This window comes from Astyanax mexicanus, chromosome 20 (genome assembly GCF_023375975.1).
Source record: "Astyanax mexicanus isolate ESR-SI-001 chromosome 20, AstMex3_surface, whole genome shotgun sequence".
NCBI classification, from domain to species: Eukaryota; Metazoa; Chordata; class Actinopteri; order Characiformes; family Acestrorhamphidae; genus Astyanax; species Astyanax mexicanus.
Window position 1 is genome coordinate 8492917 of NC_064427.1, and position 72089 is coordinate 8565005.

Below are 72089 nucleotides of genomic sequence, written 5' to 3' on the forward strand. Positions count from 1 at the left end.
ATCAAAACCATGGCAGAACCTAACCCAAGCTAAACTACAGTGATCAAAACCATGGACTCTAACCCAACCTGAACTAAAGAAATCAAAACCATGGACATACCTAAACCCAACTTGAACCACAAAAAATAGTACCATGAGATCAGGACCATGGATCCTAACCCAGAATGAGCTACAGAAATAAAAAACATGAACCTGAACCCAACCTGAACTTCACCACTAAACCAGCCAGAGTTGTACAAATCAAAAGTGGGCACATTAGAACCCAACCTGACCTACAGAAACCAGAACCATGAGCATCTCGTAAAAGAACCTGACCTCCAGAAACCAGGATCATGGACAGTGTATTAAAATACAGTTTTAAATCCAGCATACTCACTGAGATTTTCTTTCACACAGTTTCTTCTTATTCTTATTCTTTTTTCCAAGTCCCTCTGCCATCCATTCATCTCCATTGGCTCCTGCGAGAACAAGCTGTGAGACTGTGCATTCAACTTCCCTGACAATAGCTACTGTTACTGTGCCACTGTGACATGTTTTGGCTTAGTACATGAATAATGAGCTAATTACATTTCCCTCAATTGTGCATTAAGATAATCCTCGGTGAATAGGGGAGAAATGATTGTGATGTCATTTTCAAATTGGATGGTAACACAGCAGCTTAAACCCACTACCACCCCTCATCACTATCTGCCCCAGAGATCTGGCAGCTCTGGAGATCACCCGCTCTCTGACAGCCTGCAGTGATCTCCTCTGTTTGCTTGTCATCCGGTCTATCAGCATAAGAAGAGCTGCCTGTCTGAGCAAAGAGAAACAGCTGTGTTTTTTTTTTTTTTTTTTTTTTTTTAACTGGAGTTTAAAAGACTGTATTATTAATTGACCCAGTGGGTCCAGAGTTGGCGCACCATTGCATCCTTTTGTAGGAACTTTTGGAAGCGTGTGATTGGAAGAGATTAGTTTAGAACGTGGGCCAATTAATTAAAACAACAAATCAATCAATAAACTAGAAAAAGAAAGTTTACAAAGATAACAAACTTTAAGTTGGCTTGAAGAAGTATGCCAATGACACATTTTAGTACAGCACAGTACAGTACAGGGCAGTACAGTACAGTATAGTATGGTATAGCAGAGAACAGTGCATCATAGTGTAGTACAGTGCAATAGAGTTTCGTATAGTACACTACAATGTGTTGTAGTACAATATAGTATAGTAAATTTTATTATAGTACAGTATAGTGCAGTAGAGTATAGTACAGTACAGTACAGTAGATTAAAATTTGGTGCTAAGACATTTATTAAGATTTTTTGCTCAATGAACTTAATAATTATAAACTATGTCACTGAGACTTTTTGTAAGTTTTCACAGTGTAGTGTTAAAGCTATGCAAAGCTGATTTGCATTTTTTAAAAGTTTTATTTAAGGGACTGGACTGGAAGGAATAGAAGCCCTTAGTTAAAGAGTTCAATGGAACCATTTGAAGGGTTTTGCTCTTGAGAAATGGATTTCACTGGGCTCTGAAACTACAGCCACAAGTGCCAGAGCAAAAGGGAATGTGAATTAAATCAGTCCATCAACAGCTCTGCAAGTCTGAAAGAACCAAAAAAGGTGTTTTCATAGTGCAAACAAACCAGACCATGATTTAGTTAATCCAGACTGTGATAACCTCTTGTTCTGACCTCTTTTAGTAAGAATGCCTTTCGGTTCTTTGGTCCAGACTATGGTCCACGTTTAATGCCTTCTATTCCAATTCTGGATCTTTTTTTTAAAGTCCAAAAGGTCTTGTCCAAATATGTGCAAATGTGTTGAAAAAAAGCAGATCCATTAATACATAGTACAAGTATAGTTATTACATGTTAATAACATACAGCCAATCCTTACAGGTTTATTACTGTGTAAGGTTCAGTGTTATTGAATCAACTGCAACAGAACTATGCAGTTTGACTGGTTTGAAAAATAAGTTACATTCAAGTTAGCACTGGAAGCTCTTCGTAAAGGGGTTCAATGGCACTATTTGTGACCCACCCCATCCCTGCTCATCTTTTTACTATTAAACAAACTTCATTTTTGCACCCATTGCCTGCCATTTAATTACTGTACACGCCTCACAATGTGGATGTAGCTGGAGTTGAAGGGTTTTGCTAATTTTCTTAAATAAGGCCTGGTGAATAAAATTAATTAAATTAATTAGCTCAAGACCGAAAGACACCAAAACGTGTTTTCACACTGCAAACAAACCAGACCATGATTCAAACCAGACCATGATTTAGGCTGTAATCACCTTTGGTTCTGACCTCTTTTGTTTAGAACACTTTTTGGTTCTTTGGTCCATACTGTGGTCCATAACTGGTCCAAAGTTCTGAAGATCTGGTTTAAATAAGATAGAGGTGGGTAAGCACCATAAAGTGCATTGTTGTGTTACAGAACAAAATCTAAATGTGTTCCACTAATATATAGTAATAGTATAGTTATTACATGTTAATAACAAACAGTCAATCCCTACAGGTTTATTACCTTGTAAGTCTTACTGTTTGTTGACCAATTGCATCAGAACTATGCAGTTTGACTGGCTTAAAATTTACTTACATTCAAATTAGCACAGGAAGCTCTTCGTTAAAGGGTTCAATGGCGCTATTTGGGTCCCACCCCATCCCTGGTCATAACTTATTAATGATAAATTACTGTATAACACCCTCAAGATGTGGATGTAGCTGGATTTGAAGGGTTTTGCTCTTAAGAAGCGAACTACATGAGGCTCTGAACTGCCGCCACAAAAGTGTCAGAGCGAAAGGCGTTTATTTTCTTCGCAAAGGACTGGAAAATTAAATTCATCCCTCAACAGTATAAAGAAAACAAAAAAAAAAAATGTTTTCACACTGCAAACAAACCAGACCATGATTCAGTTAGTTCAGACTGTGATCACCTCTTGTTCTGATCTGTTTTGGTCAGAAAAAAAAAATGTTTCTTTGGTTCAGACTGTGGTCCATAACAATTTTCATACCTGCTATTGTAATTCTGAAAAAAGTGAAAGTTCTGAAGGTCTGGTACAAATAATATAGAGGTGTGAAAGCACCATAAAGTGCATCGTTGTGTTACAGAACAAAATCTAAATATGTTCCCTTAATATATAGTAATAGTATAGTTATTACATGTTAATAACGCACAGCCAATCTTTACAGGATCATTACTTCGTGAGTCTTGCTGTTTTTTTAACCAATTTCATCTGAACTATGCAGTTTGACTGGCTTAAAAAATAAATTACATTTTAATTAAGACTGGAAGCCCATCGTTAAAGGGTTCAATGTCACTATTTGGGCAACATTATTAATAATGGGACCCAAAAACTTCATCAGTTTGCACAGTTTCTCATTTAATAACTGTACAACAAACCTCGGGATGTGGATGTAGCTGGAGTTGAAGGGTTTTGCCCCTAATAAACTCTGCAAAGCTCTGAAACTGTGGCCACAAAAGTGTCAGAGCGAAAGGCATTTATTTATTTATTTATTTTTTTTTTTGGTAAGGCCTGGCAAATTAAATTAATCCCTCAACAGTCTAAAGGAAACTGAAAGTTTTCACACTGCAAACAAACCAGACCATGATTCAGTTAGTTTAGACTGTGATCACCTCTTGGTTGATTGTTGGTTCTTTTGTCAAGACTGTGGTCTGTAACACCTTTCATACCTGCTATACTATTTCTGAAAAAAAAAAAAAAAGTGAACGTTCTGGTCTGGTACAAATAAGATAAAAAATAAGAAGTGTGATAGCGCCCTTAAGTGCATTATTGCATTACAGAAAAAAGCAAAATGTGTTCTATTAATATATAGTAATAGTATAGTTATTACATGTTAATAACACACAGACAATCTTTACAGGGTTATTACTTTACAAGTATTACTGTTTTTCAATTAATTTCATCAGAACTATGCAGTCTGACAAGCTTTAAAATAAGTCAAATATGTTTTTATCAAATTAAGACTTGAAGCTCTTCATCAAAGGGTTCAATGGCATGCATTCCACCTTATCTTATTAATAATAAAATAACTTTATAGGTTGCACAGTCTCAGATTTAATTACTGTACAACAAGCCTCAGAATGTGGATGTAGCTGGACTTGAAGGGTTTTGCTTATTTTCTTAAATAAGGCCTGGCGAATTAAATCAATCCCTCAGCAGCTCAAGGCTGAAAAACACCAAAAAGAGTTTTCACACTGTAAAAAACAAAACAGACCATGATTCAGTTAGTTCAGACTGTGAAAAGAGTGAAACTGAAAGATCTGAGGGTCTGATCCAGAGAAGGTAGAAAAGTAAAAGCACCCTAAAGTGCATTATTGCATTACAGAACAAAAGCAACATGTGTTCTATTAATAGTATATATATATATATATATATATATATATATATATATATATATATATATATATATATATATATATATATATATATATATATATACATAGTAATAGTATAATTATTACATTTTTATAACACACAGAAACATCCCTATAGATGTGTTACTTATCCCTATAGATGTGTTTAGGCATTTATTTTCTTTTCAAAGGACTGGTAAATTAAATCAATCCCTCATCAGCTGACTAAAAAAAACATGTTCACACTGCAAACAAACTAGACTGTGATTCAGTTAGTTTAGGCTTTGATCACCTCTTGTTCTGGCCTTATTTGACCATACAAAATGTTGGTTATTTGGTCCAGACTGTGGTCTATAACAATGTTCATGCCTGCTATTGTAATTCTAAACAAATGATCTGAAGGTCTGGTTTAAATAAGGTAAAACAGTAAAAGCATCTTAAAATGCATTCTATTAATATATAGTAATAGTATATTATAGTTATTACATGTTAATAACACAGCCAATCCCTATAAGTGTATTACTTTATGTGTGTCCCTGTTACATTCAAGATAGGACTGGAAGCTCTTCGTTAAAAGGGTTCATTGGAACTATTTTCGAGCCACCCAATCCCTGCTCATAACTTATTAATAGTAAAATAACTTCATCAGTTTGCACAGTCTCCCCTTTAATTACTGTACAACAAGCCTCGGGATGTGGATGTAGCTGGAGTTGAAGGGTTTTGCTCTTAAGAGGCGGACTACACGAGGCTCTGAACTGCGGCCACAAAAGTGCCGGAGCGAAAGGCGTTTATTTTCTTCGCTAAGGCCTGGCGAATTAAATCCATCCCTCAACAGCTCGGCTGCTGAATTTTTATTTATATATATATTTTTTTTGCAGTTTATTTTTTTATGTATTTTGTTTTTCTTCTTCTTTTTCTTTTTCTTCTTCTTTTCAAGAGACATTTAAGAGACAACATCTAAAGGGCCTAATTACTGCGGCGGCAGTAGCAGCAGCGGCGGCTTCGGAGGCTTCGGCGGCAGCGTCTTACCCGCCAGTCCAGAAAACTGAGCCAGATGCTCCGGCACTCTACGCTTCGGCTCTGTGGCCGTGACACCGACGGTCCCCAGGGCATGCTCGGCAGAAGCTTGCCAAGGGAAAAACCTCCACTGGCTCTCTCTCCGGTCTTTTATTTCTTTCTTTCTTTCGCTTTTTTTAAGGGAGTGATGTGAGAACAAGAGTGCCCAGCTTCATATCCCTGACAGCTCATTACCACAGAAACAGCACTGCCCTGACATCAGCACCCGGCCCCCTCTGGGAGGGGGAAAAAAAATACGGAGAGAGAGAGAGAGAGAGAGAGAGAGTGAGAGAGAGAAAGAGAAAGAAAGAGAGGAAACAGAGTGAATGTAACTCTTCCTCTAATTAAGATGCTAAACTGTAGACTGAGGGGGTCTGGCTTGGATTATACCCTTGATGTTTCAACAGTGCAGTAGTAGTATGATAATAAAAAAAGGGCAGCAATCGAAAAAAAGAGAGAGGGATAAAGAAAGGGAAATAGAGAGAGAGAGAGAGAGAGAGAGAGAGAGAGAGTGTGTGAAAGAACATGCTGAACAAATAGCAGACAGTTATTTTGGCTTGGGGTTCATCATTATCAGCCAGCAGGTCTCAGCGCTGGACATGTTCAGTTGGTGGCGCAACGAGGCGACAAGCAACAAACATCACGCCGAACCCAGCAGACCTCAGATCTCAGACTTTTATTTTATGTTTTTTTTTTTTTTTTTGTACATTTTCTCACATTACAAACCATAAAGAAACTTAAGGCAATAACATTCTATTGAAGCAGCACCCAGAACCCTTGATCACTCCAAACACTAAGGTGTCAGAAGTGTTCACATTCATTACTCTGTAGGTAGAAGTATAGATACTAGGGTTGAAGATACTAGGAAGAAGAACAAGCTGGTGATGAACAGCAGACAGTTATTTTGGTTTAGGGCTCATCCTTATCAGCCAGTAGGACCAGTCTCTCGTATTCAGAACCAGAACCATGGCGAGCGGCAAGCAACATCACACGCCAGCAGATCTTCATACAGTTTCTTTCTTAGTCATTAGAAATATTCTTACATTACAAACTGCAGAAACGTTCAGGGACATAATGTAGAGACAGACCCCAGAATCCTTCATAACTCCTAATTAAACCATGAATAAATCAATCCGTCCATTAAAACAAATAGAGGAGGTCTGGTTTTGATTATTCCTTTGAGGTTTCAAAAGTACAGTAGCAGTATGATGATAATGGACAGTACTCCAGAGAAAGATAGAAAGAGAGAGAGAGAAAGAAGAAGAAGAAGAAGCTGATGATGAATAGCAGACAGTTATTTTGGCTTAGGGTTCGTCATTACCAGCCAGCAGGACCAGTCTCTCTTATTTAGAACCAAAACCAAGGCGAGCGACAAACGACATCACACACCATCAGATCTCTACACAGTGTCTATCTCAGTCATAAGAAATATTCTTACATTACAAACTGCAGGAACTTTCAGGGACATCCTGTAGAGAGAGAGCCCCCAGAACACTTTATAGCCCCTAATTAATCAAATAATTATTGAATTATCGAATTTAAACAAATAGAGAAAGTGATCGAGATGCTAAACTGTAGACTGAGGAGGTCTGGGTTGAATTAATTTTTATTCGTTTTTTTTTATGTTTCAAAAGTACAGGGCAGTAATCAAGAGAAAGAAAAAAAAAGGAGCGAAAGCAAGCAAGCAAGAAAGAAAGGAAAGAGAGAGAGAGCAAAAGAGAGAGAGAGAGAGAGAGAGTGAAAGAACATGCTGAACAAATAACAGACAGTGATTTTGGCTTGGGGTTCATCATTATCAGCCAGCAGGTCTCAGTGCTGCACATGTTCAGTCAGTGGCTTGAAAAGAAGAAGAAGAAGAAGAAGAAAAAAAGAATAAAACCAGCACATCGCCGGAATCCGAGGCGTCTTATTTGGAGCTAAAACCAAGGCGAGCGACCAGTTACATCACTTGTCATCACACCACAGTGCTATGATAAAAAAAAGGTCAGTAAACGAGAGAAAAAGAAAGAGAGAAAGAGTGAGAGAGAAAGAAAATTGCAGTTATCTTTGCTTGGGGTTCATCATTATCCTCTTATTTAGAACCAGAACCAAAGCGAGCGACAAACCACATCAGACCTCCATACTGTTCCTACCTCAGTCATTCTATGAACCCTGTATTCATAATGTGTTATAAATGCATTTATAATGCCTTATGTGACATGCAGAATACCTCATAATGACTATAATAAGCCTGTATAATAACTCATAAGTACTTACAGCGGCATTGAAAGCACATTATAAACTACAAGTATAAGGGTTTATACAGAAAGGGCTTATAATGCCTTATGTTCATAAGAACATTGTACAATGTAGTGTTGTAATGCACTGAAACACAGATTTGGTATATCTTGCTATAATGCATTATAATATGCATTATAATGCATATAATATAATATAATAATATAATATGATTACTCAAATTAAGGTTTTATATTCTGTAAGTGTGTAACACATTATAAAGCCTTATATACAGTCATTAGTGTCAAGACATTAGAGTGAGGCATAATAAAATGTACTTCTCTTAAAGTCAGTAATGACTGTATATAAGGCTTTATAATGTGTTACATACTAATATATAAACCTTAGATAATATATAGTTGCATTTTATAATGAATTATACCAAAATATACCAAATATGTGTGATAATGCATTATAATACTACATTGTACAATGTTCTTTTGAACAGATATTATAAGGCATTACAAGCCCTTTCTTTATAAACCTTTTCTCCTTGTAGTTTACAGTGTGTTATGAATGTTGCTTTAAGTACTTATGAGTTATTATACTCATAAGTACTTATTACAGTCATTATATCAGTCATTAAATGCATTTATAATACATTATGAATACATTATGAGGGTTCAAATGAAGTGTTACCGAAATATTCTTACATTAAAAACTGCAGGAACTTTCAGGAACATTTTTTTAGAGAAAGCACCCAGAACTCTTCATAACTTCATAACTAATTAATAAATTAATTAATAAATCATTCCATTAAAACAAATAGAGTATGTCTGGGTTTGATTATTCCCTTGATGTTTTAACTGTACAGTAGTTATATGATAGTAAAGAAAGGAAAGTAATCAAGAGAAAAAAGAGAAAGAGAGAAAGAGAAGAGAAAGAAAAACAAGTTATTTTGCCTTAGGGATCATCATTATCAGCCAGGAGCCGAGTGAGAAGCGACATCACACGCCAGCAGACTCTCTATCTGTTCTACCTCAGTTGTTAGAAGTATTCTCACATTAAAAACTGTAGGAACTCTCAGGAACATTCTTAAGAAAAAGCACCTAGAACCCTTGATAACACCAAATTAATAAATGAATAAATTAATCCTACAATAGGGACAAGAAAAAGAAAGAGAGAGAAAGAGAGGGAGCGAGAGAGAGAGAGAGAGAGGTATGGGTTGGATTATCCTCTTGAAGAAAGGGCAGTAATCAAGAGAAAAAGAGAGGAATAGAGAGAGAAAGAAAGAGAGATAGAGAGAAAGGAAAAAATGCTGATTTTGGCTTGGGTTTCATCATTATCATAAAAAAATATCAAAAACCCAACACATTACTGGAATCTGAGGCATCTTATTTAGAACCAGAACCAAGGCGAGTTACGTCACTTTGTTATTACATTACAGTACTATGAGAGAGAGAGATTGAGAAGCTAACTTGCAGACTAAGGAGGCCTGGGTTGGAATATTCCCTTGAAGAAAGGGCAATAAAATTGAAAGAAAGGAAAAGAAAGAGTGCAAGTTAGAAAGAAAGAGAGAGAGAGAGAGAGAGAGAGAGAGAGAGAGAGCAACATTCTGAACGAATAGCAGGCACTTATTTTGGCTTAGGGTTCATCATTGGAAAAAGCCATGAACTCTTAAGGAACATCCAAAAGACACAGCCCACAGAACCCTTGATAACTCCTAATTAATAAAAGTAATAAATGAATATTGACATTAGAATAAGAAAAAAGATAGAGCGAGAGAGAGAGAGAGAGAGAGAAAGAGAGATTGAGAAGCTAAACTGCAGACTATTGTTGGGGGGTCTGGGTTGGAATATTTCCTTTGAAGAAAGGGCAATAAAATCAAAAGAAAGGAAGAGAAAGCGCAAGTTAGGGAGAAAAAAAAGAGAGAGAGAGAGAGAGAGAGAGAGAGAGAGAGAGAGAGCAGACCGTTATTTTGGCTTGGGGTTCATCCTTATCATCCAGCAGGTTTCAGTGCTGCACCTGTTCAGTCAGTGGCTTGAAAATAGAGAGAAAAAAAAAAAAACATTGCCGGAATCCGAGGCGTCTTATTCAGAACCAGAACCAAAGCGAGCAACAGGTTATTTGTCACTTGTCATCCAACCAAAGTACCATAAAAAGTCAGCAATCGAGAGAAAGAGAGATCAAGAGAGATCAAGTGAGAGAGAGGCTGAGATGTTAAACTGTAGACTGATGAAGTCTGGGTTAGATTTCCATATTTTACGGACTATACACACCATATTATAAGGTGCAATATAAATAAAAATCTATTTTCTGGTCTATTTTCATACATATGGTGCACCTGATTATAATTCACATCTGATTATAAGACAAGAGTGTTTCCATGTTCACCTTTTATTCATCAGGTCTTGCACCTAAGTAAACAAAACTGTAATTCTTACAAAGAAAAAAGTTAATCTACACAGATTTATCTTCTGAAAACTGTTTATTTGGCTGAGTAAAGCACTTCCGTTTACTTCCGTAAGCTTAGATTTCCAATATTTTAGCATGGTTAGCCACAGCTAGCAGGCTTAGTGCTAATACATGCCACCCAGTAGTGCTACACTGAGGAACCTGAGGAAAGTGTTCCAGAAAACGAGGGCACTATTCCCTAGCGGTTTATCTCAGGTAGCCTGTATTAACATGGTAAACACGCAGACTACAGTCCAAAATACTCACCTCTGAGCTGTAAAAGAGCTAGCATTGCTGTTAGCGTATAATGCTAATACGGCTCCAGCCTTGGTGCTGGAGAAACTTCACTGAAACTTCTTTATAACACTGTACTTCAGCAGAGTGGCTTTACTGCTCCTTGCAACCTGACTGGTTGCACTTTCTATTGTTGGGACTATTTAAATGTAAAGATTTTAGTTGCTCCTTATAGTGTAAAAAATATATTTCCGTTAAAGATGGCAATAAAATGGACAGAAAGAGAAAGAGAAAGAGAGAGAATAACATGCTAAACAAATAGCAGACAGTGATTTTGGCTTGGGGTTCATCATTATCAGCCATTGCTCCATTGCTCCAGTCTTGGTGCTGGAGAAGCTTCACTGAAACTCCTGTATAATACTGTACCTTAGCAGAGTGGCCTCACTGCCTCCTTACAACCTGACTGGTAAAATTCATACATACATTGCACCAGATTATAAGGCAAACTGTCGATTTTCGGGCCTTATATAGTAGTGCGAAAAATATATTCCCTTGAAGATAGGGCAATAAAATCGAGAGAAAGAGAAAGGGAAAGGGAAAGACAGAGAGAGAAGAACATGCTGAACAAATAGCAGACAGCGATTTTGGCTTGGGGTTCATCATTATCAGCCAGCAGGTCTCAGTTCTGCCCATGTTCAGCCAGTGTCTTGAAAAGAGAGAAAAAAAAAATAATCCAACACATCGCCGGAATCCGAGGCGTCTTATTTGGAGCTAAAACCAAGGCGAGCGACCAGTTACATCACTTGTCATCACACCACAGTGCTATGATAAAAAAGGGTCAGTAAACGAGAGAAAGAAAGAGAGAGAGAGAGAGAGAGGAAGAAGAACATGCCGAACGAATAGCAGACAGTTATTTTTGCTTAGGGTTCATCATTATCAGGCAGCAGGTCTCAGCGCTGCACACATTCAGACGATGGCGTGAAAAAAGCCCCGCATCGCCGGAATCCGAGGCGTCTTATTCAGAACCAGAGCGCAGGAAAGCGACAAGTGACGAGTGACATCACACCCCTGCAGACCTCCATACAGCCTCCTCTTTAAATATCCTCACATTGCAAACCACAGGAACTCGCGAGGAACTTCCTATGGAGACGACACCCAGAACCCTTGATAACCCCTAATTAATAAATGAATGAATTAAGCCTTCGATTAAATAACTCCTGATTTCCTGGCATGCGCTTAAGCACTTAAAGTAAGTGTTTGATTTCCCACCACCCAACGGAGAGGATGTGGTAATTAATGGTGCCTCAGCAGGAAGCTACAAGCGCGGCAGATGGCATGGGTTACTCATGGCGCAGCAACAGCACGCCGCTCATCTCTCGCGCTGAGCGATGGAGGGATGCGATTGTGGTCTTTAAACGAATTACTCGCCTCTTCTGATCGCGCCTGCCTCGGCTTTAAGAACGAGAGTACACATGTTCCACGCTCCGCTACGTTTGATTAATCAGCGCTGGGATTGTTAGATATATAGATTTTCTTTCCGTCTCATTGATTTGCTCGTTTTTCTCATCTTTCTTTTTTAATCCAGGTACCAGTTCATACGGCAACCTACAGAAAGAGGTTGAAGAGCATCAATAAGCGATGTATCATATTGCATAAACTGCTCATGTTGTGGGAGTTACACTATAGTAATAGTCGAAGACATAGAAGCCATTATTTACTATTATTACTACATTATAAACCATTTATAACATGGTAATAACATAGTAGTTTGTAATTTTTGTATTGTATTGTGACGTGTTTTCTAAGGGGACAGCTTGGAAATACTTATATCTACACTACCAGTCAAATGTTTAAGAACAATTACATATTTACCTGTTTGTTTTTTTTTTTTTTTTTTTTTCCATTTAAACTCTATAGGTCCAGTCAATGACTGACAATGGTACACAATTCAGTGTCCTTAAGGGAAACTAAAAAATGTACAAACATATTAGTATAGTGTAAAAGTAGACTGAATAAAACCTGAGAAAAACATCTATTGCTTTTTTATTATTGATTTATAGCAAGCAATTAATTGGTTAACTGCTTAAAGCTAGTAAGTACCAATGAAAATAAACTGAGCTTTGGAAATCAATGCAATCAATGTCAACTAACAAAGCCTTTGTCTGTAATAAACAGTATTGGAACAGATTGTGTTATTACACTTTCTACTGCTGCAAAATGTATATTTACACACATAAAAAAGCACATCAAACAACTAGAAAAAAAAAACACAAAAACACAGAGAAATCTGTAACTATTAAAATTATAGATGAAGCCAGAGAGCAGTTAGTACTATTTCCTACACCTTCAAAATAATCTTAGAAACTGGAGAAAACTGCTACAGGAAGAGGTTTGGCTGACCCACATGGCAAAAAGTATGAATATTCTTTTTTATAATTTTATTTCTAATTTATATCACAATTTATTACCACAATTTAAAAGGCCAATTACCAAACCCACTCATTAGAACTCACCCTAACACTAGTGATGCCCTTAAAATCAAGAGGGTGAAGACTAGCATTTGCCTCCAAAAATGCCTCCTCTTTTCCAACTGCTGATATAGCATTGCTGAGTAGCATTACAGCGATCTCTGAGGAAAGCGCAGCGACTCGGTTCTGATACATCAGCTCACAGATGCCTTGTGTTGATCTGCATCACCCTTTAAAGTACTGTGGGGAAAGAGTGTCATCTACTCACCCGGAGAATGCAAAGCCAACTGTGCTCTCTCAGGGCTCTGGTAGCCGATGGCAAGCTGCATGACCGGGATTCGAAATGGCGATCTCCTGATAATATTGGCAGCACTTAGCCTGCTGGACCACTCAGAGCCCCATACAATATGGGTATTCTTAAACTTTTAACAGTAGTGTATATACGTTCTGAGGTGATATCTTGTGACTGAGGTAGTTGAACGCTGAACAGTGCACTCAGGGCAAAGTGATGTGAATCATGGGAGTTTGAGTGAAGCCTGATTTGGTAGGGTATTAAATTGATAGCACAATTAATTTCAGAGTTGCGTCAGCATTAAACAACCCATTTCTTCATGAACTAAACTTTTTCTTTTCTTTTTCCTTTTGTCCTTATTAAACACACTAAACTAAACATGATCACCATATGATGACAGCTCAATCAACTTCATACTAAGTCTGGCATTGATTGTCTTGAAATACTACCAAACCAGATGGTAATTAGCTGTCAATCAAAGTGCTCACAGCTGTCAATCACCTTATTGCCCTATTGCTTTAAATATCATCAATGAACTTATAATAAACATGATAACTGTGATGAAATGTGGGGCTAACTTGTTGGACTGAAAGAACACTATACACAAATCATTTAATGTATTTATTTTTTATTTTTATCCCAATTTCTGCCCTATTTGGAAAGCCAATAACCCAACCCATTCATTGGGACTCCTCTAAATGTAATAGCCCCAAAAATGGAACAGAATGTATCCAGTGCAACAGATGTAGCTTTTGATCTACCTTTTGTGGAGCAGTTTCAAACACATTAGGATAGGAAAAAAAGTCAAGTAATTAACTCTCAATGAGTTTAACAGCAGAATTCCTGGTTCCATCTATTACAAGTTGTCTAGGCCCTGAAGCAGCAAAGCAGGCAGAGACCATCAAATTACCACCACCATGTTTTACATTCAGTATGATGTTCTTTTTCTGAAATATGTTAGTTTATGCTAGATGTAACGGGACACACACCTTCCAAAAAGTTTCACTTTCATCATATCAGTCTAACCAAAAGTTCTGGGGATCATCAAGATGATTTTTAGCAAATGTGAGACGGGTCATTTTGTGTTGTTTTTGGTCAGCAGTGTCGATTTTTTGCTTTGGAACTCTCCTATGGACACCATTTTTGCCCAGTCTCTTTCTTATTATTGAATCATTTATCAAACATTGTCCTTAACTGAGGCAAGTGAGACCTGCAGTTCTTTAAATGTTGTTCTTGGTTCTTTTGTGACCTCCTGGATGAGTTGTTCATGCCCTTTTGGAATCATTTCAGTTGGCCGGTCACTCCTGGGAAGGTTCACCACTGTTCTGTGTTTTCTTTATTTGTGAATAATAGCTCTCACTGTGGTCTTAGAAATGACTTTGTAACCTTTTTTAGACTGATAAATGAATTTCTGTTTTCGAATTTCTTTAAAGTGGGGTATAATGTGTTTCTTTTAATTGCTTTATGTTGTCAGACAGGTTCTATTTAAGTGAATTCTTGATTCTACAGGTCTGGCAGTCATCAGGCCTGAATGTGGTTACTAGTGAATTGGAACTCAGCTTTCCAAAAAGTGTGATTAATGACAGTTAATTAATGGGGGTGGGGGCAAACATTTTGTCACAAAGGGCTAGATTGGTTTGGATAGTTTTTACCCCTTAATAAATAAAATTATAATTTAAAAATGTACTCAGGTTAGATTTGTTTCATATTAAAGTTTGTTTAATAATCTAAACTGGCCAGTGCCCAACCTCACTCACAAGACAACACCTTGCAACTTTGCTAACTTATACAGGTGTGGCCATTTCCAAATTTCCTGTCACGATAAGATTAATTTTTGGACGACATATTGTTGCAGAAATAATTGCGATACACGATATTTTTGTCATTTTAAAAACTATTAAATGCCACTGACATAATGATAACAGAATAGCATAAACTTTGCACTTTTTGAAGACAACAAAATTTGCATTAATTAATTATTATAATTAGTTTGGGAATAATATACGTATTTCTTCACCTACTTTAGTCCACATGGTGTGTATGGACAGTTATTGAAGCATGACTAAAGCTGGCTAAAATATTGTTCACTGTTATATCTGTGAACAAACATACTAACAAACACAATAGACGATATCACAATTCTTAAAAATTATTAAGGTCGTGTTCATTTACTCTACGATAAATCTATAGGTCTAGATACTGCTTTCTCCCACTATTGCAATGTATCCCACTAGTAGTGTAATTAAGCTTATTTTAACCCTGCAAAAGCTCCAAGAGTTGATTGTGCACTATTGTTGCACTAATTCTGATTTTGATATCTATATTCTGTGTTTTGATATCAAAGTGACAAGCCCTGCAGCTCTATGCTTCTATACCCTTCTATCCCCTCATGCCTCTCTTTTTTTTTGGAGCTTGTAAAATCACTTAAAAATTGCTTTAATGAACTTCCACGAACGCCTCATGCTGGCACAAAAAAGTCTCAGCTGCCAAGGAGATGCGTTGGGGAGGGGAGTGTGGGGGCGCCGCTGAAACATCTGGGCTTTGGTTTTAATTAGACTTGGCTGGGGCTCTGCTCCGTCTTGTGGAGCCAGTTGCGGGTTGGCCGGCCCCTTTGCGACCACCTGATGATGCCCTCTTAAGATGAGACGCAGAAGTGCGGGGGTCATTGCTGCGGGCGGAGAAATCAAGGATACCTTGTTTGTACACTTGTTGTTTGTTGTGTTTGATTTTCTATATAGTTCTGATGAGCAGACCGCATAATGGAGCACTCGGATGTATTAGGAATGCTTAAGTGGGTGGGGAGGGCGGATGCATGGCAAGGACGCCGCTGCAGAACATCCGCATGTGTTTTTTTTTTTTTTTTTCGCAGCGTTTCGCAGCATTTCTTCTCCCAGCGCAAGGCGACTGAAGTCAAAAGAATGAAAAGAATTAAAAAGAAGAATGAACCTTGGCTGAGGATAAATGCCTCCTTTGTCGTCAAGCTTCGTTTGGCCGAACGGAAAAAAGAGAGCGCCCGAAAAATAAAAACAACAAAGAAGAAAAGCTATGTAATTGGGGCACGTTAGCGTGATTGTATAATCCTTTAACTTACCGCATTGCTGATTAGGGTTTTAACTGAGGTAATGACTAATGGAATTCATTTCCACAGTAACCCGCCGTGTGCCGCGCAGCGTCGTACTGCTTTACGGCTTTGTTTCGCAAGTACACAATAGCCCCGTCTGCTGCATGTTTAATTTGTCCTCAGATCGGCGAGAGAGTTCACTCCCTGCAGGAACAGCCTGCTATTGATCCTGTGACAAGAAAAAGCAAAAAAATTAATAAAAAAAAAAACCTGCACTGACTTTGGACTTGATAAAACACAGTGGATCAACACCAGCAGATGTCATGTCTCTCCAAACCATCAATGATTGTGGTGAAACTTCACACTAGACCTCAAGCAGTTTGAACTGTGTGTCTCTCCACTCTTCCTCCAGACTCTGATCCCTTGATTTACAAATGAAATGTAAAATTTACTGATGATCAGTGATGGTTTGGAGAGACATGTCATCTGCTTGTGTTGATCCACTGTGTTTTTATCTATCTATCTACTGGTCCACCCTACCATAATCATATCTCTATGCACTAGATGTATATATATATATTTTTTCTTTTACTATATATATTTTTTTTAACTCTTTATATATTTTCCTACAATAGGTTTTCTGTATATATAGATTTATCATTATTTATATTTACCTTTTCCTGACCTGTTTCTCTGTCCTTTACTCTGCACTGCTGTAACATGGTAAATTTCCCCATTGTGGGATTAATAAAGGATTATCTTATCTTATCTATCTATCTATCTATCTATCTATCTATCTATCTATCTATCTATCTATCTATCTATCTATCTATCTATCTATCTATCTATCTATCTATCTGTCTGTCTGCGTTTTTGAGTCCATTGTAGAGGCATGTCTACCAGCCAATGATCTTTCACCAAGAGGTACACTACCCAAACATAGTCTCTAGAGCATTTTTAGAGATCTGTTTTCCCCATATATTGAGTGTGTTCTACTTTTTGTCAATAGGTGTATGTTTACTTTGAGAATTAACAGAAAATCTGCTTTGTATACGAAAAAAAGAGTATTAAAAGTTGAAGACAGGTATTCAGGTATACTTTGCCATACCATGGTTTATACTGTAGACATCTCTACAGATTACATAGTTATTTGTATGCCGCAGTTTATGAATAAACACTTATCCATCGGAGAATCGTACTCTATGTACAAATTACACAGAATTGCAGAATTACACAGAACATGCAGCACATGATTATCATCTTAATGTCTCATACATGTACAGTATAAAGCCTCCATATACATCGCATGCATATCAATTGCTACGATGAGAGAGCCGCCAGAGACTGCACCAAGGACTGTGATTGCTTTTTTATGAATTCGAATAGGATGGAACCAAGCCAGTGTTGATCTTCTGGAGATGCTTTAAAACTCTGTGGGCTTTTTTTTATTTATTTATTTTTTTCAGACAGTGATTAAGACCGGTCCTGGAATACACAGTGTTCTGAATAAGGATTTGTATACCGAAAAGAAAATATAGTCTGTGACTAAAAATAAATCCCTCTTCAGGGCCTAACCAAGCATTATTATACACTAAGAGCATGGCATTGCTTCTTAAAAAAAAAAAAAAATGTATCCTTGACCACCTCCATTTTTTTCAGCTCCACTGAGCATATAAGAGCACTTTATAGTTCTATAATTACAGACTGTCCAGACTTTTTTCCTCTGAAAACTTTATTATTTTAATATAACTTTCAGCCAGTTCTTTAATTGCCAGTACCCCATAGGACCATCACAGTGCTGGTGTTTCTTGAGTCACACTTGGTGGTGGTTAAGGTGTCAAAAGTGTTCACATTCATTACTCTGTATGTAGAAGTATAGATAATAGGATTTAAAATATGGGTACCATTTTAAAATAAGACTACCTTCATAAAGGGTTTATAAATGGTTTACAATTAGTTTACTAATTAGGTTGTAAATGACTTATAAATCATTAATAATCAGTTAAAACTGTCTTTTTTTTATATTGTTGCACTTTTGTATAACGTATAACGTATGTGTTATAACTGATTATTAATGATTTTTAAGGCTTTTACAACCTAATTAGTAACCATTAATAAACTAATTGTAAACCATTTCTAAACCCTTTATACAGGTAGTCTTATTTTAAAGTGGTACCAAAATATGTCTGTAAGTTGTAGAAGTATCAACTCAAGCTTTTAAGCTTTTTACTCTTTAAGTAAAAGTGTAAAAGTACTGGTTTCAAAACTACTTGAAGCATAAAAGCAAAAGTAATGTAAGGAAATAAAAATGGCATTAATGTCAAAAGCTTAGGTGGCGCCACAGGATCCTATAGTGCACTACCACACCACCCCCCCTCCCCCAAAACACATTTTTCTAAAAGCTATAATGACTATAATGCTATATTACAATTATAATGTTGAATGTGCCTGGTTCAGCTGCATAAATGCCCATATATTATATACTGTAAATATATTAAAGAAGAGTCTCTGCATGGATCATCTTCATAATAGGCTATAGATATGTCTGCTATGTTCTTGCTGGAATGTGGGCATGACGTGTAAAGGTGTGATGGATAAACACTTATAAACCAATAGGGTGTCAGAATGGTATGTGTTTATACCTCTCATCCAACCACAATTAGATTCACTCTATCTTGATGGAGAGATTTGTCTGAATAGGGTTTGTTTTTCTGAACGCTAAGAAGCTGAATGAAATAAGAGTATAAAAAGAGAGAATAAAAAGTATAGATAATTGTGTAAAAAGGTAAAAAGTAGAAGTAAAGAGTCGTCTGGACTATAAATACTCCAGTAAAGCTTAGATAATAAACATTTTTACTTCAGTAAGATACTTGTCACCTCTGGCGTTGACCAAACTCAGCAGTGTTGCTGGAGTTTTTAAACACATCAGTGTATTTGCTACACTGAGAATCCAGTCCATCCAGCAGGCTAAGCGCTGCCACTATGATCAGGAGTTTGCCGGTTCGAATCCCGGCCATGCAGCTTGCCATCAGCTGCTGGAGACCTGAGAGAGCACAATTGGCCGTGCTCTTTCTGGGTGAGTTGATGGCACTCTCTCCAACATCACTCCAAAGGGTGATGTCGATTAGCACAAGGTAGCACAATGTAACTGAAATAACAATTAATTTTTTTTCAAGTAAACAAAAATATGGCCCTATCGTACACCCTGCGCAAGGTGCGTCGCAGTGCTCTTTGCTATCTTACACCCCTTTTCATTAAAATAGCGTTGAAGTTTAGGAATAAATCTACCCCGATAGGGGTGGTAGACTTTTGGTAGACACAAATCAGACTTTTACCTCAACAATAAACAGAATAAAGAATAAAGTAACATTGCTGTTCCCTTAAATGAGCTAATGGTGGACGTGCAGGTCAGTTTCCTTTGCTGAGACACACAAAAGTACCACGCTGTTAAGATACAAACGCGCCAAAGTCAGAGCTCACCTGGCTCTTAAATTGGAATGCCAACTGGCTCACTGATAGTTTTTTTTTTTTTCATGTTACGCCCAAAACATGACCATGATTAACTAAGAGAATTAGTAGTTCATGCCTTTGTGCATTTTGAGCCGTGCAAGGTGTATTTTTGCCTGTTCACAATACCAAAGACACACCAACACGTCCTAAATCCAGCAGCTTGAAGCGAAATTGACTGGTGCGCTATAGATCGAAAAATAGGGTCCATAGTGTCAAACAGCCTATGAAATTTTGGGATTCATTATGAATCATTACAGAAACTACAAGGAAAAAGGAATCCTGTATAGAAGAAGGAGATGAATCAAGATTCATAGATAATCGTTTTTAAAATCACACCACAGATTTCTGAATCATAATCGAATCGTAAGGTACCTATAGAGATTCCCACCTCTAACAGGAATGCTCTTAAATGACTGGGAATGGCATATTTACACAGTGAATCTTCCTTTGTCCTTTGAAAGTTTTGTTGAAAGGTTTCCTTCTATCTCCTACCTCTTTATAAAGTAAAGCAACAATATATTGTAATTGGTCGGACAGATTCTTTATCATTTTTTTTTATTATTGAGGAACAGGTGCATTATCATTCGAGGTGCCTCGGTGGTCACTGTGATTATCTTTAAAAGGAATGCATTCCAGCTGCGAGGCTCTGGGAGTTCTTATGCGGGGAAATAATGAAAGTGGCAGAAGAGTAAACTCTGCGAAAGTTTTCTGCTTTTTCATCTTGGCAATGCTACTTTTTTCCTTTTTCGCGAGTGGACAAAAACGCTTTAATTGAAACTAATCCGTTTGCCGTTGAAATAAACATACCCTTTGGTGATGTACTTAAAATTCAGCTGAGACAAAATATAACAAACCCTCGGCAGGCTGTGCTGGAGAGAAGGGGAAAAAAAAGAAGAAGAAAAATGTTAAGCATATAGAGCACCATTCCAGATCCATATGTCAATGCAGCTCAGATAAGGCCGAGCGGAATGAAGGGGGTGGATCGGGTAGTCCGTGGCCGACTGTCACAATATCTTAATGTCTAAGCCCGTGGATAACTGAGACTGAAATATTACAAATCCTGATGTACCCAAAGAGCGTGGAAGGAGAAATCACAAATCCTGATGTACTCAAAGACCACGAACAGGGGGAAGAAATCACAAATCCTAAAGTTCTCAGAGACCGGAGAGCTGTCTGACAGATTACAGCCCGAGGCACTGCTCATCTCGCCGGCGAACAAAGTCGGAGGGAGACAATAGCTCTGCGGTGCGGGCCGGAGGAAAATAGACAGATTAGGGCTTCCTGCTTCCTGTCCATGAGTGCATCTGAAGCACTGCATTACAGTGGATGTATGATAGTAAAAAAAAAAAAAAAATGAAAAGACGACGCACCGTGGCCCAATAATCCCTGGCTGAGCAAATCTGCGTTAACCCAGTGAATATGGGTTTCCAGTTATTTCCTGACAGGTTTGATCTGTTGAATGGCTGGGTAGCCGACACTATGCGGTGGTGAATATCCCTGCGAGTGATGAGAAAAACAGAAAAAAAGAGAGAGAAAAAAAGAGAGAGAGAGAGAGAGAGAGAGAGAGAGAATCAAAGCAGAAGCCACACTAGAAACCTGCAGCTGCAGGAATAGAAGGGATCAAGGTTGGACCAGAGCACCGTAAACAAACAAAAACAACTCCTCCACCAGCAATTTAGCACTGAGACTCCAGATGTCAAGCTAAAGACAAATAACCCCAATTCTCAAAAAAAAAAATACAAAAAGATGTGTAGCCGATTTTTCAGACTACAAGGTACAAAGGTATCAATTAACAGGTTTATTTTAATACATAAGGTGCACCGGATTATAATGCGCATTAAGCAACACTACTAAGTACACGACTAAGGATGCCTACATCGAAGTGAACAAGGGAACAAGGGTGTCGCCATGTTTTCCTGACCTTTTAAGTGTACAGATGCCCAAACAGGACAAATTGCGGCGCATCCACACAAATAAGCCCAAGATTCGAAAATACGCATTATTACACGCATTATCATCCATGAATATCATGTTAAGAGTTGTTATTATTAAATACAAGAGTATGATTATCAAGATTATCAAGAGGAAAAGGAATCACAAGCCATCAAACCAAGCTGAATCGTTATCCAAAAGCAGTGTGTAAGACTGGTGGAGGATAACAGGCCAGGATACATAAAAAACTGTGATTAAAAATCATGGTTATTCCACCAAATATTGATTGATCATTTTACTCAAACATATACCTATAAATAGGAAAATCGAAGAAACTGATTCAGAACACACACACACACACACACACACACACACATATATATATATATATATATATATATATATATATATATATATATATATATATATATATATATATATATCAGTTCTGTATATATATATATATATTAAGCTAAAAAGGGTAGATGATAATAGGGGACCCTTCTAATTTGCTGGTCTTGGCATTGGGGGCCACATATACAAATAACCAAAACTGTAATTCTTTAAAGAACAAAAAACCTTTTGATTCCTGAATGTCAATCTACACACATTTCTATCCTGAAAACCATGTTTTGGGTGAGTAAAGTGCTTCCGTTTATTCACTATAACCTTAGGTTTCCAATGTTTTGACGGAAATGGCCAATAAGACTCAATTATAATACAAAAACATTACTGTTCCCTTAAATGAGCTGCTGGCGCACCTTCACAGCATGAACACACAGGTCAGTTTCCTCTGCTGAGACACACAAAAGCATCGCAATATTAAGATATGAATGTGCCAAAGTCAGAGCTCACCTGCTTCTTAAAGGGAATGGCAAGTGACAGTACACTGATTTATTACACATTTATTACACGTTACACCCTAAATACACCCATGATTAATTAAGATAATTAGGAAACTCCTCTTGCTCATTTTGAGCCATATAAGACAATTTTTGAGTCCTCATGATACCAAAGACACACTGACACGGCCTAAATCATGCAGCGCAATCTGTAGTTGAGCGGTGCGCTAAAGATCGCTAAAATATGGTCCATGGTGTTATGGTTAAAATCTTCAATGGCTAAATTAACAATAGTAATATCTTACTAGACAATAGTCAAACTACACAACTGGATAATTGACACTGTCACTTTTCTCGAAACATTTGCATTTTTTTCTGGTCATTCATAGAACACGTTACCTAAATGTTCTAAATAATAATATTTTTTTGTAAATAATAATTTAAATAATAAAACAACAATGATTAAATACTAAAATCAGACAAACTGATCAATTTCTTTTTTTTTTTCTTAAACTCTATGTAGCTATATTGCTAAATGTTGAAGCATTAAAGTGTTTGTTGGATGGAAAAACATACAGTCAGGGGTCCTTAAAAGACAGTGATAAATATCACGCTTCCCTGCGGTTTCGCACTTGTGGAGTGTGAACAACACTCCGGACTCGCTACCTCGCTACAAATGTGTGACCTGTACCCGTGTGACTGATTAGATCTGATGCTGCTGAATAATGAAACTGCGTGTCTCTTCTCCACCAAGCTTTGATGGATGTGTATGAGTGTGTGTGTGTGTGTGTGTGTGCAACTTTCTGTGTGTACATATATACGTGGGTGTATTGGTTGCCTAACAGCCTTTTGATGCCTCGACTTTGACACCGGTGGCCCTGTGAAAAAGGCTCTGCCGTTTGGAGGTTGTTTTTCTTTTTCTCATTTTTTTTTTCTTTTTTTTAGCTTTCTGCTTTTCTGCCTTCTCTTTGCCATCTTTCCCTTGTCTCGAGGCCAGCGCGAGAGTCAGGGCCGCAGATGGAGAGATTGTGCCCGTGCTCTCGCGTTCCCCCCGCCTGGCAGTCTGTCAAGAGGCGGAAAAAAATAAATAAATAAATGAAAATAAAATAAAAAACGGCGGCCCTTCTTTGTCTGCGTTTAATGAGAAAGTGAAAGCCCCCGGGGCAGGAGCGCGGGCAGAGAGGAGAGCCTATCCGAGCAGAACGCTGAACCCTGCCGTACTCCGGGAGTCCGCTGCCATCCCTCCACGGTGGATAATGCACTTCCTTAAATACCTCCGTGCCCTGCTATTCATAACCCGTACGTAGGCTGCCCGGTCTGACACCGAGTTAGCGCGGAGTCGGCCACCGGGGGCACCGCTGCGCCCGGGCCAACGGCAACATGTGAGCGAAAGTATAATAAATGAGCGAGAGCAACGTAATATCATGATGAGTTTAATAGAACTTTTGGAGACTTTTCAAAGACGCCCACACATCCACCCACAGCCCAAAAAGACCTTATACTGTGTGCAGAACACACACACACACACACACACAAAAACACACACATGCACACAGAACTACTATCTACATAAAATCTGCAAAAAAAAAAAAAAAAAAAATCAAGAAGATTTCACTGTAAGCCCGGATAAGTTGAATTTAATTAAAAAATAATAATAAAAAAAATGAGGAAACCGGTTAAGTAATGGGTAATGAAACCTTAAGTAAGCATAACTTAAAACATCAAGTTATTACAACTAAAAGGGAAGTTGATTTAGCTTTTTTTTTTTTTTGCTATACTGTAAGAGTTGAGTTGAGTTTACTTAACTTTTTTAAGGCAGCCGATTTGCTCAAATTTCTGAAGTAATGGGGAATGAAAAACTTGAGTTAGCATAAATTAAAACATCAAGTTACTACAACTAAAGGCTAAAGGGGAAGTTGATCTATTTGTAAGGTAGCCCAGGGGGAATCACTACACACTGATGGTGAGTGTCTGTCAGAAAATGTTGGACACGCACCAGTATGCAAATAGATTGGGACAGAAGCCAATGTAAAAGAAGCTGCCAATGGCAACAGACTAAACTCAGTGATTATAAGTTGTTTCAACCCAAAGATCTCAGTTTGAATAGTACAGTGTATGTGCACACAAATGTTCAGCTAACTCAAAATATAGTTGAGTATTGTTTAGAAATATCCAATTTGATGTAAAACAGACTTCAAACATTTGAGTTCAAACAACGTATGGGTTTACAGTGTGCTTTAGAGTACTGAATGTACCTTTTGTCAGGTTAAATGGTACAAATCTTTACTTATTGCAGTTAGAAATGACTTTGTACTTCAGAAGGAACAAATCTGATGTTACTTTTATTGTTGGTTACAATGGTTACTAATTAGGTTGTAAATGCCTTAAAAATCATTAATAATCAGTTATAACACATACGTAGAAAGGGCAACAATCAACTGTTGTTTGCCAAATAGTGAACCCACAGCCATCTATATTGTTGCCCTTACTACGTATGTGTTATAACTGATTATTAATGATTTTTAAGGCATTTACAACCTAATTAGTAACCATTAATAAACTAATGGTAAACCATTTATAAACCCTTTATAAAGGTAGTTTTATTTTAAAGTGTACCCATTATTTCATTAATTCAAGCAAGCTAACCTTTCTGGAACCTTTTCAAAATGCTGCTAAACATTCGTGCAACGTTCACTGTTAGCTTGGGATGTTTCTGGAGAATATTCTGAATTAGTTTGAGACACAATTACTTACTCGCTCTCGCACTCTTTACCCAAACAAACCATTCAAACAAACAAGCGATTCCAGCACACGGTTCTGGACACGTCGCGCTCCTTAAATAGTTTTCTCTAAAAAGTCTTAATTTGCAGACGGTCTGATCCGGCAGCAGACTGCGGCGTTATCCCTCTGATTTGCTGCCTCGCTGAAGCACGCCGCAAATTGCATTTAGGAGAGTTACAATGGAATTATATCAGATTCTCTTTCTTCGCATTGCACAGCGGCGAACTTTCACTGAAGCCTCAATAACAATTGCTTCTCGCTTGGCTGGACTCTGATAAGCAGTCTGGGCTTCGCCCGCGCCGGGCTTTTTGCCTCTGATTGGCTGAAATCCATGTGTTTTTTTTTTTTATTATTATTCAAAGACGCAAACAAGAGAATTTACAAGTCAAAACGTCTGGCATCCTCGTTTGACTCAAGCCGTGAAACCAGACGAGCTGACCACTGTGAAGAAAAAAACAACAAAAAATAAAAAGGCAGACAAAACAACATTTTAATAAACAGTGGAGGGCCTCTCTAACAACAATGAGACGCCACGCCTGCGCTGCATAGAAATGCCCTGCCTGTTCTGTATGTAATGAACTTGTCAAAAAGGCGGCAAAGCGTGTTACAAGGTCAATGGCGGGGCAGCGAATTTCAAACACAGTCAAACACACAGGGTCAGACACGTGGGCCTTTTGCGCCGGGTTGCCGTCATGTTATGTACGATACTGGCGTTGGAGCCCTGAGGCTCATGTTTACGCCAATTTATTTATGATGTTCAGTTCTGTTTGGATCTACTCAATATTTTATTTTACAAGAATACAGTAACGTCTCACTCTGTCAAAAAACATCATTAACCTTATTTGAAGATTACCTTTAACGACAGCAGCCATCGCAGGGAACAGATAAGACAGCGGCACAAAAAATGTGGAGATAAGAAGAGCTGTAGGAACGCTTAAAGAATACCAATTGTACGTATAAAAGTATGTATATGGATATAGAGCAGTGTATTGTTTGAAACACTGACTATAAATCAATTAACACTAATTATCAATCAACTCAGTTATGCTGACCTTACACCTACCAATTTTAAAGCGAGTCAAGTTGCAGTCGAGTTGAGTTGTGGTTGAGTTTTAGTCAGTCCGGTTCGCAAATACTGATTTACTGATTTGTGAACAATGTCAACAGCCAATTTTTTTTAAGAAAAAAAAAAAGATAATATGCCTCATATGCTTACTTTAATATGTACAGGGTTTTAAATCTAATGTGTCATTATTTTTAAAGTTATTTTATTTTGCACTACTTTGTTGTCGGCTTATTTTTGATACAAACAAGTTACTAACACACATTTCGCAAGAGTGAAGTTCTTTATTGCATTAATTCTATCTAAAACAAAGGCAGTATAAGGTATAGCAGCGAAACTGTGATTCGTTGATATAAAAGGTTGTAGCAAAAAAAAAGGGGGAAAAGGCTGTTAAACACAAAATGTATTCTATTAAAAAAAGTATCAATAACTAACAATCTAGCAGAAAAATAAACTGTTGATGGGGATAAAAGTTGTGAGGTTCTGATATAAGTCATAGTATTGATATGTATGACACATTATTTTTAACTTATTATGTAATATGTATTGTATTTCAGACATCACAAGTTGCAAAAGTTGATTTCAGGGAGGTTACACCCCCCACTCACTGAACGGGAGGGGGGAAAAACACTGCCCGCCCACACTAAAAACTGATTGGCTGTCTCGCAGACTCTTTGTAGAGAACAGGCCAATCAGAACCCTCTCTGTTTTCTCTCTCTCCTTCCCACACGCGATTAGAGAAAAAAAGTCTGTCGCCTGTGTGCACGTTTGTGTGCAGTGCACTCTTGGGGCACTCGTTCTGAATTTCGGGAGATTATATGTGACTCGAGGGCATCAGGGAGCCACTACCGAAATGAGGGAGACTCCCGCAGCTTCAGGGAGACTTGGTTTGTCTGGTATTTAAACTCCACCAGAAGCACGATGGGAAATAATCTCAGAAAGAATCTAGTTGCAGGCTTGCAGTGATTTTAGTGATCCCCAGTCTGTCTGAAAAACATTATTACCTTATTTGAAGATTACCTTTAACGATGGCAGCCATCACAGCAAACAGACAAGACAGAGGCACAAAATGTGGAGATAAGAAGAGCTGGAGGATGGTTTAAAGAATACCAATTGTACCAAAAGTACTAGAGCTTAGATTCTCTGCCCGAACACGACCAAACCTGAAGCCGAACCCGACCAAACCCAAAGCCCGACAGCTCATTCCTCGGGCCAGGTCGGGCTCCAGAAAATAGTCTGAGATGTAGGCATCTGTTTTTTAATTATATTTTTAATTTACATAAAGCTCTAGCATGATAATAACAACATAGCTAAGTAACCAATTATTATCGCTAACTAAAACGAACGAAATAACTAAAACTGAAAGTGAAAAAAACATTTTTGTTAACTGAAACTAATAAAAGTAAGTAATTAAAAGGAAAAAAAATGGTAACTAACTGGAACTGTATTTTGTGTTTATAAAACTAACAAAAAACAAATTTAAATTACTGATAGAATACCCTTCGTTGTCGTGTTTGTTAATTTATTTATAAGCGCTGTTTCCACTCCAGCAGTTTTACTGCTTGCGGTGTTGTGCCGAATCTGGATTCTGGATCTGGATTCTGTGGGGAGTCAGATTCGGCACAACAGCGGCAGCGCGTGGCTCACGCTAGCTGCGAAACAACGAAAGAAAACCCTGAGAAAGCTGCAGAATGGGATTAGAATATGATCGCGAGGAAGATAAAAGTATGTGTTCTGTAGTGAAACAGGAGATACAGTTGAATAAACACCACACAGCTACAAGTACCTGTGAGTAGCTCATACACCTGAACACCCCACACGGAAAGATGAACTGATAAATCTCTTTTTTTCTCTCTCTCTCTTTCTCTCTCTCTTTCTCTCTCTCTCTCTCTCTTACTCACTCGTAGTCAATCATTTTGGTGATAATTTATGTTTATTGAGTTTTTGAGTTTGTTTATGTGTTTCTCAGATAGAGCTCTCAATAGAGCAAAAAGACATTTACAAGACTATAAAACAGTTTTGCATTGTTTTTTAATCTTGTAAATGTCTTTTTCCTCTATTTCCCATTCATGATTCAACTCATGCTAAACTAACTCATAATTCACTTTGGACTCCTAATGTTACATTAATTATCAGCCAACTCAGTTAGTTGTAGTAGGGTGATGTTTGATTCACATTTAATTGCCCTAGGCACTTTATTTTTATGTGTAACTTGAATGACTCGGGTCAACTCAGATTTGCTCGTTAATCATTATTATCAGCATACAATATGTCACATCACATATGACTTACAACTGACTCTGTTTTAGATTTGCATTCAAGTGACTCGTGACTCGATTCAAATTCCAATTTAAATAATCTTTTGACTCAATTTCGCCTGTAACTTAAATGACTCGTCAACTCAGTTTTGCACTTAAATCACTTATCACACTTATGACTTGAATTTGCACCTAAATGAATCATGAGTCAACTCTTGTCATGAGTCAACTTGATTTAGAGTTGCATATGACTCACAAGCAATTTAAACAACAAAGGCTTAACTCCCAAATTGCTTGTGTTTTGACTTAAACTTGCACATAACTTTTGTATAAATGACTTTAGTCTTGACTTAGGTTCACACTTAATTGACTTTTGATTCTATTTGGTCTCAAACTTGAATGAGTCCTTGGTCAACTTAGATTCACACTCAAATCACTTGTACTGGACAAGATAAATACATTTCAAACACACAGAGTCAGGCACTGATCAATACAATGTATTGTGTGAAATTTCATTGTGGCTCTAGTTGTACACCATATGTGTGATACATTGCAAATCATGAAAATGTCTTTTTGCTTTATTTCCCACTCGGTAATTAATTACTATATAACTCTTTCTGGATTGACTTTCTGGATGGACTCTTAAACTTACAATACATGAATTATCAGTCAACTTGGACATCATCATCTTGGATTCACATTTAGATACCTCACACTTGACTCAGGCTCTCATTTAAATCACTTTACGATTAAATTTCACTTGTAACTTAAATGAATCATGACTCAACTCAGACTTGGACTTAAATGACTCTTAACACAGTTTTGCTGTTAAATGATTTGCGACTCAATTAAGAGTAACATTTGATTTTCAAGTTCCTCAGGCTTCCAAATGTGGAGATTGGAAGAGCTGGAAGAATAGAGCCCAAAGAATATCAACTGCAAGTATAGAGAGCACAATTCCTACTGCTGATTTGGATGTAGAAATGTGTACTGTGTGAAACACTGAATAACAGTTTTTCATTGTGGCACTTGCTGTACACTCTGTGCACTATAGCCACAGTGCATCAATCATTTATTTTGCTTTATTTCCGGTCCCACTTTATAATTTATACTCTTTCGACAACTCACTGGTCACTCCATCGGCAGAAGCACGAAGCCTTGGTGTAGTAATGGATGACCAGTTATCATTCTCGAACCATATTGGAAATCTGACTCGGTCATGCAGATTTCTCCTGTACAACATCCGAAGAATTCGACCATTTCTCTCTCAGGAAGCCACTCAGGTGCTTGTGCAGTCTCTCTCTCTTGTCATCTCAAGACTTGAAGACTACTGCAACTCTCTACTGGCTGGTCTTCCATTGCGAGCCACCAAACCACTACAATTAATTCAGAATGCTGCAGCACGACTCGTCTTCAATCTCCCGAAGTTCAGTCATGTGACTCCTTTGCTGCGTTCCCTCCACTGGCTTCCTGTTGCCGCCCGCATACGATTCAAAACCCTGACGCTAGCCTACAAGGCAAAAAACGGACCAGCTCCTTCATACTTGATGGCAATGATCAAAGCCAAATCTGCACCAAGAGCTCTTAGAACTTCCAGTACAGCTCGGCTCGAACCTCCATCCCTCAAAACCCACAGAAAACAGACATCCAGACTCTTCTCTGTGCTGGAGGAACAAGGTGGTGGAATGAACTTCCACTGGATGTTAGAACAGCAGAGTTACTCGCGGTCTTTAAACGTTAAGTTCCTAAACTAAAAAAAAAAAAAAAAGGTTCCTAGGGTTCTAAACATGATTAAAGCTCTATGTATCTCTTGATCCTAGTGTACAAACTAGCTTTGGATATCTGGAGTAACTTTGAAGCACTGTTGTAAGTCGTTCTGGATAAGGGCGTCTGCTAAATACCGTAAATGTAAATAAGTGTCCCTAAGTAATTTGTAATAGCATGGTAATAAGCTCTGTAACTACAGTGTGACTACTGATGAAGTCTGCATTGTTACAGACATACAAGTTATATAATTACACATGTGTATTAAGGTCCATTTTGACATTTTGACTACACATGTACCAGGATGAGTGTACTTACACATATGATAGGGCAAGTGTAATTACACATATGTAAACATCTCCAACAGCTCTTGTCTGGTTTGTACTGGCTGATTGACTGTTTTGAATACTAAAATCATCATTCTGATATTATCATAGGAAGACTATGGACTATAGGAAGACAATTTTTTTCCTAGAAGAGTTAAAATGTATTTCTATAAAACACCTTTATCTTTATTGCTTTAGCCCAAAAACCTACTGGTTTAGACCAAGCAGAATATTTAGTATGTCTTCCCATGATAATCTGAATCTGAATAATGATTTTTATTTTTTTTTATTTTAGTATTCAAAACACTGTCACTATCAACTAAACACTATCATCCCTAATTACACCCTGGGCTTCTTCAACCACTCGAAGAAGTCAAAATTAACCTTAATACACGTGTGTAATTACATAATCTGTACCTCTGTAGTTACTCTGTAACAAAGCATACTTCATCAGTAGTTACACTGTAGTTACAGAGCTTGTTACCATGTAATTACAGAGTACTTATGGACAGTTATTATAAAGTGGGACCTTATTTCCTGCTTACAATTCAACTCTATGTCAAGCTGAATTGACTCGTGATTCACTTTTACTTATAACTCGGAGATAATATGAACTATCAGTCAACTCAGACATAAAATGCTTAAATTACTAAAATAGCTTTACAATTCAATTTAGCCTGTAACTTGAATGACTTGAGGTCAACAGAGATTTGCACTTTAATCACTTGTGACTCAACTTGAACTTGCACTTAAATGAATCTTGACTCAGTTTGGAGTCACAAATGACTCATAAATGACTTGACTGATTTGACTTAATCAAAAGCAATTAACTTATTTGTGAGTTGACTTAAAGTTGCATTTGAACGAATCTTGGTTCAACATGGAGCAATGCCTTATTGACTCAATTCAATTTGGTCTCAAACATAAAAAAAACCTCTTGAGTTGACTCAGATTTGTACTTAAATGAATCATGACTTAACTCAGATTGAGTCTTAATGCTGTTTTACTCTTAAAAGATTTTTGACTCAGTTTATAGTCATGAAAGACTCGCAAATGATTCATGAGTTGACTTAAACTTGCGTTTGAGTGGTTATTTGTTCGACACGGACTCATGCTTATTTGACTCATGATTCAATTTGGTCTCAAACTTAAATGACTCTTGGGTTGACTCAGAATCGCACTTAAATGACTCTTAATGCTGTTTTACTCTCAAAAGATTCATGACTCAGTTTATAGTCATATGTGACTCGCAAAAGACTTGTGAGTTGACTTGAACTTTGCATTTAAATGGTTATTTGTTGGATATGGACTCATGCTTAATTGACTCATGATTCAATTTGGTCTCAAACTTAAATGACACTGGGGTTGACTCAGAATTGCACTTACATATCTCTTAATGCTGTTTTACACTCAAAAGATTCATGACTCAGTTTATAGTCATATATGACTCATAAATGACTTGTGAGTTGACTTGAACTTTGCATTTAAATGGTTATTTGTTGGATTTGGATTCATGCTTAATTGACTCATGATTCAATTTGGTCTCAAACATAAATAACTCTTGGGTTGACTCAGAATTGCACTTAAATGACTCTTAATGCTGTTTTACTCTCAAAAGATTCTTGACTCAGTTTATAGTCACGAAAGACTCGCAAATGACTCATGAGTTGACTTGAACATGCGTTTAAATAGTAATTTGTTGGATATGGATTCATGCTTAATTGACTCATGATTCAATTTGGTCTCGAACTTAAATGACTCTTGAGTTAACTCAGATTTGTACTGAATAACTTGTATTGGATGAGGGCAACAGTAGGGCAGCAAATTTCAAACAGAGTACAATACTGGCGTTGGAGCCCAGAGGCACATGTTTATTCCAATTTTTTGTCTGATGCACAGTTTTGTATGAGCATTCTCTATCTTTTACAATAATAAATTTGCGTCGCTCTCTCTCTAAAGCATGTTATTTGGAGATTATCTTTAACAATGCCAGCCGTCGCAGCGAACAGACAGAGGCGGGTCTCCAAAGAATAAAATCATTTCAAGAAAATAACACTCTGCAGCCCTCTGGGTCAGATACATTCTCTATGTATAATCCATGTTATTGTGTTACAGTAGAATGTTTTGGTAAAAAAATGAAATAAAAAAAGGATTTAATTTATTAACACCGCAACCTCTTTGTCACTGAACATGGATTTGTTTTTCCTTTTGTCGGAAGTGTGTCTGCAGCTCTGTCGGTCCACTTCAGCTTTCAAACCCAGCGTCTCACAAGAATAGTGCAGTTCGTTTTAGTAGGATGGCACTTTATTGTTATCGTGGTAAAGTCTTTTGAATTTTCCACAAAAATGTGCACATCGGAGGAGCTGGAAGAGCGTAAAAGAAAACCAACTGCAAGTGTAGTTGTAGCTGCAAGAGATCCATCCAAGATGAATTGGATGTGGAGATGAGTATTATGTGAAACTCTAAAAAAAAAAACAGTTTTTCATGGTGGCAAATCGTAAAACTAAATTTTATTTGCTTTATTTCCCACTTTTGAGTAAACTCTAACTCATCCTGAATTGACTCACGATTCATTTTGGGCTCTAAAAACACACATGAATCATCAGTCAACTCAAAATGACGTGTGATTCAACTTGGATTCAGTTGGGCCTCTAAATTAAATGTCTCATCACTCAACTAGACAAGAAAAACTAATACCTACATGATACTTGATCCAATTCAGAGTCACATTTGATTAGTGACTTGACTTAAACTTGCATTTGAATGACTTGTATAGTGGCTTGGTTGAATGGCTTGACTCATGATTCAATTTGGGCTCTTACTTGAATTTTGCGCTTAAATGACTTGTAAACTTGACTTGAACTTGCACTTGAGTGAATCATGACTAACTTTCTTAAATGATTTTTGACTCAGAGAGATTTGAATTGGACTTACATGCATTTACTTACTTGTGACATGACTTAAACTTGTGTTTAAATGTCTCGATGGATAAAGGGATTGAGTTGGACTTTAAATCAATTCTTAATTATCTCAGTATTTACTTGAGGAAACTCAGATTTGCATTTACATCACTTGTAACTCGACTGGAACTTGCACTTGAATGAACATTGACGCAACAAGATTTTCTCTTAAATGATTATTGACACTGACATTGAATGACCTATTATTTGACTTGGACTTGTGCGTTGTGTTAAAATGACTCAATGGATAAATGGCTCGAATCAACATATAATTGACTCAAAAAGTCGTGGAGAGCGGACGCAGTTGTGAGTGATTTATTAAACAACAAATAAACAAAACAAAAACTGAGAAATGGTTATGGGGGATAGATGGGGATAGAACAAACAAATGAACGACATAACCTGACCGATGTAAGATGTACGACCACGGACAAATAAAACAGGAACAAGGAGGACTATCTATACACACAGAAGGGGACAGGAAATAGGAAACACCTGGGATCAGGTAACAAGGGGGCAGAGCTACAAACCAACAGGTGAGTAAAGGGGCAGAGACACAGGATAAACACAGGGTGTGTGCAAAAAAGGGTAAATAAACACGGGGACAGACCGGAGAGATGCAAAAAAACAGCCCCCCTCTGAATGTGCAACTCTCGGGTGTGTAACACCGAACCCCAGGGGCCGGCAGAAGAGAGGGGCCACAACAAATCACAGGACAGGGACTAAACAAGGGACTGGACTAATGACTAGACAAAAGACTAGGCCAAAGACTGGACATGGCAACAGAGACTAATACATTAACGGGATGGATAAAAACACGGTGATAGGAACGGGTACAGTAACATAAATAGACAGGGGTACTGGGACACACACAGTAACAGGGAGCCAAGGACTGGCAAAGGTCTAATGATCAGTCAGTGGAACCAGCCTGGGCACAGTTCTGGGCAGATAAAGTGGCCTTGGGACTGGTCTAGGAATAGATCTATGAGGTCTTAGTCAACTCAGATAAATGACTCAAGTTTTGACTTGGACCTGGACTCTGAGGCTTGAACTTGGATTCATACTGAAATGACTTTTAACTCAACATGGACTTGACCCTAAATGAGTCTTCGTTAGACTTGGGTTTGCATTTACAGTAAATGCCTCATGGCTCGACTCATGAATCACAGGTCACGAATCAAACTTAACTAACTCATGACCCAACTCAGATTCTTTCCTAAATGGCCAAATTATGTTACGCTCTTTGGAACGTTTAACAACGGATGGCTTTGGCATCATCAATGATTGAACCAATTCTGAGATTGCGGCTTCACTCAGAAACCACTGCCTTTTAACTTCTTACATCTACGTCTGGTCCACAGCGTATATCTGCGTCTGCCTGCTCTCCACAAAGCTGTGAATTATGAGGAGCGTGAGCACCGAGGAGTAAACAGTTTCTACAAAAGAACCTGCCGCAAAACCCAGCTGCGCCCACCTCCCCCCTTCAGCAACCCCAACAATACCAACTCCTTTACAGTTCCACGGCAGAGAAACGCCGGGGTGAATTAAAGTTTTATCCTATTACCAGCCTTTGTTCCGAACTGCTTTTCACACTTATTAAAAATACATCCATATGAAAGTGAGGCATTATTTTTATACTAGCGCGCAGGGCTTCCTCGACTCGCCGTGCGCCGGTGTGTATTTGCGTCCTCGCCGCCTCCATTCGTGTCTGCGTGAAATGTGTGTTTTCGTTCTAAATTGAGCCGGCTTTTCTTTTCTCTTCACACTGGCGGTTTCTAGAGAGCTACGGCTCGCGTTACCTGACAGCCTGTTATGTCAGAGCCAGGCAGCCAATTTCATAAACATATGCACCAATTAAGAAATCCATTAATATCCATCATGTCCTGTCATAAATCATACAGCATGGCAGCGGGTCTGACTGTGTAATTATTGCTGAGCGAAAAGCGGAAGTCCTTGATTAGGTCGACTCATTATTTCCCCACAAATGATTCAACTCAGGCCCCGAAATAATGAAAAAGTAAAATGAACCAACTCTGCTTCAGTGTGTTTGTAATTGCACGTTTGGGCCTAGTGGAAATGTCTGGCAGAAAGACTGGGAGGAACCACATTTCCCAGACTGCTCATGAATACAACCAACACTCATTAATCCTTCCAACGCTGCTGCTGCTGCTCCTGCTACAGCTATCGCTACGGCAACTGCGAGAGATTAAAACCAATGATTATTTAACCGAAGGGAGGCTTCAGCCGAATCTATGTTATTAAATGTTTTAGGTTACCTGAGATTTGCTGATAAGTCCCGAACGCTCGCCGCCGTTCGCGTATCTTCCGCCAAGCTTGGAGAAATCCCGAGGAACAAAATGCTGCTCTGCAATTTGCATGCTCCATAAATTTCCAGGCTTATCAGCCAAATTAAATGACTGCTGGCCGTTCGCTACTAAATAACCAAAAAGGCCGCTGCCACTATCGACGAGACTACTCAGAGTTAATGTGATTTATAGGAAATATTCCTTTCAACGCTGAGCCGGCCATTATGCATTGGTATCTCGAGCCCGAATTAAGGGGAACTCTCAAAAGGGATCTTCAACAAATAATCCAAATTCATTCAACGATGTATTATGTATTAGTATTTCTTATTTATTAACTGTATTATTCATTATTGTACGTGGTTTAAAATCCTGGGCACAGAATTTCACAGACTGTGCTGTTGTAGATACTGTAGATGATGCAGATTCATGTGCTTCATTTGTGGATTTGGACTGGACTTCTGGATTTGGACTGGGTTCTTCTCATCATTGTACACTTAATGACTGTATTTATCAATTGATTGTATGTTTATCAAAGGTTTCAAAGGTGTCCACCCTCCAGTGGACTCCTAGAACAGTCAACAGAGGTATGGCTGACCCAACCACACATGGCAACATTTTTAGCCTTTAGCTCAGCTTAACATGTTAGGACTTAGTCTCAGTTTCAGCAGTGAAGAGAAGAATTAGAGGTCTGACAGGGGTAATGTGTTAGTAATAAAGGCATTGTTAGGATTAGAAAAGAAACAACAGCTTGTCTGGGCTAGTCCTGGGCAATTATAGTCTAAAAATTTATTTTAGTTTTAAAATTTGTATCAATCAAACTACAGGTGACAAAGAAATGATTAAAACCTGGTTTTACCTGTAAAAAAATAAATAAAGCATTTAAATAAGACAGAAAATAATGCATTTTAAAGCTAGGACACATATTCTGTGTTCAGATGCTTTGGGTTAAGTCGACTCATTCAAAACACTGTTTACAAGCCCATGCACTCATATCACGCGCTGACCTCTTGTCTACACACAGCCGCCGAGAAACTTAGACACTGACAGACTCTGGATTTTACTTTAAACCGTGGGTTTTGTGATTGAAAATTGAGAAATAATGCACTAAACAAGTCACAGAAGAAACATTAAAGGCTCGATTATTTATGGTTTCCACAATTAATCACGAATCCTCACCAGAGAGTGATGACGCTGATGATGGATAAACACTTCAGAAATTAGTAGTGTTTTGATTGTTTTGGATTAAAACGATAAACGGTCTATATGTAAAGATGTAAAATCGTGATTACTCCATTTAGAAAATTGCTTCAAAACTGTAATTAAAAAACTGCTACTGGACTACAAAACACTTGGCTGGTAGTGGTAGTTGTAGACTGGATTTGCAGAAAATGAGTCGCTCGGACACGTGGTTCTCTCTCTACGCGATCTCATCCAAAGATCTAGAGGTCTGGATATTAAATTTGCTAGAAATTTGACTCATTTGCCACCATTCATCAGTTCCCACAATGCAACAGTGTGTGTGTATGGTTCAGTCAGCAGCTAGAAATATTCTAGTGTGCTAGTCCTAGTTCAAGCAACGTCACTGGAATGAAGCTTGAGCTTCCACTGAGGTGGTTCATCTACAGTATTATAATTATTACTCTGGAGAGTAACTGTAGACCAAACCATTTCTTACCTGCCTGACATGTCGGAATTGTTAAGCGATAGCAGCCCCACTCCTTAACTTATAGATTTGGAGAATGCCTGCTACTATAGGCTTGCACGGTCCGGTGGACTAAGGGTTTTCCAGTCAGGTGTGTTTATTCACCTTAGCAGTGAACCGGTGCGCAATCGATCAGGTAGTGTGAGACTAAACAAATAACTAGAGGACCATTAAATCTTGCAGCCACACAAGCCTTATTCCATTCTATTCCAATTGTTTTCCTACTATTTCTTTGTATTCCATTCTCTGAGACGGCTTCTGAAGGCACGTTTTTATCTCATGTGCCCTTAATGTATCAACGTATTGAATTCCGACCCGACACAATCTGTTACCTTCACATGCCTCCTTTTTCTTTTTTCTTTTTTTCTTTTTTTTGTTGTTGCAGGCGTGTTGACAATCCCATGTTGAGGCTTCACCAACCGTGCACTTGTCAGAGTTTGTCGGAGTTTAAGAGCAGCCGTGCGCTGCGCTGCAGAGTCTAATTGTGATTTAAAATGCAGATTCCTCTTTATTGGAAGTGGTTGTACGTCTTAAACCCTATCGATCGGCCGCTTGAGCTATTCCTCTTAATTATGAAAATAATCCAATTTAGCGCGGCTACATATACGAGATTAAAAATATCCCTCAACCTCTCGATGCGACTTGCCAGACCCTTAGTTATGTAGACCAGTTGGCCGGTGGCCAGCGCTGACTAATGTCTTCTGGCTTGTGGGGGCTTTAGGGAAATCAATACTGCACAATAACCAGCAGTGGCTGGATGCTGTACCGTTAGGAAAAGGAGGAAAGCACATTGCTTTGAGTGCAAACCCTATTAACAAAGACGCAAAGTCATGCATTTTTTAAAGAAAGCTTGGTTTTAAGGGGCCGGATCAGAAAACAAGATATAAATAAATTATACATCTGTTCCCTCGTCGACCCTTTTGATTTCTGGGTCTTTGTGTGAACAGGAGGGGCTTTTATCTATATGTATCTGGTGCAATGCTAATCGCACACACACTCATGTATATATATATATATATATATATACACACAATTGTCCTAAATTTGCTGGATTCGCTTTTTCCGTTTTTTGCAGAGCAAACGACAACGGCGTCCGAATGCATGGAGGTGACCCACTCAGCACAGATAAAAGTTAATGGGGGTTCGGGGCTGTGGTCAAGTCACATTAGAAGAGGCTCTCCTGGGCTATCGATTAAAGCCCAGGGTAAAAGTTTGGCCATTATTTCAGAGCAGTGAGGGGATGGACCGACTCTCCGGGAGATCAATGATGTGCCCACAGCAGTAATCGCCAAGCCTCTGATGATGTTTTCATTGGCCTGGTGAGCTCAGAAGGAATGTATCTGCTCTCAGCTTCTGCACTCCATACCGTCTACAACTCGTCAGCAAACACAACGGCCTGTGGCTGGACTTACCGTATAAAGAAAGGTCTAAAAACGCGGACCTGCTTATTTACCACGTTTTACTGGAAGCGACACACTTCTGTAGCTTCCTGCCTTTTATATATTACACTTGTCATAAGATTTGTGGGCATCGTAAACACCTTTCCACCATTCCTACATTCCCCCAGCAGTTCACCCCCAGCAGACACATAACAGACAAATTAACACACAACTGTGCCAGAGAAAAACTTTTTTTTTTTTTTTAGGGTGCTTTGGTTCCCTACAGAGCAAAATATGATATCTTAACAAATGCAACTAAAAACGAAATAAATAAATAAATAAATAAATAAAAGATGTTGGTGCACGTCTTGCTGGTGCATCTGGGACCAAGACAGCAGGTCTTTGCGATGTATCAAGAGCCACGGTATCCAGGGTAATCACACCACCAAGAAGGCCCAACCACATCCAACAGGATTAACTGTGGACGCTGTAAAACGAAAGGGATGTTCGTGTGCTAACCCAGATTGTATCCAAAAGCATAAAACCACGGCTGAAACCAAATCACGGCAGAATTCAATGTGCACCTCAACTCTCCTGTTTCCATCAGAACTGTCCGTTGGGACAATAAATTATTGTGGTCTAAAACCAGGTGTTTCATGTTCATGTTTTAATATAAAGTCTTTATCAAGATTTCAGGATCTTATGATTCGTGACATGAGTTTTGATTATATATATGTTGGCCTGGTGAGCTCAGAAGGAATGTGTTTTCAGCTTCTACAGTCTATTCTGTCTACAGCGTGTCAGCAAACAGAACTGCCTGTGGCTGGACTGACTAAACGAGTAAAGGTCTAAAAGTGGCGTCTGCTTATTTACCAGGTTTTACTGGAAAGTTCAATATATTTACTGCTGGAAGTGGAACGACACGCTTCCCGGCTCCACGCCTTTTATATTACACTTCTCGAATGGTTTGTAGGCATCATAAACACCTCCCTGCCGTCCCTACATCCCCTGAGTTCACCCCCTTAAGCAGTAGAAGGAACAAATTAACACATACTCTACGTAACTGTGCCAGAAAATAACTTTTTTTTTCTGGTTCCCTAAAGCAATAAGTGGTTCTCCAACTGGTCATTTCTGCTGTATCTGGAATGTCTTTATGTCCCTGAAGTACGGTGGCCGAGAAAGCCCAACGCAGTGCAAATTGAAAAGCGCTGCCAAAGCACAAAACATCCATCAAAATTACAACACAGGCGCAGCAAATAGAAAAACGCGCTGCAAATAGAAAAACGCGCTGCAAATAGAACCACAACACAACGGAAGTGAGTCACAACACAACGGAATTTTCCCGGGGGACCTTAAAAGATACTGTACCAGCTAAGCTGCGTCTTCAGTAACGTCTCGGACTTCACTATGTGTGCAAAGGACAATAAGTGGCAAACAAGGCGTTTTGTGAAGCAGAACTTTTAATAATATGCACACAACCGTGGTAATCACAGGTAATAAACATTACTTACTTTTCAGAAGCTTGTTTGCCACTTATTGTCCTTTGTATACAGCTGGTACAGCATCTTTTAAGGGCCCCCGGGACAATTCCGTTGTGTTGTGACTCACTTCTGTTGTGTTGTGGTTGTATTTGCAGCGCGTTTTTCTATTTGCAGCGCGTTTTTCTTTTTGCAGCGCGTTTTTCTATTTGCTGCGCCTGTGTTGTAATTTTGATGGGAGTAAAAAACTCACCTGAACTGTTTGTGCTTCAACTCAAAGGCTCTGGGCAAGCGATACAAGTGCAAATTGGATTTCTTTGGTGCACAACAGCAGCATCTCGCTATTTACACAATGACTTTGCCACTGAATGCACAGCATGAAGCCATACTGATCAATGGTATTTATGATAGAAAGACTGGCGTGAAATATTCTCATAATACAGTATGTTATAGACTGCATATTTTCAATTCAAGGTAATCTTTGAAAAAGTCAACAAAATGTTCAGAAACCTTGGATGTACATGCTGCAGCTTCAAAACCATTAAACAAAGCAAGTTTTTTATTAAAAAAGAGGGTTTTTTGTATGTACTTTGACTTTTACGTGAATGCAGACATTTATATCTGAGATATTTCATGTTTCGTGTCTAGTCAACTACATTTTATATATGTATATATATATATATATATATATATATATATATATATATATATATATATATATATATATATATATATATATATATGTGTGTGTGTGTGTATGTGTAGAAAAAAGGAAAAGGAAAATTGGGCCAGGGCAAATAAATGGCAAATAAAGTGGCAATACACTTGTGAGGCGCCAAATTAATGCAGAAAACCAAACTGATATTGGAAAAGCATACAGTAAACTGTGTGTTGCTCCAATACCAGTGTGATTTTCTACATTAATTTGTCAGATATTTGGCAGAAAAGAAAAAAACAGAATTAATTGTTTGCAAACTTTTCTCTGAAATTTCAGCAAGTCACCCAAGACTAAGTCACCCAAGTCATTTCAAGACTAAGTCACCCAAACAATGAAAATATGATATGTTTTTACAGAGAAATCAAAAAAGTGTTAAACAGAACCAAAATATATGTTTTAGATTTAGGTCCCTCAAAGTTAAAATACAGAACGTCCTTTTAGTTGGAAGTTAAATATTGCGTCCCGTATTGGACCAATTTGCGAAGCGATTTGTTTCTTTATTATCCTAAATGTCCATATATATATACATATATATATATATATATATATATATATATATATATATATATATATATATATATATGTATATATATATGCCATATTATGGCAAGAGGTTCTCAACAACAAAAAAAAAAAAACTTTTAGAAATGAAGGTCAGCCAATCTAAAGAATTTCAAGTGTAGCTGCAAAGAAAGGTAATTAAATTGAACTTGGCAGGATAAGTTCCTCAGAGTTTCCAGCAGAAACTGCATGTTAACAGCACCCCAGATACACACAAAATTCTCCAGTGTTAAATCAACACTGGTAGTGTTACATTTTACTCCCTCAGTGTTAATTTAACACTAACAGTGTTGATTGAACACTGGCAAATTTACTGAGTAAGAACCACCTAAATTCTCCACAGAGTATTTTGATTTGTGTCACACCTGGCATTTGTGCGGAATGAAAGGGGAAGAGGTTTTTAAATGTGAGAAATGCTGTGTTTTGTGGCAACATTGCAAATTGGTAAATGCTTTGTTTTGTCAGGTTGATTAGTCAAAACATTGTGGGTTCTTATTGTCTGCAAGTAAATGTAAATGTAAAATAAAGATATTTAAATTTCAGGAATTATAATATATGATGTATCATAAATTATTTGAGTAATATTGTATAAATGAAGTAATTGTAATTAGGTAATATTGTATGCAGAAATTAAATAAAGTTCACTAAAAGAAAGGATTGACTGAAGTTCAGTTCACTTATTTACTCTATGTAACATTTAAGCCTTTAAACCGAGTTGAAATTACTTAAATTTACGTGAAATTAAATTTACTTAAAAAAGCAAATGCAGAAAAGTTGCTGAACTTTTTAAAAGTAAATTTTACTCATCATTTTTTTTTTCAGTGTGGTGCATGATTAATGGCATGCCTAAATCGGACCCTAGTTAAGACATTATTAATCTTCAACATTTTGTAAGCTAGTATTTACATTAGATATTACTTTTATAACTATTAATGTTTATTACAATCATATATATATATATATATATATATATATATATATATATATATATATATATACAGATATATTGTTAATTGTAATAGTTAATATATATTTTTGGAACTGCATTAGCTTCAGCATTTTTAGATCTCTAAGCTCCACAATGTTGAGAAATCTTCTCATAGAAGATAGAGGAACTGGTTGTCCACTCTTTTGTTGTATGTTTCAGATCCGAAGCAACAGTGAAAATTCATTTTCTCCTGTTTCTCACCAAAAATGAAAGCTTTTATATGCTGGAAAAAATCAACAAATTCTAGTTCATGGCTGTTCTGACAGGAAACGAGGCTTTCATTTAATTTCATGTAGCCTATATATATATATATATAAGAATACAATTGTGGAATTTAGCCTATTATAAAGACTATTCCAGCATGTGTGGCTGAACGCAGGTGCATTACACAGGATTTAATTTCAGGCAGTCCTTAATGAGATTTTAAGAATGTAAGAGTATTATACACAGGCAGCAAATTGTTATTACTGATCATTGCTAGGTAGCTGTATTACATTTTTCTCATATCTGTAACCAGCCAACCATCTATTACCAGCTAGAAGACCACAGCAGTAAAAAAAAAAAAAAAAAAAAAAGGGTAACATTTTATTTTAAGGAACACAAAGCAGACGATTATTAATGTCTTATTATTTGCTTAATAAAGCCTTAATTAGACATTGGAAATGATGTATAATAATGGCTGTATTAGTTCTTATAGTGCACAATAAACAGTTATGTTAGCCCCCTGTTAAGCAGATCAGATTATTGAGCATTAACTATTAGCTAATTCTATATGTTATTAGTGTATAATTGGCAGCAGTTTGATCTAAAGGGGTTGGACAATAAAACTGAAACACCTGTCTTTAGACCACAATAATTTATTGTCCTGATGGACAGTTCTGGTGGAAACAGAAGAGTTGAGGAGCTCATTGAATATTGCCGTGATTTGGGCATGTTTTTTTTGGAACATCCCTTTCAGACAGCTTCTTCTTACAGCGTCCACAGTTAATCCTGTTGGATGTGGTTGGTTCTTCTTGGTGGTATGCTGACATTACCCTGGATACCGTGGCTCTTGATGCGCAACAAAGACTTGCTGTCTTGGTCACAGATGCTCCAGCAAGACGTGCACCAACAATTTGTCCTCTTTGAACTTTGGTATATCACCCATAATGTTGTGTGTATTGAAATATTTAGAGTAAAACTGTGCTCTTACCCTGCTAATTGAACCTTCACACTCTTCTGTGCTCTTACTGGTGCAAAGTGCAATTAATGATTAAAGATCGGCCCCCAGGCTGCTCCAAGTTAGCCATGAAACCTCCCACACTAAAATGACAGGTGTATAAGTTTATTGTCCAACCCCTGTATATGAGTTTGTCAAGGTTATGTGACTGTGCTGGAGTTTGTTGAGTTAATAAGGGGTTAATAAGTCACAAATAGACCAAGATGTGTACCATATTCTATGGTAAGGGAGGATCTGTTCACTAATTAGACACTAAAAAGAACTGAATAAATATTTAATTAATCACAGACCCCTAATTAAGCACCAATAATACTTACACAGAATAAAGGCTAATAAATAATGAATAAATAATTTACAAATATGTAATTAAGGCTTTATTAAGCAAATAATAAGATATTAATAAGCGCCTACTTTGTGTTCCTTAAAGTAAAGTTGTTTGGATGGAAAATAGCATGGAAATCAATCACAGACCCCTAATTAAGCACCAATGACACTTAAACAGAATAAAGGCTAATAAATAGTCAGTAAATAATTCACAAATGTGTAATTAAGGCTTTACTAAGCACATAATAATACATTAATAAGCACCTAATTTTGTGTTCCTTAAAATAAATTAGCTTGGATGGAAATTAGCATATAAATCAATCACAGACCCCTAATTAAGCACCAATGACACTTACACAGAATAAAGGCAAAAAAAAAAATGAATAAATCATTTATAAATGTGTAATTAAGGCTTTATTAAGCAAATAATAAGATATTAATAAGCTCCTACTTTGTGTTCCTTAAAACAAAGTTGCTTATATGGAAAATAGCATATAAATCAATCAAAAACCCCTAATTAAGCACCAATGACACTTACAAAGAATAAAGGCTAATATATAGTGTGTAAATCATTTACAAATGTGTAATTAAGGCTTTATTAAGCAAATAATAAGACATTAATAAGCACCTAACTTACCTAACCTAACTTGTCTTCCTTAAAATAAAGTTGCTCAGATGGAAAATAGCATATAAATCAATAACAGACCCCTAATTAAGCAACTATGACACTTATAAACAAAATAAAGGCTAATAAGTAGTGAATAAATCATTTACAAATGTGTAATTAAGGCTTTATTAAGCAAATAATAAGATGTTAATAATCGCCTCATTTTGTGTTCCTTAAAATAAAGTTACTTGGATGGAAAATAGCATATAAATCAATTACAGACCCCCGATTAAGCACCATTGACACTTACACAGAATAAAGGCTAATAAATAGAGAATAAATCGTTTTAAAAATGTGTAATTAAGGCTTTATTAAGCAAATAATAATACATTAATAAGCTCTTCATTTGTGTTCCTTAAAATAAGTTGCTTGGATGGAAATTAGCATATAAATCAATCACAGACCCCTAATTAAGCACCAATGACACTTATAAATAGAATAAAGGCTAATAAATAGTGAATAAATCATTTACAAATGTGTAATTAAGGCTTTATTAAGCAAATAATAAGACATTAATAAGAGTCTCATTTGTGTTCCTTAAAATAAAGATGCTTGTATGGAAATTAGCATATAAATCAATCACAGACCCATAATAAATCATTTACAAATGTCTAATTAAGGCTTTATTAAGCAAATAATAAGACATTAATAAGCACCCAATTTTGTGTTCCTTAAAATGAATTAGCCTGGATGGAAAATAGCATATAAATCAATTACAGACCCCCGATTAAGCACCATTGACACTTACACAGAATAAAGGCTAATAAATAGAGAATAAATCATTTTAAAAATGTGTAATTAAGGCTTTATTACACAAATAATAAGACATTAATGAGTGCCTCATTTGTGTTCCTTAAAATAAAGTTGCTTGGATGGAAAATAGCATATAAATACCTGATAAAACAGGTTTTTGAAACTGTATCTGTGGGTCAGGGCTATTAATAGAAGATTTGTGTGGAGGCTGTTTCTTCCTCCCATCTTTCCATCTTTCAGCTTTTAGAAATGCCATTGCTGGCAGGTAGTCTGTGGTATTTGCTTTTGCCAAATATCCAGTATCCAGTGTAGTGAGCAGACGCTGACACTGAAGACCCAAGCATTAGAGCAGTGTGAGCAAGACAGGCCTGCTTTTATTATATTAACTGCTCTGGCCAGCTTTCTAAACAGGGGTTGAGCCAAAAATCCCTTAAAAATACTGTGCACATATTGGTTCAATAGAGCTAAAAAAAAACAAACACTGTTTAAAAAAATCACTAGTCGTGTTTACAGGTCTTAACTTTTTTTTTTGTCACACTATTAAGACAAAGGAAATTATATGATATTTTAATTTGCTTGGATTATGAGCTGTGCAAGGTCTAACATTTAACCACAATTAAAGGTTATAGCCATTATAATATCATCTATTATTCTCCTTTTATATGCTCTCTGGCCTCCATCCTTCCTTCAAAAACACAGATGACTACATTTCCCATAATCCCTCTTTCATCAGAGCCTTTTGTCGTGTGCCTCTCTTCAGCCAATCATTAACAGCTCCTGTGGTCTCAGTCACCATGAGTTTTAGATTGTATGCCTGTGTACTTTGCGAAGTATTGCCAACCATTTACCATTTCATTGCAGTCTAAGAATGATCTTTTCTGTTATGTTTGCTTTTTATCAATCTCTTTCTATTTATTAAGTGATTCCTGTTAATCGCGTTTCTGGATTTTAAATGTTGGAATTACATTTTTCCATCAAGCCCATGTTGTACTTCATGTAACATTTACTTATCCTTGTGAGTTCACATTTATTAACTTATTCATTTATAGTTTTTCTTTATTTCTTAATTTTAATGTATTTTTTTACTTTGTAGATTTATATGAAAGACATAAAAACAATTAAATGGTACATATGGTATTACATAGTAAACAAAAAAAGTGTTTGTGGCTTGCAAAAATATTCATACCCTTTGAACCTTTCCATTTTTGGTCACATTACAACCATAAAACATAAATATATTTCATATAGAATGGGCAAAAAAAAAATTTGGTCAGTAGATGTGCAGCAAAAGGTGGTTCCACAAAGTATTGACTCGGGGGGGCTGATTACTTTTGCACACAGCACTGTTCAGTTTTTATTTGGTAAAAAAAAAATGTTTTGAATCATGCATATATATTTTTGTATCTTTCCACTTGACAAATGTATACCACTTTGTGTTAAAAGTTCACATTAAATTCCAATGAAATATATTTATGTTAGTGGTTGTAATGTAAAAAAAATATGGAAAAAGGGGAATGAATACTTTTGCAAGCCACTGTAAACCCAACTGAGATGGTGATTTGAGGTGATTTGGGATGAGCTGCAGTTTCACAGCGTGAAGGAAAAGCAGCAACTATTGTTCAGCACCTCCTGGAACTCCTTCCTTCAAGACGCTGAGAAAACTATTCCAGATGACTCTAGCTTATGAATGTGCTATTAAAAAAAAACAAAAACATTTAAAACACATATTCTGGTTTGTTTAACACTTTTTACATTTACTAAATATTTCTGCATGTGTATCGGTATAGCTTTAATGTCTTCATTAATAAATTTACAATGTAAAAAAATATAGAAAAAGGAAAAAGAAAGAAAACACATTAAACGAGAAGAGGTGTGTCCAAATTTTTGATCATCCAAACAAAAATTGTTAGCATTCATAACCACAAATAAAAGAAAAGCTAATACATACATGTCGATTTTTCACAAACTTCACAAACCGTTTTGTCCTAATCCATATCGTCGCTGTCCAATGAAAAACATTTATCTCCAAAACAGCAACTTTACAGGAGAGAGAAAAAACCTTGTAAACTTTTAATGGAAGAGCTTTATCATCAGCAGCAGCTTGTCACCCTCAGGGTGACATGGTCTGCCAGTCATACAGCAGCAATCCATGGCCAGTAGTTCCAGGGCATGTAAGAAAGGCCCGCGGTGGAGTGAGAGAGGAGCCCGCGGTGGAGTGAGAGAGGAGCCCGCGGTGGAGTGAGAGAAAGGCCCGCGGTGGAGTGAGAGAGGAGCCCGCGGTGGAGTGAGAGAAAGGCCCGCGGTGGAGTGAGAGAGGAGCCCGCGGTGGAGTGAGAGAGGAGCCCGCGGTGGAGTGAGAGAGGAGCCCGCGGTGGATGAAATATAGCTACTGGACTTTTGTTGCTGACAAGGATGGCTATGAAAGTAATACAAAAGGATATGGAGGAATTAAAAGATGCCATGAACATGATGTCTGGTGAGTTGGCGACACTGACAAAACAACAGACAATTATAACTGAACTGCTAAATGAAATCAAGCAGCTTAAAATGGTAAACATGGAACAAGCTAAAAGAATTGAAATTTTGGAAAATAGAGTCGCCGATTTGGAGCAGTATTCCCGAATAAATGATGTCATGATAACAGGACTAGAAATAAGACCACGGAGCTATTCACAGGCTGTGAGGAGGAGCAGGGCTGACAACATTTCAGAACATGAAAGTACAACAGAGGAGCAGGTAATTACATTCCTGCAGAGTAAAGACATTGACATTGAAAGTGAGAACATTGAAGCTTGTCATACCCTACCAATTAAAAATCAGAGAGGAAAGTCTGCTGTATCACCAATAATCATTCGGTTCAATAATAGAAAACATAAGATTGATTTGCTGAAGCAAGGAAGAAATCTGAAAGGCACAAGTGTTTATATTAATGAACATCTCACTAAAAAGAATGCCGACATTGCTAAGAAAGCCAGATTACTAAGAAAACAGAACAAAATCCAGGCTACATGGACTGTGAACTGTAAAGTTTTTATAAAAACAAAGGATGCGCCTGAGAATGCTAAAGGTATATGGATTAGATCCTTAGAACAACTAGACAAGTTTGGAGTTGATAAGTAGTGGATGCACAACAATTAACAGTTACATAATAGAAATAAATATGGGTTTACTTAGTTTTTTGTTTTTTTTTAAACGAAAGGTCTGTTACTGGATTTAGATAAATACAAAACAAAATAAAAATAAATGAATACTCATAAACATTTAGAGTCTAAAATATATGATGTAGATACTATGGTTGATGCAGATTTTTTTCCAGTGATTGAACATTGTAAATATTATAATCAGGAGCAATTCAACAGCAATATAATGGTAAATGGAGGTTTCTCTATCATTCACTTTAATAGTAGAAGCATGAATTAATTTTTTTTTAAAATAACAGACTATTTAAAACAGCTAAACAGACATTTTAATATTATAGCAGTCTCAGAGACCTGGTTCAATGATAAAAATACAAATAATTATGAAATAGAAGGATATAGACTATATTATATGAATAGAAGTGATAAAAGAGGTGGAGGGGTTGCTTTATTTATCGATATTAAATTAAAGTGTAAAATTAGAAATAAAATGTCAATAGCTGTTGACGGTGTAATGGAAATGATTACTGTTGATATAATAAATGAAAACTCTAAAAATATAATAATTAGTTGTGTGTACAGGTCACCAGGTTCAAATATTGACTTATTTACAGATAAAATAATTGAGCTCTTTGAAAGTAGTTGTAATAAAACAGTTTTTTTGTGTGGAGATTTTAATATTGATTTGGGAAGTCAAATCGATTCAAATAATATTAGAACGTTTATTAATACAATGTATAGCTTAAGTCTTTATCCTTTAATAACCAAATCAACAAGAATTACAACCCACAGTGATACAGTTATTGATAATATCTTTACAAATATAAGAAATGAAGAGGTGCTGAGTGGGATTATGATAACTGATATAAGTGATCATTTGCCAGTGTTTACAATTTGTAAAAATAATAAGTTCAGTGAAAAAACAGTTTTAATAAAGAAAAAAATGATAAATACATCAAAAAAGCTTTGGATAAATTGAAAGATGATTTAAAAAGACAAAACTGGAAGGATGTGTATGTTGATGATGTAAATAGAGCATATGGTGTGTTTATGAATATTTTGGAAACCCTGTATGAAAAAAATTGTATGCAAAAAAATTGTGCTAAGAGAAATGTTGCTGACAAGCCATGGATGACGAACGGGTTAAGGAATGCCTGTAAAAAAAAGAATTACCTTTATTCATGTTTCTTGAAATTGAGAACAAAAGACGCAGAAGAAAGATATAAAAAGTATAAGAACAAGTTGGTATGGATTATAAGAAAGCATAAGAAGGAATATTATAGTGACTTACTAAACAAAAGTAAGGGTGATATGAAAGCAACATGGGGAGTAATGAATAGTGTTTTGAAAAATCATAAAACACCTTCGGATATTTCACAGTATTTTGTACAAGATGACAAAAGTGTAATCGCAAACGAATTCAATCAATACTATGTAAATGTTGGCTCAAGCCTTGCAGCTAAAATACCAAAAGTAAATAATACAAATCATACAGTCATGGGTTGTGTCAACAGCATTTTTCTTGGTGAAACTGATAAAGAGGAAATACTAAGCATTGTAAAAAATCTCGCGGATAAAAGATCAAAAGATTGGGTTAACATGGATATGATGTTAGTGAAGGATATAATCAGTTGTGTTATTGAGCCGCTTACATATATATGTAATTTATCGTTTTCAACTGGAATATTTCCTGATAATATGAAAATAGCTAAGATAGTTCCTCTTTATAAGAATGGTGACAAATGTGTCTTTAAAAACTATAGACCAATATCTTTGTTGCCACAGTTTTCAAAAATTCTAGAGAAATTATTTGTGAATAGATTAGATAAATTTATTGATAAACAAAATATTTTAAGTAGCAGTCAGTATGGATTTAGAGCAAATAATTCAACATCAATGGCTCTCATTGAATTGATGGAGCAGATAACAACTGCTGTGGATCAAAAACAGTACTGTGTTAGCATCTTTGTTGATCTAAAGAAAGCATTTGACACCATTGACCATAGTATTCTTCTTGAAAAGCTGAATAAATATGGCATTAGAGGGACAGCACAACAGTGGGTAGCTAGCTATCTAGAAAATAGAAAACAATTTGTACAAATAAGTGATGTACGATCTGAACTTTGTAATATTACATGTGGAGTTCCTCAGGGTTCTGTACTTGGTCCAAAGTTATTTATTTTATATGTAAATGACTTGGTAAATGTGTCAGGATTCTTTAAATGTATTCTATTTGCAGATGATACCACTTTTTTTTGTTTAGGTAAAGATATAGAACGAATGTTGGATATTATACAGATAGAATTTGTGAAAATACAAACTTGGTTTCAGCTTAATAAATTATCATTAAACCTGGATAAAACAAACTATATGATATTCAGTAATAGAAAGAAAACTATTGATATTCCATTTAGAGTTGATGGTGTTGAGATTTGTAGAGTCAGTGAGGTGAAGTTTCTGGGTGTCATCATTGATGAAAAGCTGACATGGAAACCACACATAAATCATTAAAAAATAAAATCGCTAAATCTATTGCATTATTGTACAAAGTAAGGGAGTTATTTAATGATAAAGCTCTGTATATATTGTATAATGCTATAATTGTTCCACACTTAATCTACTGTATTGAAGTCTGGGGAAAAGCGTGTAAAACAATTACAAATTCTATTCTTATTCTACAGAAAAGGGCTGTAAGAATTATCACCAGAAAACATTACAGTCATCCATCAAATACATTGTTTTATCAGTTGAAATTATTGAAATTCTATGATTTAGTTGACTTTTATATTTTATTATTTATGTATAAGGCTCATAAAAAAATATTAAGTTCAAACATTCAATTAAATTTTGTGAAGAGAAAAAGTTGTTATAATCTTAAGGGGATAGAGATGTTTGTAAAACCTAAATTTCGAACTAGTCTGAAGGAGCGGTGTACTGTAATTCAAGGAATAAGATTATGGAATAATTTGGAGAGTGATGTTAAAAATGCTAGATCAATGTATGTGTTTAAAAAAATGATAAAAGCTGGTCTGTATAAAAAAAAATGAAATAGTATAATGTGTAACTATATAAATTGTTTGAGAAGGATTGATGTTTTTTTGTCTATATTTTTTTGTTTGTTTGTTTGTTTTTGTTTTTTTTGTTTTTTTCCAAAAATGTACTATTGTTCTTAAATATTTTTGGGATAAAAGGGGCAGATATTATAAGATTTTTTTTCTTCTTTCTGCTGCCTTTCATTTTATTTGTGATTTGTATATTTCTCTTTTTCTGTAAAATTGTATTTTGTTTATAATGAAATGAATAAATCTTAAATAATAATGTAGTACTAAAAATCAACAAAAAAGAAGTTAAGCGTTTTTAATAGGACAGCGACGATATGTAACAATGTATTCTTATGCGCAAATATGCATTATTCATGTGTAATTACAAAGTCATTACACAGTTATAACCTAAATCTGACCAAAATAATGAATGGGACTGTATGCTTTAAAATCACACATTATGTGTTTAAATCAAAACCCAAAAAAGGAGTGAAAAACACTTTTCACTATCACCATCACACTGATTCAACCAGAACACAGAGTGAATTCACACTGCTACAGGATGTGCTGCTTGAAAAGAACAGAAATGTATCACCAGATAAACAGCAGATAAAAGTACACATATGAGTCCAAAACAGAAACAAGCCATACTGAGAAGCAGAGCAGGTGCTAGGTTTATGGATTTCAGGAGTCTGGGTCACAATTTTTTCAAATTACAGATAAAACCTGTTTTTACTCAAACAGTATTACTAGAATAATCATCATTCAGGGTATCATTCATAAAGATAAGGCTGCCATACCCCTATCATTTATATAGAGATCATTCATGAGGATACAAGGCACCCATATACAGTAAAGGTATATGTGCCTAAATTGTATATATAGGTATAACAGCTCTGGAAAAAAAAATAATAATAATAAGAGACCACTTAAAAATACCAAATTGAAAACCTCTGGAATATAATCAAGAGGAAGATGGATGATCACAAGCCATCAAACCACCAAGCTGAACTGTTTGAATTGTTGCACCAGGAGTAAAGGCATAAAGTTATCCAAAAGCAGTGTGTAAGACTTGTGGAGGAGAACATGATGCCAAGTTGCATGAAAACAGTGTGATTAAAAAACAGCGTTATTCCACCAAATATTGATTTTTGAACTTTTAAAACTTTATGATTATGAACTTGTTTTCTTTGCACTATTTGAGGCCTGAAAGCTCTGCATCTTTTTTGTCATTTCAGCCATTTTATTTGGAATTTGGGAGAAATGTTGTCCGTAGTTTATAGAATAAAACAACAGTGTTCATTGTTACTCAAACTTATGCCTATAAATAGCAAAATCAGAGAAACTGATTCAGAAACTGAAGTGGTCTCTTATTTGTTTTGTTTTTTTCCAGAGCTATATATATATATATATACCATTCATAAGTATAATATGTATAAGGCTACTATACCATTCTTAAGTATAGTATTTATGAAGCTACCATTCCATTCACTTTTAATTTGTTTATAGTGGTGACAGTTATGACAGTTGTTGATGGCTAAAAGACTGGGTTGTGGGTTGTTCCCAATACTTATTGAAGAGATCCATGGAGGCTTGGCTTTAAAACTGAAGCTGTGGCTACACTGTACAATTGTTGCCCTGCATTGAACAAATCCAGGTTTTCGTCTGCATTTTGGCCTAACGTTAACACAAAAATGGCATTCTAGGTCAATGAAGACTTAACTTTTCAAAAACACCTGCCGAGGTGGAGATAAGTTAAGCCGTGTGGACAGCATCAACACAAGTTTAGGCATTTTAGTTTTTGTGACATTAGCTTAGCTTGTTTAGAATGAGCCTGAAACATGGACAGCACCATGATGGGTTCTAGTGCCCATGATTCGCAAATTTTAACAGCTTCATTTAATTTTTCTCTGACTAAATATAACACAGCAAAGGTGCCAAAATGGGGTTATTTAGCAGTATTAGTGTTAGTTCTCTTTTTAAAGTTTTTTTTTTTTTATGTAATTTTGTAGGAGAAACTGTACCAGACAAAAAGTCAGGAAACACCTTCTCATTCAATGTTTTTTTTTTTTTTATCATATATTAATACTGAAGCCATCCAGACTATGAAGACACATAAGGAATCATGTAGTAATTTAAAACTTAAACAAACCAAACTATTCTGTGAATCTTTTAGGTGCTCTTATCTGGGCTGCTGCTAACTTGCAGTTTCTGAGGCTGGAACCTCTAACTCTTCCTTTTCTGTGGCAGTCCTGATGAGAGCCAGTTTCATCATAACATGTTTGAGGGTCTTTGCGACTGCAAAATTACTTGAATAAATTGTCAAATATCAGCACATTTGTATTAGGGACAGATTCTTTATAAACTAACTACTATCTATCCAAGGACACAATGGTAGCAGGGAAAAGTACACCTTGCACAGCTCGGAATGCAAAAAAGTATTAATCCTCTTAATGAATCAATAGGTTTGTTTTGGGCGTAACATCAGTGGTGAAATTAATGGTCAGGAAAAACTTTCATTTTTTCCAAATTTTCTCCCCAATTTAGCTGAGCCGATTAACAAACCCACTCACATATGACATATATGTATGTATAAACTGTATGTCCCTATCTAAGGAGTGGGGTTTGCATATATGTTATCTATAAAGTTATTTTGGGCCCTATTTTATTGATATATAGCACACTGGTCTATTACTCATTGCAAAGCTGGATTTAGGGCATTACTGTGACTTTGATATCATGAGGGCACCAAAAATACACCTTGCGCAGTGCAAACCATGTAAAATGCATGAACTAATTAATGCTCTTTATTTATCATGGGTGTTTTCTATGCGTACAGTGAAAAAAAATAATCAGTGTTCCAAGTAAATCAGTGCATTTATTTTAAGAGGCAGGTGAGCTCTGACTTTGGCACGTTCGTATCTTAACAGCGCAGCGTTTTTGTGCATCTCAGCAGAAGATACTGACCTGTGAGTTCACACTGTGAAGATACACCAGCAACTCACTTAAGGGAAAAGCAATGTTATTTTATTCTTCATTCTGTTTATTGTTGAGGTAAAAGCTGCATGGCTAAGATAGGACTGGGCAGCTGACTGTTGACTGTTGTCAGGGTTTTAATCAGCCAGTGGCGCACCTGTATTTTTTTCTGCCAACAAGATAGAAACGTACCAGATATGTACCTGAAAACACACCTCACCTCCTCCAGACCACCACGCCCATTTATGTAGAAATGTAGATACATTTCTAAACTCCATTGCCATTTTAATGGCACAGGCCCAAGGCGAAAATAAAAAAGACCCTTGACAAGGTGTAAGATAGCAACAGACATCGCGAAATGCCTTGCACAGGGCCCAAAAACTTTTAAAACATGTACACTATGCGTTTGTTTTGTCCATCAAAGATAACGCAGCTCAAATATCTGAGATTATTCTGGGTATCTTTAAAAAAAAAACACAGTATTCTTCTGGGCACCATGGCAGAAAGAAAAGTGTGGTCTAGATTGTGCAGAGTATTAATTTTTAACAATCCCTGTTGATTTAAAGAAAACATTGAACCAGCAGCTCGGTACCTCTGTTGAACCTCTTTTATTATTATATATTTATATATATATATATTTTTTTTCTTTTTGGCTGAAGCATCTCTGAGGTAGGCATAAAAAAGCGACTTTTGCGACACCCTCCTCCCTCATGGCTCCCTCTATTGTGTGGAGGGTCTGAAGTTTCTACTGTGTTCTAACCATTTTGTTGTGTAAGCAGAAATCAGTATCTCGCCATAGTAAGAGTTTATCCACCCAATACTCTGGAGTGTCTCGCCTTAACTTTAAGCCTCAAAGCATCAAACTATCTGCACCTTTCCTTCAGGTAGGTGTATAGACTTAGCACTAAAAAATACAGGGGTTGGACAATGAAACTGAAACACCTGTCATTTTAGTGTGGGAGGTTTCATGGCTAAATTGGAGCAGCCTGGTGGCCAATCTTTAATCATTAATTGCACATTGCATCAGTAAGAGAAGAGTGTGAAGGTTCAATTATCAGGGTAAGAGCACAGTTTTGCTCAAAATACTGCAATGCACACAACATTATGGGTGACATACCAGAGTTCAAAAGAGGACAAATTGTTGGTGCACGTCTTGCTGGCGCATCTGTGACCAAGACAGCAAGTCTTTGTGATGTATCAAGAGCCACAGTATCCAGGGTAATGTCAGCATACCACCAAGAAGGACGAACCACATCCAACAGGATTAACTGTGGACGCTGTAAGAGGAAGCTGTCTGAAAGGGATGTTCGGGTGCTAACCCGGATTGTATGCAAAAAAGATAAAAGCACGGCTGCCCAAATCACAGCAGAATTCAATGTGCACCTCAGCTCTCCTGTTTCCACCAGAACTGTCCGTAGAGATAACATTATTGTGGTCTAAAACCAGGTGTTTCAGTTTCATTGTCCAGCCCCTGTATATGCACCCAGAAGGAATCAACCAAAATGAATGAAGCATGGTAGACAGTAAAGTAAAGTTTCGCTTGTGTCTTGGTGGAGATGACCAAGCTTTGTTGCCAAGTGTCACACATCCAGATCTTTGACCATGGTCTTAATTACAGGCATAATAACAGCCCAAAGTTATGTTAATGAGGTCCTACAACCTATCTTTCCTTAATGCACATTTCTGGTGCTCTGTTCCAACAGATCAGTGATCATCCACATACTGCTGCCATCTCAAGAACAGCTTGCCTTTTAAACACAGACCTCATGCCATGGTCAGCCACACTGCCAAACCTAAAATGTGTAAAATTCTATTGGGCGCTCCATCAACGCTCCACCCCTAAAGCAAAATCTGTTGAATTTTTGAATATCAATGCAACAGCATTAACTTTTTATGGTTTGGTTTGTTCAAGCCTTTATGTTAATACATGATTCCTTATGTGTTCCTTAACAGTCTGGATGACTTTAATAATAATTTCAAATGTAAGAACACATATAAGAATAAGAACCTTGACTGGGACCAAACATTTTGTACTGTAAATGCAGTACAAAAAATGAAAACTCATTAGCTGGCGAGACCTTTAACAATAAGTTAATCTAAGCTAAGCTACGTTTTAATTCTTAAAAGAAACAAGTCAACTGAGCAGTGGATATTAATCTACACAGATTTCTCTCCTGATAACTGTTTTTTGGATGAGTAAGGCACTTCCATTTATTGAGCTTAGATTTAGATTTTTGGGAAAATTAAATGATTTTAAGTGCGTGAAAAATATGGTAGTTTTACCAGATCTGTTGTTTTACCAAAAATGTGTTAATTTGGTAGAAGTCTTGTTACAAAAATTATAAGAGGACATAGAGTCTAAAAATGTGATATCCTACCCTCTGCAGTACAAAACTTCATCAGAAGAATTTGAAGAAGAATTTTGGAGAAATCCCTGTAAGCAAGGGAGAAAAGAGACGGACAGTAGTGGATGTTGGTGATCTTTGGGCCTTCAGGTGACACTGCATTTAAAACAGACTACATTTTTTTATTGGGAATTACTGCATGTGTTTGGAACACTCCCTTCCAGAAATCAACAAACACAGATTAAAAGCTGTATCATGCGAAGAAGAAGTCATATGTCAACACCATCCAGAAACATCCAGAAATCTACTTTTGGCCAAAGCTTATTTAAGCTGGACTAAGGCACAATGTTATCGTTCATCTGTTCCATTTTCAGATGAATTCAAATATGTTATTTAAAATATTCTAAATCAATAAATGGTAATAAGTCTAATATGTGTTCTATGCTCTTATTTTTTGTGAATAAAATATCGTTCTATGAGATTTGGAGTTGTACTTTTTTTTTTTACTGGATTAATATTTCATCCTGAATATCTTTACTCTATCTAAGATACATGGTTCAGATATTTCGTCCACCGCTGTTTCGAACTGCTTTTTAAGAACAACAGGAAAGGAAGATTTACAAGGTTTTGATGAATCATTAATGATGTAGTGTTGTGATGTAGCACTGTCCACAACGAGACAAAGATGAAGACATCGTTTCTATATACAGTATTTCACAACAGCAGAGCTGAGAGACCCGAGGCAGCCGGTGAAAGCGCTCTCTCTCGGGGAGTTTACAACCTTCGCCGTAAGACGTCCAGTCCCTGACGCCACCGATCGTGGGGAGGGTGATTCTGGGGCATCCCAGACATGCCGCGAGATGTAAGGCGCTCTGTGAAAGTTGGAAAAAAGGCAATGGGAAAGAGTCCATTTTTCAAAGAGCTGAAAGAAATCTGATGGTCCTTCAGCCATTGTCTTCATGTCAGTGCAGATGAATGGGACAATATGGCGTAGAAATAGCCTGCGCCTCAAAGAGTGATGAAAATAAGAAAATTGTGGAGGACACTGTATAGACGGAGCTAAAAGGAGCTAGACAATGATGCTGCAGAGCCATCACCTCACTCTCTTTCTCTTTCTTGTCCTTTTTTTTCTTTCTATACCACCCTCTCTTTTTTCTTCTCTGTCATTCTCTCATTCGTTCAATCTCTGTTATATATCTGCAATTAATTACCACTAAGGGCTAGATCCATTCTCCTGGTGCGGGGTGGTATTCTTCGCTGTAGCGCGCCAAAGAAATTGACCATCCATTTTCCATCCAGACTGATTCGGGCTTTCACACGCTCATTTTCTCTCAAAATAATTTTCTCGCAATATAAAAAAAAAAAAAAAGCAATTGAGGCCTGACAGGTAACTTAAGACCACAATGCATGCGTTACGCCGAGGCAACGAAGCAACGAGGCTCGAGACGGCGTTGTCTGCGGCGGGCGAGAAAACTGTATACAAATATGTCAAGATATCGAGCGTTCTTTCTGTAATGGACTGCCCAACAATCTGTCACCATATTCCTCTGAAAGGGATTCAATGATTTTGAGGTCAATAGAACACTGTTAGCGGCTTGTCTGTCAAAGCTGTCCGCTCGCGAAGCAGCAAAGTGAAAATGTCAACTGATGCATCTTCATTTCTCGCCCTCTGCCAGTCAGCAGTGATGGGTGGCGAGGAGAGCCGACGCGCTTTGTAATTCCTCCGGATAATTCACGAAAGACATTTTGAGAAACACAAGAGGAGCGTGAACGCAATACATGACCCTTCCATTTATCATCAGCTGGTCGCGCACCGTTGATGCGCTATGTGGCGACTAAAAAAATAAAAAATCACCATGAAATCTACATTAAATTACTGGCAAAAAATAGCTAGTAATTTGCTGTAGTATTACTACATTTTACATAATGCATACTCTATATGTAATCACAGTAACCATTAAATACTGTATTAGACTACGTTAAAAGTAGTCTAATTTTAAAATGCAAAACCGACTGCATTCGGGTATGCATTTTAAAATGACAAATGGTTATTTTTATTTTTTTTTTTATCACAAATCGATATTGTATCATTTTCAAACATCTGTTGCAATATGTAATAATGGTTCAATTGTTTAATTTTCATAAACCTTTAAATTGCAACTTATTCTCTCCTGAACATACACAAGCATGCAAAAAAGCATGCAAGCTGGCAAGAGCAAAATGAGTGACAAAATTTGCCAACTGGAGTTATCTAGCTAGTGCAAAAACACACATAGCTAACTAGCTAACCAGTTAACTAACTTGTGCACAAATACATGTAACTATCTAGCTAACTAGTGCAAAAACACATGTTGCTACCTAGCCAATTACTGCAAGAACACATATTGCTAACTAGTGCAAAAACACACATAGCTAGTTAACTAGTTAACCCTCCACCAACACATGTAGCTACCAAGGTAACAAGTCCAAAACACATGTAGCTACCAAGGTAACAAGTCCAAAACACATGTAGCTACCAAGGTAACAAGTCCAAAACACATGTAGCTACCAAGCCAGCTAGTGCATAAACACACATAGCTAAATAGTAAACTAGCTAACTATTTCACCAATACACTAGTGCAATTCAGTGCAAAAAAACACACACACCGTTAACTATCTAGGTTAACTAACAAGTGCACCAACTTACGCAGTTTTGTAGCTAACTCGTGCAACACATGTATAAGTGACAAGGTTTACCAACTGGAGTTATCTAGCTGGTGTAACAACACATGTAACTACCTAAATAACAAGTGCAAAAACACATGTTGCTAACTAGTGCAAAAACACACATAGCTATCTAGTTACCTTACTAGTGCACCAACCCATGTAGCTACCAAGGTAACAAGTCCAAAACATGGGGCTACATAGTTAAATAGTGCATAAACCCACATAGCTAAAAAGTGCACTAGCTAACTAGTTCACCAATACATGTAGGTCGCTACCTAGCTAACTAGTGCAAAAGCACACATAGCTAACTATCTAGGTCAACCAACTAGTGCACCAACATATGCAGCTATACGGCTAACTAGTACAAAAACACACATATCCTACTAGTAAACTAGCTTACTAGTGCAAAATCACACATAGCTAACTAATAAACTAACTAGTGCACAAACACACGATGCTACCTTTGCTACCTAGTGCAAAACACATATAGCTAATTAGTTAACTAACTAACTAGTTTACCAACACCTTTAACTACCTAGCTACCCAGCTAGCGATATACCCAGACACACACACAAACATTTAATGTTACAATATTTATAGACACCTGAATCTCTAAATATCTTTATATGAATCTCTTATATAAAGTAACTACACCAAATTAATAGGATATATATATATATATTCTCTAAATAAAAAAAAAGTTATGTTGCCACCTAGATAATTATTGCAAAAACATGTATAGCTAACTAGCTAGGTAAACTAACTATTGCACCAACACTTGTAATTTGATACTTAGCTAACTAGGGAAAAAACACACATAGCTAACTAGCTAGGTTAAACCTGGTGGAGCTTTGATGACAATACATATACTAAACACATGTGATTTAATATACGAGTTGTAAATAGTGGAAAATGTTGCATTGCAAGAGACTTGTTTAGATTCTTGTTTAAACTGCTAAAAAATAAATTGTGCTCTTACCGTTACTTACCGTTACCATAATGTACAATTTACAGTACAGTTTACAATTTACTGGAGAAATATACAGTATATATTTTTTAATTCATGGTAGAAAATGCCATTTAATAAATGTTGACCCTGATGCTTCTCATCACATATGGTACTATGCCTTAAACAGATTCTACACTGAAAAATGCATGCATCATACAGGAGTAATGCAGCGAAAACAAGATAAATTTGTTTTAATGTATATTTAAGAGGTCTGGTTCATAAAGTCCTGCCAGCTTTTAATTTGAAAGTGTTATGATCTTCAATATCATTGATCATAGCTCGCCAATTCCACCATATGATTTAGTGAGAAAATGATATATTCAGCCTTTTGCATTCCCTGACTGTCTGGATCACAGTGAAGAAGAAAAAAAAAAAAAAAAAAAAAAAAAACAATGATGAGAAATGTCATCAGGACCGTAAAAATATCTCTCAGTCACAACAGATGCTTAAATGTCACAGGCCCCTGTCCAAAAGTGCAGAGTCATTCGTCCCACCCTCGGGGGCTCGGCCTGTTCATAATACACACACATTGGGCTCGTTAATTGACTCCATAATTATTCGGCAGGCGAGTGCCAGAGCTGAGAGTCAACTCGCCGTGCAAAATCTGCAAAATGTGCTCAATGTGCTTTTTTTTATATATTTTTTTCTCCAGGATTTTCATTGAAACAGCACAGCCCGTTACGTTCCATCTTCAGCCAAACGGAGTGATATTACCATGCCACGCTCGGTAGTCGCTCACCCATTAAGACTCGAAGGTCTAGTGTGACTAAGCTAGCATTAGCGGTGAATAATTTAGCGCGAAGGAAATGAATTTTCTAGGCGGTTCCAGCAAATCTGATGGGCTAAGGTAAAAATCAAAATTCATTTTACGTGAGATTTGCATGAGTGGACGCTCCCACAATAAGGCTTGTCAGCGCCCATCGAAGTACCTCATAAGCACATTTACTGACCTCTGGTGATGGTAATTATTTGGAGGTTATCAACTGCGCGGGGAGCTGTGCGAAATCAGCATTGCTCGAATGCATTTAGTGTGAAGTAAACAAGAGGCAACGTTTCTGTAGATAAAGCCTGATGCAAACCGACGCCAGACAGGCATAAAAATAACTGTTCCAGCCCGAGCTGCATGTAGGCATTCTGGGTCCTCGCTATCATGCAGCTTGCACCACAGCCCTATCAATGCAATGAAAGCTGATGTGCATCAGCGCAGCAGAACTGAATTCTGCTATTTTTGTTCACTTTAAAAGCTGCCGGTTCCCGACTGTGTGTTTCTAAAATGGCAACTTTACAGGAAAAGTCCAAAAGACATTCTGAAAGGACCCATGACCAAAGAATTCTGCACTCGCCAGCGAGATATGCATGTTAAGTACACTGTGTGTTGAATGTGGGCGCCTGTTTACATGACGCTGGACGCAAAAATGATCCCTTAAAAAAGTAAAAACATGGGTAAATAATGGAAATGGAGAGTATTGGCACCTTGGAACCCAGAAGGACTACAAGACGCTACAAGATACTGAGCTGGCTTATTTTTCTCCTGAACAGGTAATCGCTGAGCTTCAGCTATGGTTAGCTAACCTGAGCTAGGTCATTTTTAACAACCATTATTAGGGACAGGCATACAGTATTAATACATTTTAGCATTCGAGTGCTTGCATTCATACTCATAAAACTCATACTAATTCATACTCACCTGCATAAAACTGAGTTACCAAGGCAGCGAGAATTGGAAATAGGAAAAGTGATGATTATTACCAACCAATTTTCTGTCCACTTTGGGTGGTACCTTGATGCAGGACACACCCCTAAATCTAGCTGCGCAAAGCGCAATTACCAAGTGCGCTATAGATTGTTAAAATAGGGCCCCAAGAGTTATCTCTGTTGCACAGGATAAGTTCATCAGAGTTACCAACCTCAGAATCCTGTACCAGTTTTCTTCAGTCTCCAAGTGTCTTTTGCAGGTGAAAGAAACAGTAATAACCGATCTCTGGCTTCATCTATAATTTCACTAAAGAAACGACTTATACTTTTAATAATTGCAGAGTTATCTATGTTTTTTTTTGTCTTTTTTTAGTTATTATGATGAAAGTGTGAATGTGTTGTTTGTTGTATAAATGCTGCAATAGTTATGCACTGGACTCAAAGAGTTTTATGAAGGGTTCTTATAAAACTTTTGAGCAGTAGTGTATATTTTCACAGCTGACTAATCGGCAGGTCAACTGTAAATGCCATGACTTCAGCATGAAATAAATGCAGTTTGGCTACAATGGCAGAAAACTAGACAGGCTGTTTCCACAAATAGAGCTATTCTCATTATTTTGAATTTGTTGAATGCAGTTAGAAAACCATTATTGTGTAGTGTATGATATGTACAGTATGTCCAAGACATAAGCACATTTCAACTGCTGCAAGCATTGAATCAGGATGCACGCTAAAAAAAAAAACCTTGTGACTAATAACCTGTACTGAAGATGTGAGTGTTCAGGCATTATTTAAACAAGGAACAGTGTGTGTGTGTGTGTGTGTGTGTGACAGGTGGGAAATAATGCATGCTTAGTGTGTGGTGCACCTGCATAGCTAATATAGGTATGGATGTCTGATGGGTGACTGTTGTCAGGGTTTTAATCAGTAAGTGGCATACCTGTGTTTTCCACCGCCAAGATAGTAATGCTCCAGAAATTCACCTGAACAAATCTCACTTCCAGACCACCAGATACACTCACCGGCCACTTCTTTAGGTACACCTGTCCAACTGCTCATTAACACAAATGTCGAATCAGCCAATCACATGGCAGCAACTCAATGCATTTAGGCATGTAGACACGGCCAAGCCAATCTGCTGCAGTTCGAACTATCTGAGCAATTGAATGGGGAATAAAAGGTGATTTAAGTGACTATAAACGTGGCATGGTTGGTTGTTGGTGCCACACGGGCTGGTCTGAGTATTTCAGAAACTGCTGATCTACTGGGATTTTTTTTTTTTTTTTCACACACAACCTTCTCTAGGGTTTTATAGAGAATTATCCAAAAAAGAGAGAAAAAATATCCAGTGAGCTGATCCAGTTCTGTGGGCGCAAATGGCTTGTTGATGCCAGAGGTCAGAGGAGAATGACCAGACTGGTTCCAGCTGATAGAACGAACAGCAACAGTAACTCGAATAACCACTCGTTATAACTGAGGTCTGCAGAAGATCATCTCTGAACATCAGCACAACACATCCAACCTTGTGGCGGATGTTGAGCTACAGCAGCAGAAGACCAAGAGCAACTCCACAGCCTTCCTGAGTTTTGTTGCTGACCATGCCCATCATCCCTTGACCACAGTGTACCTTCCCATCTTCTGATTCTACTTCCAGCAGGATAATGCTCCATGTCATAAAGCAGAATCATCTCAGAATGGTTCCTTGAACACGACAGTGAGTTCACTGTACTGGAATGTCCTCCACAGTCACCAGATCTTAATCCAATAGAGCAGCTTTGGGATGTGGTGGAAAGGGAGATTTGCATCATGGATGCTATCAGGTCAATATAGAGCAGAATCTCTGAGGAATGTTTCCAGTACTTTGTTGAATCTAAGCCACGAAGGATTAAGGCAGTTCTGAAGGCAAAAGTGGGTTCAACCCGGTACTAGCAAGGTGTATATAATAAAGTGCCCGCTAAGTGTATATTCCTACGCAGGCGCAAGGTGTAAAAATAGACTGTTGATGGGGTATAAGGTACCAATGAGCAGCACAATGCGCCTGTTGACTAGGGCTGGGTACCGAAATTTAATACCAGAAAGGCACCGACCGAAATGTCTTAGATAGATAGATAGATAGATAGATAGATAGATAGATAGATAGATAGATAGATAGATAGATAGATAGATAGATAGATAGATAGATAGTGAGGTGAGGTATGTTCAAGCAAATATCTGGCGTGTTTCTATAGTGGCGGTCGGAAACAGAGGTGTGAGGTGTGCCGCTGACTGATTCAGTCGACCAATCCTATCTTAAGCATCGAGGAGTGCAGTGTGTACACTCACCGCATGTACACCCCACTTGTTACACGCACAAAGATGCAAATCAAGCTTTTACATCAATACACAGATTTTATTTTATAAAACAATATACAGAATAAAGGTTAAAATCACATTGCTGTTCTCTTAAATTAGCAGTTGGCTTACCTTCACAGTGTACAATTGTGGTTACAATTTAGGAAAAGGGTATCAAAAAAAAGTATTGTTTGGGTATCAGTCCTGAAACCAAAGTAGCGTATCAATACAGGTATTAAAAAAATTTAAAACAATACCCAGCCCTACTGAAGCCCTACTAGAAACTAGCATCTCTACTCCTTGATGAAACGTTGCTTTTTTTTATTCCGTCAATTGCTTTTGTTCTCGAAAAAAAAAGCCAAACTGCAATACCAACCCAAACGAAATGCAAATGTCTTTATCTTCGGATATGAATGGGTTAACAAATCTATGGGATGTATGGGAGGTAGAGACACTAGCGCTGAGCTGCTGTGAAGTACGATGCACGAACTCTAAGATACAGAGCCTTGTTTCTTTACGGAGAAGAGACGCGACGTCGACAGCAATGTATGAAAATAACCCAGCGAGACTTCTAGTATAGTATAATAATAAGCAGGTTGACACATTAGAATGTAACACGCTGGATGAGTTTTGGCAAAGAGATCTTCTTCTTAGATCTTCCTATTTTTTTTGAAGAGGTTGAAAAGGTAATCTTCAAAGCGAGCAGGCGGAGTGCCACATTGTCACATTCTTTCTTTCTTTCTCTCTTTTCTCTCTCTCTTTTTTTTCTCTCTCTCTCTCTCCCCACCCCCCTCTGTTTCGGTACGTTGTGTTTGGGTATGTGTGCGCGTCTCTCACTGCATGGCATTTGGAAAGCTAAAGGTCTAATATTTTTCTTACTGAATGTGCAGGTTATTGCTCGATAACCCTTGAATGATTCAGGCCTCACCATATTCTGGCTTTAAGTAAAGTTTGCCGGGTCGAGTGCTCTTAATGTATTCCCTTTTATGCTTTGAAGTAAGAAAACGCCTTGATCACACACTTATTGTTAATGGTGAGATGCCCCGCATTTAAGCGAAAGAGGAGACGGCGGCAGAACAAGGCTGCGCTATTTATCTTTTCTCTTTCTTGCCCCCCTTTCGGTTTGCGGGTGCGCAATTAAAATAAGTGGGTCACCCATTATTGGGAGAAAGCACTTCAACGCGATTGAGGTGGGGTTTCGTGTCTGATCTTCGCTCTGATGCCTCGGCGCCTGGATGCGTCTCGGGGTCTCTTGGCTCTCGGTGAAAGAGAGACGAGCTAGCGGTGGTCGCGCCGCTCGTGTGCGCTGCTTCTGTTTACTACCTTTTTCTAATCGACTCGCGGAACGAGGCCTGTATCATTTGCATGGTGAAGGACCCTTGAGCTGTGTGAGCTTTGGCAGCTTTGGCTGGTGGTGGAGAAGAATTGTACGTTCTCTTTCTCTTGCTCTTTCTCTATCTTTATCTCCCTCTCTCTCTTTCTTTTCTGAGACGAGAAGAAAAGGCCATCTCAGACTCAATTGTGTTAGCCTGGATCTTAGCCTGGATCTACTGAAGCTATTTAATTGCAATGCACATAAATGATTACAGTTTTATTCAGAGTATTCACATTCATTACTCTATAGGTAAATGTATAGATACCAGGGTTTCAAAAAAGCTTCTGTTAAAGTTGTTGAAGTATCAACTTAAGCTTTTTTTTACGCTTTAAGTAAAAGTGTAAAAAAGTAGTGCTTTCAAAACTGTTTCAAGTATAAAAGGAAAAGTAATGTAAGGGTAAAAAAAAGAAAAAACAAGCCATTAAGGAAAAAGCTTAGGCTGCAACATAGAGTCCTATAGTGCACTACCACTACCCCTAACCCCCCCCCATCCCCCCCACCCCCCCCACCCCCAAAACACATTTGACTTATAACTTCAATCCTAACCTGCTTATACTAAACAATCAGGATGATGCGACCTATTATTTTAAATTTCTTATTTATATCTATATTTTACTTTAGTTAAATTAAGTCAAAAAGAAGACTGCATAGAAATCTATTGTGCTCACCTGATCAAATAATTAGTAGAGTTATTGTGCAAAGCAACGTATTTGACAAAAAAAAAAAAAAGAAAACGTGAATTAAATTAACTTCCAATTGAGGCAGGTTTCATTAACCTGAGTTTTCATTACTACTCAAAGGACTTAAGAAACTCAGTGTAAGCCTGCGCTAGCGCTAATGTCGCTATAAGAAGCCGTTTGATTGGGGGTCGAGGGAGACTGTAAAACATCCCGCAGCCTACCCGTGTCTGCCCCATCCATCCATCCTGCCGGCTGACGGCAATATTGAGAGGCTGTCAGAGCCGTTCCCGGCTCCGTCCATATCAACAGTAAATATTAGTCCTGTAGGGGGGGGTGGGGGAGGGGGAGCTCGGCTACATCCCCGCTTATTAACCTCCTAACCCGGCTGTTTGATGTTAAATAATTACTCTGACTGTTCTCAGGGGAGGCAGCTTGCTCCAGCTCCGGGGCCCGGCTACTACTTTATTCACTGAAGAAACAGCTTTGCCTCCATCCGACACACCAGGGGCCACTTTACGTGCAAACCACCTTAAATATTAATAATTGACACATACTAGTGCATCTTAAAAAAAAAATCAAAGAATATCATTGAAAAGTTACTTTTTTTTTTTAGTAATTCAGTTCGAAATAAGAAACTCGTTAGTTATAAACAATCTAAAAAGTGATTTTGTGTTTTAATCAGGAGAACTAATACTATCACGTTACTTACCGTTAACTTACCGGCCAATACAACTCAATAAAATGAGTTCTTTAATAAGAATTTAACCGGAAAACTCAAAAATGTTTGTTGAGCCAATAAAAAAATGTGATTTCAACCAACTTTTAATATACTACACGAGTCGATGCTCTTTCTACAGTGTTGGTTCATACAGCTTTTCCATAGGCTCCTGGCACCATATATTTGCATATTGGGTGTGGCCTCTCCTATACTTACTTACTACCTTATCTACCTTACCTTACCTAGGCCTCAGTGTTGTAGACTATAAGAGCAAGTTAATTTTGTTCTGTTTGTATTTGTCACAGTATGCTGGCTTAGAGCTACAGAGTTCACTCTTATACTGCCTCAGTAAAGTGCTGTCAGTATTGGCAGTTCTTTAAAAATATGCTAAATATGTTGAGAATACCAAAATACATATATATTTTAAATAAACTAAAGCCCACAATACTTAAAAATAACTTTTAAGTAAATTAAACAATTGTAGTGTGAACAAAACTCAAGTTATCAACTAGCTTTAACTCAGTTAAGTTGAATAAAACCTAAACTTGTATGTATTTACAACTTAACAGAGTCAAAGCACAATGATGACTTGACTAAGTTAACTTAAGCCAATAAATATATTTTTAGTGTAGATGTATTACACACAGAGTGATCTATTTTAAGCTTTTATCTATTTTATTGTTGATTATTATGGTTTACAGCCAATAAAAATCCAAAAATCAGTATCTCAGAAAATTGTAATATTATTTAAGATCAATTGGTACTTTTGGCAGTGTGGGCAGTGTTCCAAGTCCTGCTGAAAAATGAAATCTGCACCTCCATAAAAGTTGTCAGCAGAGGGAAGCATAAACTCATCGGTTTGTTACAGAGTGCTTTACAGTTTTTACGTAAAGCATAAAGAGAAAGCATTAAGTCGTAAATATTCCTTAACTCCTATAAGGGAAGACATATTTGTTTGAACACACTCATATAATTATGTTGAGTTGACCAAAACTTGTTAAATTGATTAAGAACAACTTCAAATTCAAATTTAAGTTCTAGTTTTTAATTGGTCCAACAATAGTCTTGTTAGTTCTATGTACACTCTGAAACCTAATAGCTGTCATGATTTAAATAAATGATTAAATTGTACTTGGTCACCAACAAAATGCACTTCTTACTAGTTATTTTTAAAGGTCTCATTCCGTCGTTTTTAAATTGGTTTTAAAATGTCAAGTTGTGGTCTCTAGTGTGAATGAATGCAACGTGAGCCGTTTTTTTTGCGGGGAAAAAAGTGCTCAGGTGTTTCTATTCAGCTCTGCTTTAGAATACTAAATTAGAGTTCTCTGAAGAAAGACAGGATTGACCCCCACTCCCCACTCCCAGCGGCCATGCGGACCCAAACAACCAACCCCAATCCCGCCCCCCCAACCCCCACCCCCACATCGGCATCAGTGCTGCCTGTGGGCGGTCCTGAGCCGAGCTGGGCAAGGCCATGAACTCACTGGTTGACGTAGATTTCTAAGCCTTTCCGGATCAACTCATATGTCTGAGGCTTTTCTTTTCTCTTACTAGCTACTGCAGACATTGAAGCCTGAAGAACAGTTTCAAATGCAGCATCATACACGACTCACAGAGACCTATAGTATTTCCCAATGAACAAGAAAAAATGGATTTTACCGGAAGGAGACCTTTGAGGTTCAGTCAATTGCAAGGTGACTGTCCTCTTGTCGCTGACATTCACCGTCAATGTGTAGTCATTCCCTTATGTTGGGTTTCATGCCTTTTTTATGTAAGGTCACCTAATTAGATTTTGCTGTGTAGATTAGAAACACTTGTATCATCTGTTAAGGTGGGAATTTGAAAGCGGGAATTAAACGACCAACACTGGGGTGTTCTGGCGAGATTACAGTATCACAGATCTAAATATGAGGCAAGAAAACAGGTATAAATGAAGTGTAGGACACATATGGCATATCCAATCGTTTTTGCCGCTGTGGATGAATTATTCATGATGTTGGTTATTTGTGTCTTCACCGCCCAGCTGGGATGTGGAAACACAGTCGCGCTTTGTAGAGGAACATCAGACTCACACTCACACTTCACAATGTAACAAATGCTCTGCTCTCTCTCTCTCTCTCTCTCTCTCTCTCTCTCTCTCTCTCTCTCCCCTTATGTCCTTCTATCTGTTCCTCACTTCTTTGCTCACTTCTTTGCTTTATCAATCCCTTACTCTTGCTCTACCTTTGCTTACCATCAGTGTTCAGTCATTTCCTTCACAATGCAACAGAAATCAAATTTCTATCTCTCTCGGGGTTGGACGACATGACACTGACAAAGAGGGCGGGGTTGGATGACATGACACTGACAAAGAGGGCGGGGTTGGACGACATGACACTGACAAAGAGCATACTGGCCATGCCCCCATGCTTACCATCAGTGTGTAGTCATTTCCTCTATATGTTCACTTGTTGGAGGCTGAAAGAGCAAATCACTCATTTCTCTACCTCACACTTGCACTTTACAATGCAAAAAACTCCTCTAATCTCTCTCTCTCTCTCTCTCTCACTTTCTCTTCCTCATTTTCTTTCTTGCTTTCTTGCTTCTCTGTTCCCTTTCTCTCCCTCTACTTAACACCCATCTGCCCACCTGCGGTTAGAAAAGCAACAACACAGAAAATACACCTTTACCATTGGCCCCTTTATGTGTATACCGGTCGTGCCCCTTCTTTACGTATTATCAGTTGAATATAGAGGAACTGAGGAATTCTACTTTCTCTTTCTCTGTCTCTCCCTGACTTTTTTATTTACTTGCTTGATCCTTTGCTCATTTGCTCTCTCTCTCTCTCTACCTGAAAACCTCTTATTTGCACACTGGGTGTACCCCCTTCTTTTTACTTACTATCAGTGTGTAGTCATTTCCTCCAGGCTACCTTTCCTTCTGTGTTCGCTTGTTGAAGGCTGTAAGAGCAAGTTACCCATTTCTCTGCTCCTCTCAGTTTAGTACGTTATTTAAGCTTAAATAATTTAATATAGAGGAACTGATGAACTCACACTTCACAATGCAACAAATGCCCTGCTCTCTCTCTCTCTCTCTCTCTCTCTCTCTCTCTCTCTCTCTCTCTCTCTCTCTCTCTCTTTTCTCTTCCTCTCTTTTTTCTGTCTCTCCCTCACTTTCTCATTCACTTGTTTGATCCTTTGCTCATTCGCACATTTAACCTGACACCCTGTCTATTTGCATACTGGGCGTGCCCCCTTCTTTACTTACTATCAGTAAGTAGTCATTTGCCCCAGGTTACCTTGCCTTATATGTTTACTTGCTGAAGGCTGTAAGAGCAATTTACCATTTCTTTGCTCTTCTCAGTTCAGTTAGTTATTTAAGCTTAAATCATTGGATATAGAGGAAGTGGGGAAGTTGCACTTTACAATGCAACAGATGCCCTGCTCTCCCTTTTTTCTTTCTTTCTCTGTCTCTCCCTCACTTTTTCATTCACTTGTTCGCTCATTTGCTCATTGGCTCCTTGGCTTTCTTCCTACCTGACAGCCATCCACCCCTCCATTTGCATACTGGGCGTGCCTACTTCTTTTTACTTACTATCAGTGTGTAGTCATTTCCCCAGGCGACCTTCCTCTATGTGTTTACTAGTTGAAGGCTGTGAGAGCAAGTTACCATTTCTCTGCTCTTCTCAGTTCAGTACGTTATTTAAGCTTAAATAATTGAATATAGAGGAACTGAGGAGCTCACACTTCACAAAGCCACAAATGGCCCTTATATCTCTTTTTTCTCTTCCTCTCTCTTTCTCTGTCTATGTCTCTGTCTTACTTTCTCATTTACTTGAATGTTCCATTTGTTCATTCACTCATTTACACTTTCTTAATTTAACACCCCTCTATTTGCATTCTGGGTGTGTCCACTTCTTTACTTACTATCAGTGTGTAGCCTTAACCTATGTGTTCACTTGTTGAAGGCTGTAAGAGCAAGTTACTATTCCTCTGCTCTTCCCAGTTCAGTTAATTATTTAAGCTTAAATAATTGAATATAGAGAAACTGAGGAACTTGATTTTCTCTTCCTTTCTCTTTCTCTGTTTCTCATTCACTTGTTTCTTTCATTTGCATACTGGGCGTGCCCTCTTCTTTACTTACTATCAGTGTGTAGTCATTTCCACCAGGCTATCTTCCTCTAAATGTTAACTTGTTGAAGGCTGTAGGAGCTAGTTAACCATTTTTCTGCCTCACACTCACAGTTACTCTACAATGCAACAAATACTCTGCTCCATCTCTCTCTCCCTCACTTTTTTAATCTCTAACTTACTCACTCTTTGCTCCTTCTCTCTCTCTCTCTCTCTCTCTGTCTCTCGCCCGCCCATCCAGCCACGGTTAAGAAAGCATCGAGACTGGAGTCCAGGCAGCCTCTCCCCTGTTATT